Consider the following 72089-nt stretch of genomic DNA (forward strand, 5'->3'; position numbering starts at 1 on the left):
CTCTACAAATCACAGACATCAGCCTACAGCACAGCCACCCGACACCCCCACCCCACCGGCCGCCGTGCCGTGGCCACCCAAGCCAACACAAGACAAGCCGCAAGTGTTTGCCATTTTGACTCTTGTATATAGACTTTAAATCAACCCAAAGACAATCAATACTTACTTCTCTCACAGTTTGTTTTCATCTTTCTCAGTTGTATATATGCTCTTTTGTAATTTGTTTGTATTTTATATATATATAGTGTACATACTCATTCCATCCTCCCCACCCCCAAACAAATCAATACCCCTCTCCCCCACCTCCCCACCCAAGGCATCATGGCCTCCCCACTCATGTCTTCCCTTTTCTCCACCCCAACTAAAGAATTTCCACAGCTCAAATCCCCACACCAGATAGACCCAATCCCTATAAACTTTGGTCTCGGCCTTGAAGCCATACTGCCCGACCTATCAATTACACACACACACACACACCCCACCCCCACCCCCACCCCCACAACCCACAACCACCGAAGGCAAAACCACTAAACAGCAAAATGACCACACATCTCACCTACTGAAAACAACCAATCCAACAAAAACCACTGGCCCAAGATACACCCACCCACCCCATCCCAACCCATCAAACACATTCTCCTAACTTTCGCCACCAACACACACACACCTCCAAAACACACATACTCCATCAACAAGTTCGCACTATGCCTCAAACAACAACAAATCCAGTACAAGTACAAATCAGCTGGTAAATACCACGGTTGCAAACATCGATACAAGGGGTAATACACATCGACGCCAGGGATTCTGAAATTGACATCCAACATTACATAGACATAGCCAACACCATTCCGACACAACCTAAAATCACTCAGTTCCGCACAATTAACAACAGACAACCCACCACTTACAATACCAATACCCAAACAACCTGTCTTACCTTCAACACCATCACATTCCCCACACACATCACCTTCGGTGCATTAACATACAAAGTACACCAAATGAGTAAAAAACCACAACAATGTAAATACTGCTTCTCCTACACACACACAACCAACACTTGCAAATCACCCATGCTATGCCCCAAATGCGGGTCGGACAGCCAAACAATTGACGAATGCACATGGCAAAAATATTGCATCCACTGCGACACAATCGGACACACCTCAACACAAAATACATGCCCAATCAAACCAAAACACATACTAAATCTCAATAAACACATATAACACACCGACCTGCCAAAACCAGCACGCACTCTACTAGCTTACCACTCTCTCCTCTCAGTATCATCATCTACCCCATCTGCTAACACCTCCATCAGCTCAATCCTCAGCCCCCCGGCCCCTACCAAACCATCCAAGCCCCGCCCCCTACCAAACCATCCAAGCCACGCCACACCCAACCCACCTCCAAACCCACTCACCCACCACCCACCCAAACATACCCCTCTCCCCATCCAAACCTGCACAAAACCACACAAACCTAAACAACCACTCCTACCCACACCAGATTATCACCCAAAAATGCCTTCAAAATACCAGGCTATATTTTCAAATACTCTCCAAATTCATAAGCCCATAAACCATTATCCTCGGAGATTTCAACGCACATCACCCACTGTGGGGCACAAGACCTTTAACCGATATTAATGGAACCCGACTATCCGACTGGCTAGATAAACACAATCTATCCTCACTAAACGACAACCAACCCACAAGATACCCACTCTCCCACCTACAATCACCTACAGCCATAGATATCACATTCACCACACCTAAACTAACACAATCTTGTACATGGGAGGTCCACAACGACACCTGGGGCAGTGACCACTGCCCCATAAAAATCACAATTACATCACACAACCCCCCAACAACAACAAACACCACCAACAATACACAATCACCCTCCGCTGAACTAAAGTTCAACCTGAAAAAAGCAGACTGGCACAAATTTACCACACTTTGCAAACAACTAGACATAAACAACATCTATAGCCAAGACATAGACACATTCAACAACAACTACACAAACGCCATTATAAACATCACAAAAAAATGCATACCCTCTATTCGGACCAACACCACTAAAAACAGTCCCCCGGTGGAGCACAGATATCATAAATGCCAGAAAGGCAAGAAAAAAGGCCCTTAATCAATCAAAAAGGGAGCGCTCAAAATTGTATTTGGCCAAAAAACTACGATATAATACTAAACAACTTATAAAGGCAGCAAAAATCCAACATTGGAGAAAATTCTGTTCAACCCTCAGGCTAAACAAAGCTAACACTCGGCAAATGTGGAATAAATTTAAAGCCATAAATGGCATTTCCAAAAAAATCATTTCACCCAACCTTCCGGACCTCACCACAAACAAAGATAAGGCTAACGCCATTGCTGCCCACTTCTCGGCCACTAGTAGCTCCACCAACTACCCACCTTCATGGAAAACAGCCAGGGTGGTACCAATCCCCAAACCCGGCAAACCAAATAACAACCCAGATTCATTCCGCCCCATCTCATTCACTTCCCACTTATGTAAAACCCTCGAAACCATTGCAAACAACAGGCTAAAACACCAAATCCTAAATAAAATCCTTTTAAAAGAGGACCAGAGTGGCTTCACTCCAAACCGACAAACTTTAGATCACATTTTACATTTGGAACAAGATATCAAAGTAGCACAGGCACAGAAACAATACACAATGGCCATTTTCATAGATTTCAGTAAAGCATTTGACATGGTTTGGCACAACGGCCTCCTACAAAAACTCCAAAAACTTGCCATACACGGTCGAATCCTAAATTTCATTCACTCTTTCTTAAACAACAGACAAATAACAATCAAATCCCACAACACCATTTCGGATCCCTATCCTGTAGAAAATGGAATCCCCCAGGGGAGCATATTATCCCCAACTTTATTCAATTTTATGACTAATTATATATTTCCAGAAAAATGGCCTGAAATCTCAACTGCCAAATTTGCCGATGACATTTCATTTTGGACCTCTTCCACCTCAGTAAAACAGGTATCCATTAAAATTCAAAGACTTTTAAACTATATTCAAAATTGGGCCCAAAAATTGGGGTTTCACATAAATGTCAAAAAACGTGGGCATATTATTCAAAACTCAATGAATGCAAAATTATACACCCAAACTACACTTAAATAACCAAGAAATTGAGTTAAAAAAAGAAGCCAAATTCCTAGGAGTAACTTTTGACCACCATATGACATGGACACCCCATATTCATAACTTGGTCAACTCATGTCAAAAAGATTTAAACTTAATGCGAGCCATCAGCGACACTCATCAACATATATAAAACGCTCATACTGTCGAAAATGGACTATGCTGCTCTGGTCCTCCATAACCTCACCACCAATAACCTTCAAATATCAAATTCAGTTTAATTCAAGGCCCTCAAACTTGCCACGGGCACGAGGAGTGGTACCTCACTTAATACAGTTCTCCTCATCACAGGCACTTCTTCAATCACCGATAGAATAAACCAAACCACACTCACTTACTGGGCTGGGCAACCCATCTAAAGCTCCATGCCTCACCTACCTCAACAGTCTGCTACATGCACATCAGCTAAACACTATACAACACACACCACCCATTACAAGCTACATCCACGACAAACCACCACTAAATACAGCCACCACCCTAGCCTCCACTCTGCCAAACTTGCCAAACAACACTGACACACACACAAAACTAAACATAATAAACAACCACATCAGCACATATTACCCATCCCACACCTACATTTACACAGACGCATCCATAAACACAAACAACAAAGCAGGCATAGGTATCCATGCACAGCAAACTCCCCCTTTAACAACAAACCTGCACTATACTAACCATACCACCATCAATACTGCAGAACTAACCGCAATCCTCACTGCACTGCACCTAATACCGACTCTTCAACAATCAAACTTCCCCATACTCTCCGACTCGCTCAGCTCCATCAGACAACTACATAATATGCACTCAAAATCACGCCCAGATCTAATCCACAATATCACCATCCAAACCGATTCACTTAAACGCTCACATAAAAACATAACATTCATATGGATACCCAGCCAAACTAACATACCAGGAAACAACACTGCAGACACAGCTGCTAAGCTTGCCACCACACACAACTCACCTAGTATCAACTTCCACACATCCAAAATAGAAATCAAACAACTCATTAAATCAAACATAACCGAAACAAACTTCCAACACAACATAAACACCAACAAATCAACATGGGTTAAAAACATCATCAAAACACCTATTAAGAAAATTCCTACATTCTCTTACATCAAAAACATTGACACGTGCATAACCCGACTAATTACAGGCATCACAAATCTCAATTACCCATTATACAAACAAAATAGACACCCAGATGGATTATGCCCCCACTGCAACACACCAGAGGACATTAACCACATATTTACACAATGCCACCTACAACAAACAAACATTAGGCAACTACACAGCACCATACCTCCAAAATACCATGACAATATACAGCTCCTACTTAATCCGCATAATCCCCCCAGCATATTCAAAGCCCTAGCCACTTTCATTCAAAATTCTAACATTATGCATAAAAATTTAGACTCTCCCAAACAAATTATCAAACTTGTTTTAAATTCTTAATCTTAGCACCTATATTTAGAAAAGGGATCCAAATTCTCATTCCATAGCGCGGATGTCCACCCAATCTTCTATACCAAGCAAACTCGCCTTCTTTGCTTCCCCCCCCTCCCTTCTTTAAACCCTATTTGTTTATTTTATAGGCCCCCTTATATATACCACAATACAGCTTAACTGTATTATCTATATAAAGTCCACCTATGCTATACCTATTTCTCATTCCCCATACCCACCCCCACATTAGGCCCCCGTTTTCTCATACCCTATCAGCTTACCACTACCACTCTTAGTAAACCACCTCTTGTTTTCGCTTCCTTTCCCTTTATAAATTCGGCTTTTTGTTATTTTTATCTTATGTTTTAACGTTTCTATTATAAATTCATTTAGGTTAACGTCCATACATTTACATTTTTGGGGCATGGTGTATTATTCCTTATTACCACCTATTCATATTTATTGTTAAAACCCACCAAAATTGGCTCCCGCCAGAAGCCGACGTAAAATCATCAAATTCGTCGTCATCCTAATCTTGTAGTCTGATCGGTTGGTTTCCAGAATGTGGATGTTGTCCCAAAGGATGGCATGGTCAGGGTTGGCTTCGGCGTCCAGATGTTGTTCCGTTGAAATCTCAGATGTGTAGTATTCCAGTACCACTCGAATGTCAGCCACAGATTGGTAGTAAGAAATTCCTGCACCACATCCAACTTGTCTCTGTTGATCACTTAGAAACTCACATTGACAAAAATCGGGCCAGAGAGGTTACGGAGTGGTTTGAGCCATGGGTTGTAGTGCTGGAGGAGAGACGAATGAAGCTCTCGAATATCCCCATATTTGTGAAGCATCACTGATGGAGACAGCAGTATCAGCAACGTGAACGTGTTGAGGAACCACATCATGGCCTGCATGTCGAGCTCTGTTGAAGGTTGCTTGAACAATGAGGACACAAGCAATAAGTTCTCCACACGTTGTGAAGCAAATTACTCCATTAGTATTGGCTGACATTACCATCAGTGCTACAATACTACAGGGGAATGATTATTCACCATTAAGTACATCTCTTAACTAACGCGCCATGGTCTTATCTACACAAGGCATTTGTTGGGAACAGGGTGATACCTCTTTGTCGATCAACTTTAAACGCCACGATCAAACACCTGATAACAGTGTAATGCTTTAGGTCGTCTATTTTTTACTTCAATTTGTGATGAGTTAGTAACTGTATTTTCATCTGTAGGTTAAGTCTGATCAATAACGAGTCATTAACGTCTTTCGACGTCATCATGTCATGAGGAGAACTATATATACACTAATGATAAATACATAAAGACAGCTTGAAAACCTGTCGTCAATGGACAAAACTATTAGTATTAATGTGTGAGAAACATATCGTGCGTCCTGATGTCAAAAAGTATGATTCTTATGATAGAATGTGTTTAAATTCGTTACATTCTGGATGTAGGGACAATCATTGACTTGATCATGCCTATTATTGTCAGCAAATTAACTACCAGACAAGGAGGGTGTGGTGTGTGGGGTGTTAAGGATCGGGTGGGGTGAGGTGGTGCGTGCGTGTGTTGGGGGAGGGTGGGATGGGAGGGTGTGGTGTGGAGAGAGGTGTAGGTGGACCCCCAACGTTGTGCATGTCTTTGACGTTTATCATTGTTGTGTAACCCATAGATTGGTGCCGTCCAACCAAGAAACAGAAGTTTTTTGTTCCGATATCAACGTTCATAAGAACATCCTCCACAAGGGATTATAGATGTGTAAATTATACACATAAATCACTGAACTTCAGGATACCGTTTTAGTATATAAAATTAAACGTTACCTTTAAGTAGACAATAGCACAATCCAAACACGGTCACCCATCCCAGTACTGTGTGTGACCAACGTCGCTTAACTTTAACTGATTTGTGACCTGGGCACAAGACGACACGCCACCAGTCCTTGAGCTCTACCACATTTCTTTTGTACTGATATTACATAGTTGTTGTTAGTCTGATTGGGAAACAGATTAAAACAGTGCAAGCATATTGGTTCATATGATTTGTCGGGAATTGTCGTTGTTTGGCCTGGCAGTTTTGCACGGATACGCGTCAGGTTATAGCCCTATATCTGTTGAAGTTCTTCTTATCACGCATGAGGACACATATCTCTTAAAGTTCTCCCAAGCAGGAAACTAACTAATGATCATGTACGAAACTAATGACGACACATATCTCTTATAAACCTTAAGATTCTCCCTAATGAAGTAGGAAACTAAGTGTGAGGTCTAGCAGGTAAATAATGTCATGTAAGTGTGAAGACACATATCTCTTAAAGTTCTTCTTAGCAGGAAACTAATGTCATGTCAGTGTGAGCACACATATCTCTTAAAAACCTCCCACGCAGGAAACTAATGTCATGTAAGTGTGACATAGCATGAAACTAATACCATTTAATAAAGACGTTCCGCCTCCATTTCTGGAGGTAACATATAAACGATCACAAAGGTGTCATTTACCATCATTGAGGAAATGACACATTTAGGTATATGGAATCGAAGGAATCAAACCAAACTTTGACATGTATTTAAGACTGCGTAAAACATAGCCGAAAATTGTTTTCTTTAAAATTGTCCAAGCATGACATGTGGCAATAATGAAACTGTGCATGCAGTGTCCAGGTCATCTGAAATATGATAAGGTCATATCTACTCCCCCTTTCCTGGTTTCACATGCTAGTCAAAGAGTAGCTATCTAGCACCCCAATTCCTGGTTTATAGTGTAGACATGACTGTTGACGTCAAAAGTGTCTGAAACTTCCCCAAACACTGTACAACTTGAGGGTTGTCAAGGTAAGTACATTTTTTATATGATAATAATGGGTATATTCTCAATTGATGCGGTATTTTGTTAAACAAACATCATGATGCTACAAAACTTGTTTAAACAGCAAAAGTAATGTACTTTGGTCAGTACATGCGTAAATTCTGTCCTGGTTGAATGTAGTGTGAACCCAAAGGTTGAATCTACGAGTGTCCTTCCGTTCATCATTGTGTATGGTTGGTTGTTTAACGCTGCACTCAGCAATATTCCAGCTATATGACGGCGTTCTGTAAATTATCAAGTCTGGACCAGACAATCCAGTGAAAAACAGCATGAGATACGTGTGTCAACATGTGTCAACTAAGTCAGCAAGCCTGTCCACCCGATCCCGTTAGTCGCCTCTTATGACAAGTGTATGTGGAACCCTTAAACCTACAATGCACAATGGGCAAAGCTTATGCCTTCTTATTTTTCGGCAAAAATCGTTGACATTTACCGTAAATATCTCCAAAGACTGTTGCTCAAACGTTGTTAGAATGACGTTACAAGATTCACGTCCTTAAGACAGCTGGTTTTATGAAGACCTTTCTGAAAACAATTCATTTTAATCTTTAGTAGTTTAATCATTATTTAATTATTGCACACAAAATCATGTGAGAATAATGTAAACGTGATCCATACTGAATTGGCTTCAGACGAAATATGAAATACGAAAAATCCAACAGTCGTTCTTTATTCCGTTATTCAGAGATCACCATGTCTGACCTCATCCATGTGTCGGTCATCAAGGACTACCTGACTGAATGTCCTGTCTGTAATGAACAGTTTGATGACGCCTCCCATCTTCCTCGTCGAATGACATGCTGCGTATAGTGTGTATGCCACGACTGTCTGCAGAAGATCTACCAGGAAGCGGATGAGACGTTGCTTTGCCCAATCTGCCCCGACAAACATCATCTCCCCGATGGAGCTGCCTCCCTTCCTCGCGAACCTCTCATCCTGAAAATCATTAATGACCTGAAGATCCACAAAGGTCTCCGTCTGCCATGTACAGACTGCCCTGACAGCAACGAGGCTGTGGCCAGATGCGATGACTGCTGTGTATTCCTGTGCACAGAGTGTAAAACATCTCATGATCGGCACAGGTTATCTAGACATCACATAACAGTTACCTTTGAGGAGATGAAAGGCCGACCTGCCCAGACCTTTCGTTCGTTTACATCAATGTAGTCAACATCAACAGCCACAACAATTCTTCTGCTACACGTGTGATAAGATCATGCACTGTACTTGATCATGATAAAGGGAAGGGACATAACGTTATATCTGTGAACGAAGCACACCAACACGAAGGCTCAGTCTACTGACGACACTTTGGCAAGGCTCGAAGAGAAGGTGAACAACCTATTTACAACAGAAGCGGAACTGATGAAAACGTTACAAACTATCAAAGTATCAGCAGAGACTGCTAAGAAGGACCTCAAACACACCTTTGACAACTTGATTGAGAAATTGCAGGAACGAAAGGCCACTTTGTTGTCAGATGTTGAGAAAAGATCAACCAAGTCTTGTAAAATAGAGATGTCCTAGTGTCAACCCGGGCATTGCGGATGAAACTGACGTCTTCCACCGAATAAATAAAACAGATGAGGGGAAAAGCTGACCATATAGAGGATTTAGAACTGATGTTATCTTCTGCAGGATCCTTGAACGCCATGTTGGAGGAGTCTCCAAGGCAGTTGGGTTTTTCAGAACGGGAGTCACTTTTGTCCCTGGCAACTGATCGCCTCGTCACTACCATTAAGTCAACAGGGTTGGTCCGGTCTGTCACGTTCACCCCGACGAGGCGACCATACTGTTCATATCCTGCCATGTATAACACTATCACCATGGAACCTGCAGAGTTACCTGAAGGTAGGTGTGAGTGAGTGAGTTAAAGTTTCACGTCCCATCGGCAATATATCAGCCACGGCATTACAACAGAAAATATGTATACTTCATAGGCGGATCCAGGAATGTTTTGGAACCGCAAATGTACTTTACAAAGCTGGCGACTAAAGATAGTATAACACCTAGCTTACCTAGATTATCATATATTTTTAAAGAGTAGTTTAAGAACATTAAAATAACAAACTTTCAATTGTCAAAAACAGAAGAGAAGAGGTCGCTTGCAACTAAAATTAGGCCACAATACTATGGACGGTGGGGACTTACAATAGCTATGGTTCTTGCATGACACCCCAGCAGGACGTCTACCATCCCTTCAGCTGCTAGGGATTCTACGCAGTGTCAGCCGTGTAGGTGTGAGATGCTTACCACTTTGTCACTGATGCCACTTTGTCACTTTCTTTAATGTGTTGAAAACAGTTTCTGTGGGCAAATATTTACCGACATATTATAGATTTATCACAGGATTTATAGATAACATTGGCGTTAAACCACACTTACTTTTGTGGTTTGACGATCGATTACAATGTTCTGGTCATTGATGTCCGTGTCATGAGTGAGTTAATATTTAGCGTCACATCGACATATTGCAGCCATATCGTTACGAGAACAAATTAATTTATGTCAATATTAAAATCAAGAAATTTAGAACGTAAAAACCTGTCATCTAAGGACAGTAAAAATACTAGATTATCACAGCTCTTAATAATAAAACTAGTACGCTATCATAAAAATAAATGACTTGAGACAACAGTACAATAGGAAAAACGGGCTATAGATCATCAGCAACTGAAGGTTGATCACCATACTAAGGACTATGATGACTTACAGTACTTTTGCTACCTGCATGGACTCGTGTCATGAATAATGTTTGATTTTAGATGACCAATATTTACTTCACGATGTTAGGTTTTACGTTACAAACAATATCGCGAAAAAACAACTATTATGTTAGGGTCAATAAGAAATCTCCGTCAGTATCGTTACTGCCTAGACAATAAGGTTCTGCCCAGTCAGTAGCGTTACTGACTAAAACGACTAGACAGTTAGTTTACTGACTGAATTATGTTTTCATTTTTCGGCTTATTCCGCTTCAATGAGAATTGAAAGATATGTGGCCTGAACTTGTCTTGGTAAATGGTAAAGCGCGACATCCCCAGTCACAGGGAAGTGTAGAACGATCAAATGATGGCATAAATACATATAAGTATAAGTGACGCATATTTGAGAGAAACCTTACACTCTCCCTTACCACGAAGTGAGAGTTTAAACAATACTTGATATTTGGAAGCAATTTAAGTCTTATCAGAGTTTCTCGTTTCAACTGTACCCGACATTCTGCCGTTATTTACTCACAAAGAATGTTGTAAGAAGTAATGAATCCACATTGAACATTTAAAGTGAGAGTTCAGCAACTAAGAGATATTGTTAAGATATTGTTAAGATATTTTCTATACATTTGTACTTCATATCAAGGTATTATCTACACGTGTATCATCTGCATCGTGGGGAAATGTTTGATTGTGTTCCTCGTGTTACAAATGTTACACTGGCCAATGGTTTCAATGCCTTTACAGGGTGCATACTACGCCAAGCACTCTGAAGTTAGCCAATGTATAGCGGTGTGCCTTATATTTATGAACAAACATGTCTCACGTCACTGGCAAGACGCATGGCAGGGCAAATTCAAACTCGCGTAACAACCAAATTATTAAAGAACTGGCCTTAACACTTGGTGATATATCCCTTGGCAGCAATTATTTTCTTCAGACGACGTGGGATAGACAAATACAGGTTTCTGATATAGTTCACAGGTATGTTAAACCAAGATCTCTGGCAATTTCACTGTATTTTTGATGCTGTTGGAACTTCCCAGATATCAAATCTTTAACAGACCGGAATCGGCAGTCGCCTGCGTAAACAAGCAGACGACACAAAATGTAACATGACGTCACACGACTGTCACGTGCTGAAAGATCAGGGTTAAATTTAGTTTCCTGTTGACTTTCACGACCATAGATCGCCTGTGTCGGTGAAAAGGCAATTAAATTTCACTATTTGGAATTTGTTCATTAACTTTTGGCACACCACTGAAGCATAATTTCTTCTTTAACACATAGCTAACATGAGTCAAGAATAAAGAAGACACTGTAAAATGTTTTGCTTCAGATGAAGAGGAAAGGCAAGAGGCCATTTTACATTTTCTTCTGTAAATTCTTTGTACCAAAAGCATGGCAACAATCGTTGTGAACAGGTCCTAATGGTTAAATTGGTTGACGTTGCCCCTTTTAATTCTTTTCAGTACACCAGAATGGATAACTCAGAGAAATGGGACGATTATTTTTATTTATAACAGAGAATCTAACCAGGAACACGAACATGGCCTAACTTGATATTTTAACTTATGTTTGTCCAGTTTCCATTTATATCTGCTCTGGAAATATATTTACGTTACTCTGACGTTTTGACTATCAGTAATTCATAATTTGTTATAATTGTATTTCAACAAACGTTTCGTTTCAAACTCAGGTCCAACCCTGGAGTGGAACTCCAAGACAGCAAGCAGTTTGGTTACTATATCCGGATCTGTAATCACTAACACCAATCCGGATCCTCCTGAGCCAGACACCGGGTGCCGGATGCAGTCAGGGAGACATGCCCTAGTGTCACGGCCCCTGGTCGTCAGGAGATGTCGACGTGACATGTTCCACGGGAAGGTTTCATTTACCGTGAAACAGGTGAAAGAAGAGAAGAAGATGATGTTTGAAATAGCTCTGACTTCCACCCCAGTAGATGGTCCCTGCAGTCAAGACGCTGTACTGAGCGTGCATGGTGTCACATGCTCTAAGCAGAAGCACAACCCGTGACTCCGGGTCATGTACAATACCAAACTCATCACTGACATCCCTCTCTGCCAGAACCAGATTGGAGACTCACATGACTTGCACCTATGTTTCATACTGGACGGAACAAAGGGGAAAATCTACCTTGTTGATAACGAGTCTGTCAAAGTGATGTGCACTGTCAGTGATGCTGTGTTTGACAGACCACTGTGGGTGATGATGTGTGTGGATACACCCTCCAACTTAGACATCAGAGGAGAACTGATATCCGGCCAGGATATGGCTGTGTCTGATGGAATGTCTCGCCTCCTGTCACCACTCGATCCTCCATGTATATAACTATTATGTGTTCCACCAGCATGTTGTGCGTGCAATCCTGTGTCAATATATCCTGTATGTAGCAGTCAATGTACTTGCTTGGATAGGAAGAGGTTATCCTGAGATCAGCATGTGTTTCTTCAGGACGTTGTGACTTCAAATCGTTGGTGCATCCTGTACGCAGCTGTCTTGAATATGAATTGGTGTGTTATGCCAGAAAGTGCTAGATTTCTGACAGGATATAAGTGACCGTAGAGACTTAAATGATTAAATGGCTTTAAAGAAGGTGTAATGACATGAATTAATTGGATTGCGATATTTTCCTCGTGGAGCCCCTGGTAAAACAGGTCCTCAGGACCCTAACGTGTTCACCGTGGGTTGCGACCCAGTGCCACTGGAAGATGGGATTCTGGTGGTTGAGGGCGCTGGTTCTAAAAACACGTTCCTTTGCCCCATACTCCACTTCAACCCTTACGTCACTTAGATGGATGTTAGAATGGACCAGGTTCTGTCAATCGGATGGTCATGCCATACCTTATAATGGTATATGCCATATTTTAAATGATTTCATCAACGCTGTAATATTCATTTTGTCTGAAGGCAGTAGCTCATGAACAAACCGAATAAACCTGACACTTCTTCTTTTAGATTTCTTAGGTATTTATGTCTGTATTTCTGGAGTAAAAAATCCCTGTAGCTCTGATCCTGCTGGTTTCCATTTTCACAGACGGACCCAAGGATGACGGCAAAGTTGCCAGTGCCACAGCCATTGGATCCAAGACTGTGTCCTCAAGAATCCTCTGCAAATGTTCTATTTTCACTGTTGATGCCAAAGTTATCTTCACCGTTTTGGCCTACATTAAACAGCAGAATTTGACCTGGATGACATCTGAGAAACCTGTTTATGTGAATAGTGCTTCTGACAGTCAGTGCTTTTTGACAACATCTGCCTCTCAGACTATTAGTCATTCACCATCCGAAGTTGATCCAACAGCTATCGATGTTGAACACGCTGAAATGTCCAAATCTCAAAGAAAACGTCTAAAACGTAGAACATCAAAGAAATTCCAGTAGAGGTTCAAAATTCGTTTGAACCTTTGGACATGGAGGATACGCCATCTTCACAAAACCGTAATAAAGGTACACCCTCCTCTCGTACACGTGAGAGATCTCCGATAGAACCGCCATGAGTAACGCTCCAAATGTAGTACAGTGGATTTGCAGAGTACTTGGGAAGAATTTTAACAAAGTCCAGTTATTAACATAGGATTCAGTCTACAAGAAAAAATTCTTAAACATGATGATAAGTTTGAAATGCGTCAGTACAACTCGTACCACTATTTTTCACGTCCGGGTGATAAAGCAACAGGAGGTTCTTCCATTTTGGTTAGACAGGGCATCATTCACAGCACTGTTCCTCTTAAAACTAACCTTCAAGCTATCGCTGTCCCTCTGACTTTACAAGTCACGGTCACACTCTGTTCCTTGTACAGTGCCCCTTCCTCGACTCTTCAGCTACCAGAGCTTCAGGATTTATATTCCCAATTGCCTGGGCCCTGTATTATAATGGGTGATCTATACAGCCATAATCCTCTGTGGTGAAGCAATGATACCAACAATAAAGGAAACTCTTGAATATTTTGTTTCTAATAATGACATATATAACACAATTTCAATGTACAGTTTTTACGTAAAATACATTAGATGCACAAAGCAGAGTATGTAAATGTTGTAATAAGGGTTGCATAAAAAGTGAAGAACATATTTTCTTCACTAGTGGTCATCACCAGATTTTACGGGCGCATTACATGAAACAATGCGTGTAAGTTATTTAAATTTCGAAAAACGTGACTGAGTTTATACCATCAACTTCGTACATTATAACATAGGCCATATGGCTCACATTACTGAATAAAATATGTCTGTCTGTCATTTATCAGGGAAATAGACAGTGTTACCACCACCACACGCTGTACTGTGAACAGAATGCTTGATGCTGCTATCAAATTGCTTGATGCTATCCATTTGAACAAGAAATCAGTAACACATTTCAATGATGAACGTTGATATAAATGAAAAGGAAACTTTATCATTTGAAAACTTGGTTGTTATGGCAATAACTGCAATATGTTGGTTCACATAAATGTTCATTAGATGTCGATACCGAGCTTTCAAAACGACAGTGCATGAGCACTTTTGTTTAAAGATAATTTTCAACGAAATAACATTACATTTTATATGGCAAAAACGTCAGTGCGTGAGTATGGTTTTACGTAGCTTTTAGCAATATTCCATCCATGACCAGAAATGGGTTTCACACTTCATACCCGTGTTGGGAATCGAACCCGTGTCTTAAGCGTGATGCTTTAACCATTAGGCTACTCCACCGCCCCTGATAAATACCAATAACAAACATAGGAGATGTGGGAACCCGCATCTGATGCCTTAATTGGGATTCTGGAAACACTCTGGTCACAGGATATTCTAGTTGTTTTACTGTCCTTCGTTGACAGGATTTTATACTCTATCATTAATTATTGTTAATCTATATGTTATTTTAGTCACGATATGGCTGAAATATTGCCAAAGTGACTTTGAATTTTAACTCACTCACTCTGGTCACATACATAATGCTCTATACAAGTACAAAGGAAGAGAGAGCAAAAAGTGCGAGAAAATGAGATGACGTGAAAAATCCTCACTCAAAGTGTTACGTGATTGCTTCATGGTGATAGAAGCATAGACTTTGGCCATTTAATCACTGTAGCAGATAACCGCTGTGCAATATGTAGGTCACATGCCGAGAGAACGAATAAGTCAACTTGGGAACGCAAACGCGCATGTCACATATACTGGGCGACTCCCACCCTCACTCACGACAGCTCGCTTGGTAGCCATCCGATTTTTCTATCTGGTTCACTGAATGACTGGATATGGTGTATGCTGTATGCTGACACTTTGAACCATGTCTCAAGTAAGTTCGTCAGTATTGACGTATGACTGTATGAATAACTCAGCATATCGTTGTATGTGACCTGACGCTCACAGGTCAGATCTTTCACCTTACTGTGAGACTCGATATACTCAGGTCCCAGTGGCACAGTGAAGAAAGAGTTATTTGTTTAACCTAAATGGATATTTGTTTTGAATTACAAAAATACCCACTTCAGATTAAGTTTTAGCGTCAAACAAATGACCAACGAAACAAACAAAAGCATATACTGATATGTGACCTTGTTCCCTATAGACAGCTTGCCAGGGGCGGTAGGGTAGCCTAGTGGTTAAAGCGTTCGTCGTTACGCCGAAGACCCGCGTGCGATTCCCCTACATGGGTACAATGTGTGAAGCCCACTGTTCTCCGTGTTATAGATGGGTCACGTGATCTACCTTCAATTGTTGGTGATCTATAGCCTGTTTTATATTGTAATGTCCTAATTAGAATATACTTTAAGTCGCATGCTAGTTTTAAATCTCTAACTGTGATATTCTAGTTCTTTTACTGTCCTTCGTAGACAGGTAAGTACACTCTCTCAAAAAAGAAACGCAACCCCTGTTTTTTTTGGTAATGTTTATATCAATTTTAACTGGTTATTACATTTGTATTTTTAAAGATATTGCCATGAAATTTGACATGGTGAACCTTAGGTCAGCACGGTATAAGGTAACAGTTAATGCAGGTCAGTATCGAACTCTCAATTTACGCTAGGGGGCGTTGTCTTCAGTATCTCGTTGTAGAGCCACGAGCTCTAATCACAGCAGTGCACCTCCTCGGAACAGAACGAATCAGACGGCGGATGTTTTCCTGGGGGATTGCTCTCCACTCTTCCTGGAGTGCTGCGGCCAGTTCAACCAACGTGTGCGGTTGTGGTGTACGTGCACGAACACGACGATCCAGCTGGTCCCACAGATGTTCGATAGGATTGATGTCTGGCGATCTGAGGGCCACGGCATCACGTTGACGTTTGAATTCTGTAGGAATGCCACTGTTGCACGAGCTGTATGAGGGCGGGCATTGTCATGTTGAAACAACTCCCTCTGTTGGTCGATTATCGGCAGAAGATGTGGCTGTAAGACGTCATCAATGTACCGTTGTGCCGTCAAATTGCCACGAATGATGACCAAGTCTGACCGTTGGTTGTAAGACATGGCTCCCCATACCATGATGCTTCCCCCTCCAAATCTGTCGACCTGTCGAACGCAGTTCGGTGCAAAACGTTCATTTGCTCGTCTATAGACACGTTGTCTACCGTCACGTCGTTGAAGAAGAAAACGAGACTCGTCACTAAACCAGACTCTTCTCCAGTTTCTGAGGGTCCATCTCCTTACGTTAGTACACCACCTGAGACGTTGGCGTCGATGTTGGCGTTTCAAGAGCAAATTATGAGAGAAAAATTACAAACTACGCGTGCTTTTAAAACCCTCTACATGAACTGTGTTTTCAACGATTTGCACGTGCAACAGGCTTTTAGCATTTTGTACATGACAATTTCGCACTTTCTCAAATAACACGGATACAAAGGTCATCATGTGTGAAAATGGTTCCATTTGGGAGCTTATACTGATCAGATGGGAACGTATTAACAGTATTTTGAAGAAAATTCTAATTTACATTCACCATCTTTATTCTAGAAATGATGTCAGATATTTAGATAGGGGTTGCGTTTCTTTTTTGAGAGAGTGTATGTAAGCTTGTTTTTATTCATGTATACATTTACAAATTTACAACTATCATAGTCACGGTATGGCTGAACGCTCAAGTTAGGTATCGCATGTGAACGCTCAAGTTAGTAAACACTAACTTGAGCGTTCACATGCAATACCTTAGAAGGAACCAACATACTGAGGTGAACGTGACCCATCTATAGTGAGTGAATGAGGTAAAATTTAAAGTCACATCAACTAACATATCTTTACAGAAACGAAAGACTCAACACACAAGGTTTGGGTGGTGTATTAAAAGCGGGATCAATGTATAAGTAGGTATTTCAGGAATTATAAGACAGAAGGAATTCTACCAACCTATTCTTGATGTATATGCAATACATTGAAATCAAATGAGTGAGTGAGTGAGTGAGCGAGTCAAGATTTTAAGTCACATCGGCAGTATTTCAGCCATATCATTACTATTACAAGTTATATATTAAACATTAATATTGGTAAATTATATAAACCTGTCGACGAAGGACATTAAAACAACTAGACTATCACAGACATAAAATTAGAACTAGTAATTAAATTTAAAACATTTTCACCATACATGACAAAACAATATAAAAACAGGCTATAGATCGCCAACAACTGAAGGTAAATCACCAAACTAGGGAGTGAAATGAGATGAATGTGACAAGTAGGTATCAGATCCTATATATGGATCTATAGGATGTTTTCGAGCTGAATGCCTCACACATGACCAGGTTCTTTCTAATTTCAGAAGTACTTAGTAGATACACCAGACGACGGCGGTGACACCTTCACGTCGTTAAACGACAACGGCTTCCTCATGCCCAACTTCCCCGACGGACAAGGTATCGAGGGTGTTCCGTTCTGTGAGAATACGCGACGATGACGTCATAATTTGCACATATCCTAAATCAGGTAACATTAGCTACCATGGAACCTATTACTATTGGTATCTGCTAGGATGCATGTATTCACTAATAAGTCATTTTTGTGGCCATTTTTCATACCTGAAAAATCGATGCATTTGATCATCCGATTTTCAGTCTTAACTGAAAACCAACATAATACGTTTTCCAAGTATACAAAATTTTTATCAAATGCATACCAATAACACTCAAGCCCAACCCACCACACCCACACAAACCCAACTCAAGCCCAACCCACCACACCCACACAAACCCAACTCAAGCCCAACCCACCACACCCACACCAACCCAACACAAGCACAGCCAACCACATCCGCATGAACCCCACTCAAGCCCAGCCCACCACACCAACCCCACTCAAGCTCAGCTCACCACATCTACACCAACCCCACTCAAGCTCAGTCCACCACATCCACACCAACCCCACTCAACCTCAGTCCACCACACCAACACCCACATTAACCCCACTAAAGCCAAGCCCACGACACCCACACCCCCACCAACCCCACTCAAGCCCAACCCACCACACCCACATCAACCCCACTCAAGCCCAACCCACCACACCCACACAAACCTAATTCAAGCCCAGTCCACCACACCCACACACCACTCACTCAAGCCCCCCACCAGACCCCACCCACCAAACCCACCACACCCACACAAACCCCACTCAAGCAAGCCCAGCCCATCACACCCACACCGACCCCACTCAAGCCCAGCCCACCACACCCACACAAACCCCGCTCAAGCCCAGCTCATCACACCCACATCAACTCCACTCAAGCCCAGCCCACCACACCCACACAAACCCCACTCAAGCCCAGCCTATCACAGCCACACCAACCCCACTCTATCACATTCACATCAATTCCACTCAAACCCATCCTTTAAAAAACCAAACTAATTCCACTCAAGCCCATCTGCTCCTTAAATAAAAAGTTTGCCTCAATTTGATCAGCCCAACACAAACATTTGGTGTTGTGATGAGATGATGTTTTAATGATAAGCATTCATCCTTCAAATGGGTACAGTGTCTGGAGTTCCCAGACGTGATATTGCTGGAATATTGCTAAAAGCGGCGTAAAACCCAACTCACTCACTCACTAATCATTCAAAATTATTTGCTAACATCTTGTTTAATTTGACAACCCGTGTAGATCCAGGTTAAAACTGGTCTTCAGTATCCCATGCTTGTCGTAAGAGGCGACTAACTGGTTCGGGTGGTCAAACTCGCTGACACAATGGCATCCCAGTTACGTAGATCGATGTCCATGCTGTTGATCATAGGATTGTTTGGTGCACACTCGACTATTGTCAGACCGCCGCCATATACCTGGGATATGCGCTGTTAAACAACAAACTGAAAGTTCAGTTTGAAACAATTAAACAAATATGAGCATTCTGTCTTGGGGCATCACAGTACAGGTGTGGTCAAGATGCTGGTGCCTGATATACGTTATATTTTCTCGATAAATGATGCAGATCCGTGAGTTCATAAAATTGCCCTTATCATGCATCTCTCTTACGATCCAGTTGATACTGGTTTGTCACGTGACTTCCCTCTCTCCAGGAACCCACTGGGTGTGGGAAATTACTAGAGAGCTCCTCACAGGGGAGATAACCAACGATGACATCACGATGAGCCAGACCTTCATGGAAATGGGGTCAGAGGAGAGATATGCCGACCTCCCGTCTCCCAGGATCCTCAACTCCCATTTGCTGATGAAACATCTGCCAGATGACGTGCGTAATAAGAAAATAAAAGTCATCACTGTTCTACGAAACCCAAAGGACATAGCGGTCTCTTTTATAACTTCGTGAAAATGATTCCATTTGCCAAATACAAAGGGGAGTTTAAGAACTTTTTGCGACCACTATTTCAAGGAAAGTGTGAGTACCGTTCTATCTGTGATCATCTACAAAGGCTAAACTTTCCTACAATCCTTCTTCATCTGTGTTTCATATTTTTTATATTCTTCCTTTCTGTCAAAAATCTTTCTTGTAATTCTTCGTTTTGTAAGCAGTAAGTGCATACATGAATATGATACATTTTCGTTTAAGGCCACTTTGAATGGTGTTTCAAACATATATGTTTGCTCTGTTCCAAGAGCTTTGGGGCAGTGGGGTAACCTAGCAGTGGTCAAAGCGTTCGCTCGTCACGCTGAAAAATGGGTTCGATAAACCACATGGGTACAATGTGTGAAGCCCATTTCTGGTATCCCCCACCGTGATATTGCTGGAATATTGCAAAAAGAGGCATAAAACTAAACTCACTCACTTACCAAAGAGCTTTCTCTTAAAATCCTTATTCCTGTGATCGTCCTTAACCATAACCGCTGTCCGATCTGAAAATAAGCGTTTCGCAGCTTTGAACGGTGATTTGGTAGTGAGCTTAGTCCTAGTAATGAGTAGTCTTCTTGTATCCTCATTACCACAAATGGGCGGTGGGGTAGCCTAGTGGTTAAAGCGTTGGCTCGTCACACGTTGGCTCGATTCCCCACATGGGCGCAATGTGTGAAGCCCATTTCTGGTGTCCTCCGCCGTGATATTGCTGGAATATTGCTAAAAGCGGCGTAAAACTAAACTCAGTCAGTCAGTCAGTCATTACCACAAATACTTCTTTTAATAATTCCTACTTTAAGCATTCTTTCCTCTATTCTTTTTTTATAGTTATGTATGAATCATGGATGGACTATGTTCTTGACTGGGAGCTGGTGAAGAAGACCAGTCCTGATCAGCCAGTGTTGACACTGTTCTACGAAGACATTAAGCAGGTGCGAGGGATGGCAATTGTTGTTTAATGCTGCAGTTTGTAATATTACACCCACAAACGGCGGCAATGTAAGTAATCACGTTTTGGAAGAAAATGTACGGGAACGCATTCTAAGTGGATCACGCTATGATCAACCATTGTGACAGTAAGCCACTATTTGTGACAATTTGCGGTTTGCTGGGGATCGACTCTGACCGTGAACGGCGCAACACGTGAATCCGTTAGAAAGGTAAATTGGGGGCAACACGTAGATACGTTAGACACGTATCATGGGGCAGCACATATGGATCTTATTCAGGTATGTTGGGGCAACACGTAGGCACGTATCTTGGGACAGCACATACAGAACTTATTCAGGTATGTTGGGGCAACATGGAGATACGTTAGGCACGTATTTTGCGGCAACACGTAGAGACCTTAGTCAGGAACCCTGAGGAAGCACGTAGACACGTTTGACACATATATTAGGGGAAGCTTATACAGTTTTTATTCAAGCTTCCTGGGGCAACTCGTAGACACGTTTGACATGTATCTTTCGGCAGTACGTACAGACCGTAGCCAGGTATCTTGGGGAACACGTAGTGACGTTGGTCAGGTTTGTCGAGGGAAGATTTGGAAACATGAAGCAGTTATGAGTGATACACTTAATGAGCAAGTCAAGATGTTGTGAGGCAAGTTTCTCTCGTAATGTACTACCCATCAAAAGTTTTGACTCACTTAAAACACTCACTATATGATGTGTGTGTGTGTGTGTGTATATATATATATATATATACATATATATGATTACATCGAAGATGAATTTCTCCACTAACTAAGTGGCTACAGTTCCACTAGTGAGTCTAAACTTTTGATGGGTAGTATATGTGCAGGTTTGATGAGGCAACACGTGGAAACATTAACGTGTGTCCAGGCAACACCCAAATGCACTTTACGTATATGTGAAAAACGAGTTTACCCTACTTCAGGATCAGATGCGAGAGATGAAGAGGATATGTGAGTTCCTGGGTGTAGAGAGAACGGATGACTTCCTGTCCAAAGTCTGCGACAACACAACTATGGCAGCAATGAGGACTCACAAGTACAAGAAAAATAATGCAACAGGCGTTTTCAGAAAAGGTATAGATGAGATGCACCCATACCCTGTTTTCGTAAGTCATGTCATGCATTCCTTAGCCAACACCTTGGACACTTCGGTTTTGCTGCTCATGATAAATCGTTTTTTACATACTTGAGACAAAGGGAGACTATTTTTCAAAAAGTGCAAGATCTTTGAAGGAATGTCAGAGACCGATAAAACACATCCTCTTAACGTCTCCTACCCTGCAAAACATTCCGGAGAACGACCAGGGGTCGTTCCCGTTGGTGTAAGTGCAGTGCTACTACATGTGGCTTAGAAGTTGATACCGGTCAGTGGCTTAAAAGTCACGTGTAAAGCTTTGGTTTTATGTAAAAGGCTGATGCAGGTCAGTGACCTGGTTGTAAGTAAAGTATGTATGTAAAACTTCCAACCTAAACATTTTATTCTTTCCAGGTGGAGTAGGTGACTGGAAGAACTGGTTCACTGTCGCCCAGAACGAGTGGTTTGATCAGTTCTACCAGGAGAAGATGACCGACTGCCCCCTTCGGTTCAAATACTCACTGTGATTTACTGACTCAGTACATTAGCCGAACATACCATCATAGGTTTCAGGAAGGCCTTTGGAAACAATTCTACACAGCGGATCGCGCACCTCACACGACCGTGAGCTTCAGGAGGAAATCATTAATCTGACATGATGGATTTCAATTATGTTGACTCTGTACAAAGGCCAATAATATAACACTGACTACGCACGTTGAATTTTTGTCTCTTTATTGTGACACAAAGTTACAGTTGTTATTGTGAATGTCACTGTACCAGCTTAAATGCACCAGGGACGCTTCATGCTTCTTTTAGTAATAATACTCCAAGTATATCATGAGAAAAATATGTTGAACATCACTGCTTTACTATATGTCATAATTTCTAATCATCATTGCTTCTGATAGACAGTGGAGAAAGATGAAAAGGTGAAGTTTTTCTTAGCCATATTCCGTTTCCATCATGGCATCTGAGCTTCATGTGGAGAAAATCCCAAATTAAGTAATGTTCTGCTTTTTGCACCAACAACGATATATACATTCATTGACAAATTGTGGAAGTTATTAATCCTATCCAAACCATGCTTTTGAAGAACACTTAGTGTATATGTAGGACAGATTGTAATTGTAGCCAGTAAAATTGTTACCTTTTCCAAGAAAATAGTTCCTGTTCTGGTAACTCTCATGTGCTCTTCGCGTGGTCCCTACTGCTGGGTCCTGTCTTCAAAGGGTTTGTGTGCACCGAGAAAAGGAGGAACAGAGCATAAGAGAGTGGGAAAATACACAACAGTCACTACTGTATACCCACCTCCAGCTGTCCAATCCAAATCTGTCAACTTCAAGAACACAACACTGTGTGTGACGTTTCCCCCTACTGCACCAAACCCTCGAAGACCCGGGTCAGAATTGATCGTCAGCAACCCCTGCTCCCTATTCGTAAGAGGCGACTTACGGGATCGGGTGGTGAGACTCGCTGACTTCCTTGACACAAGTCATCGTATTTTAATTGTATTGATTGATGCTCATGATATTGATCACTGGATTGCCTGGTCCAGACTCGATTAATTACAGACCGCCACCATGTAACTGAAGCATTGCTGAATGCGGCGTTAAACAACAACCAACCAACCAACCCTTCTGCACCACACCTGTCCCCTGTCTTCAGCGAAACGCAATGTGAAGTGTGAGTCGCTACATGACACGCAACACTTTATAGTGTGTTTCACTCAAAGGTTTCGACTTCTCGCATTAAGATTATATTTAACAGCCTACATGTCAGCGCAGTGTGTTTGACACAGCAAGAAAATAAAAACAATTTCACCACATAACAATAATTAACAGTAATGGAGATGTCAAGTTTCGACTCTTATTGAGGTAGATGTACCCAGAAAAGTCGGACAAGCAAATATTTACACAAGAAGTTACATGAAATTAAATATATGCCAATGTATGCAAATGAAGCACCGTTTATAGTTAGCTAAATTGATTCGTTCACTCACAATACCAGAACGTTTTCTGACAAATCTTTCATCAGGAAAAGAAAATGGGAAGGAAAGGAGACTGTTTACTCTGAAATGTCTCCACAAAAATGTCCCGACATGTGTTTTGAAAGTCTGATTACGATTGGAGAGCAATATCCACAATTATGTACTATATATTTTTACTTCGACTCCATAACCCCACTTTATATAAAGGACCGTCAGATGTTTCCCTCTGGAATATTATGGCTTTTCAAGTGGATGTGACAGCCAGCCCTTGGATAGAGCTTATTATGGCTGTGATCAGGGTATTTCTACATATCCTGTATTTAAGCCTATTTGCATCTCCAATGTTTGTTAGCTGTGTTCGCTGCTCATATAAAAAATGTACTACAATTTCGTTGAAAATGATCTTATTGCAGTATTGATAATGCATTATTACTACGAAAGCTCTGGATCAACATCCACTAGAAACGTATGTATCCTAACCTGATCCACTGCAGTATCAATACGTTTTCCTCTTCAGAAACAACAACAGAATTTGAAATAAGGTTTCGTCATTCCGATTTCTGTTGCATCAGAAAGAAAATATTCCTTAAATGAATTATTTGAAATAAAAACGCAAACAATGTGAAACGTTGGCAATAAAGTCCTGTATTTATTTAGCACAATGTGGTGCGGTGGCCATTTGATGGTGGCTGATCAAAGACAAGCATTGATCTCCCGGTACTTGTCTAATACAGACCGAAAGTCTAAATAAGCAATACTTGTTTACATACAAACACACGCGTGTGCGCAAAGAAAAGGGAAAGCATGTCCTAACGTGTCATGTCAATATCTCTCATGTAATTTGTCACAGATTTGATAAACCTTAAACAGGTGTAAGTAATCTCTTAAGACCTGTACCGAATCGGGGTTTTCTACCACATTACGATTATACGCCACGAATACAAGCAGAATATTGTTAAAAGCGTTGTTTCAACTGAACCTCCTCACAAAGCCCCCTTCTCACCCCACATCATCCCAGCCGTTACGACCACCTCTGTACATTACGCAAAGTAATGGGTCCAAAGATGAGGAGAAACAATGCCGTGTAATAAAGTGGTGATGCCCAATATATTTATGCGGTGATAATACTGGAATATTACTAAACGCGGCACAAAACCTCCCTTACATATCTAAGCTTTATATAGCTCGTATATAACTCACATATTTACGTGAGTGAGAAAGGCTTTACCCTGCTTTTAGCAGTATTCCAGCAATATCACGGCGGGGAACACCAGAAATGGGCTTCACACAGTGTACCCATGTGGGGAATCGAACCCGGGTTGTTGTTGTTACTAGAGGACGCTTTAACCATTGGGCTCCCCGCCGCCCCATGTAGATATTTAAGCTTTATATAGCTCGCACTTAATTTACTTTAATTCCAGTTTGTCCCAGCTGAGGCTTGTGGTTTGTCAAAAGTATTTATGCAATGTAATAAAGCAGTGATGCCGAGGATGCTTCCATCACGATATACCTGGATTATTGTTAGTGGCTGAAAAGCTGTCTTATATATTTAGGCTGGTGTACCAAAGATTTATTGACACATCCATTTCTTTGTGTCACAATGAAACAAAGATCAAGGCTATATTCAGCTTCATATTATGGGACTTGGAGTAGAATCAAAATAATGGTAACTCATCATATCAGATTAAAGATTTCCTCATCCAGCACTGCTGGCACAGTCGTATAAGGTTCACAATCCCAAAGTCGTTCCTAAAAGCTTTGATCGTAGTAGGCTGGGTAAAAGTACAGGCTCGGTAAATCACAGCGTGTACTTAAACTGAAGGGGGCAGTCGGCCATCCTTTCCTGGTAGAGCCGATCCCACCACTCGTTCTGGGCGACAGTGAACCAGTTCTTCCAGCCACCAACTCCACCTGGAAAGAAAAATATTTAGGTTGGACTTTTACTTTGCTGATTTTTACATCAAACCAAAGTTCTACTTGCGACCTTTAAGACATTGGCATGTCTCAGACTTCTAACAGACCCTTGAAAAAAACAAGTTTCCGTGCAGACATTGGCATAATACCCTGGACTCGCATGTCGACTTTTAAGCCATGGAGTTACATGTAAAGTTTTACACCATGCAGCATTTGAAGCCACTGAAGCATCAGGCTTTAACATACATCTGTGGACATTATATTGACCCCACCAAGAACTCATGGAGCTCCAGGAGATGTTGAGATAATTTGTTTTACTGGTCTCACACACGTCTTCATATGTGTGGCACTTTGCAGAAAGTACTTCTCATGAACAGCAAACCTTATTGCCCAAGGTGTTGGCTAATTTATACATGCCTTGACAAGACCTAGCAAAATGGTCATAACTCATTCAAACCTTTTCTAAACACTTTAGCTCCACTATCGTCCGGCTTCTTGCGAGTGCTCATGGATGCAATAGTTGTGTTGTCGCAGACTTTGGACAGGAAGTCATCCGTCCTCTCTACACCCAGGAACTCACAAATCCTCCTCATCTCTCGCATCTGATCCTGAACGGACATCAAGTTGAATATTTACATCTCAAACTTCTTGTCATTATTTATGATCTTATAACCCAGACTGATCCTTGGAAGCGTCATTTCATCTTGATTTGTTTGTTGCCCCGAGATACCTGCTTAATGTGTAATTGAGTTGTCCCCATATACCTGCTCAGCGTGTCCACGAGTTGCCCCCTTACTCTTGCTTAATGTATGCACACGTTGCCCCCACATACCTGCTTTATCTCTACATGTTGTCCCCATTTTCCTGCTTAATAGCATCACGTGATGCCTGGATATATCTGCTTAATATGTCCACGCCCCAAAACAAGTTCCTTATACTCAATGCTTTTATGCTGAAATACTGCTGCCTGAAGCATTCATGAAAATTATGGCAAGAAAGTGTTGTCCATCTCACCTCCTTAATGTCTTCGTAGAAGAGAGTCAGCACAGGCAGATCAGGATTGTCTTTTTTCACTTGCTCCCAGTCGAGAACGTAGTCCATCCACGAGCCATAGATAACTGTAACAAAAGAAAAGACTAATGAAAAAATGCCTAATGATAACACGAACATTACAGGAAGTAAGCTCTTGGAACAGAACTCAGGGCTGTAACACGGTTCAAAGCGATGTTTATATTCCTCCTCAAACAGATGTAATGTACGCTCATCCACTCACAAATTTAAAGACTATCACAGAGATCATCAAATAAATCACCATTCCAAGAGACCATCAACGAAATCGTATATTTCACATCACTATTCAAACTATACTTGCCACGCTCCACTCACTTAATGCAGGATTACAGGACAAATTATCTCGAGCGGAAAGATTGTAAGAATAATGCTCTTGGGCTAAGACCTGATTCTACAGCTTTCACGCAATTCAATGCGTTAACACATGTATAATAGAATATACTCATATCTTTCTACGTGTGGAAATATTATGTGTATTCAACCACTCGGAAAACAAAGAATTACAAGAAAGATTTTACAAGAAGGATTATAAGATACATGAGCACATAGGACTATTTAAAGGTAAAGGATTACAAGAAGATAACTATTTATAGATGATCACAGACAGAACGGTACTTACACTTTCCCTGAAAGAAGGGTCGCAGATAGTTCTTCCACTCCCCTTTGTAGTTGATAAATGGAATCGTTCTCAAGAAGTTATAGAGAGAAACAGCTACATCTTTTGGATTTCTTAGAACATAGATGATTTTTATTTTCTTATTACGAACGTCATCTGGCAGATGTTTCATCAGCAAATGGGTGTTGAGGAACCTGGGAGACGGGAGGTCGGCATACTTCTCCTCTGGCACCATTTCCACGAAGGCTTGTCCCTTTGTGACGTCATCGTCAATTATCTTCCCTGCGAGGAGCTCTCTTGCTATTTCAAAGACCCAGTGGGTTCCTAGAGAGAGAGTCAAACTTTTATGCTATGGGTCGGTTTTGAACCTACGGATATGCATCAGTTATCAAGGAAAATACAAAGATGGGCTTAAGTGGGATGTAATATTTAGTCACTGGATGGGCTTTAAGTGAGGGCACTTAAGTAGTATAAATTCTTGTACAAAAAGAAACAGCTAGAATTTCTGCTACCAAAGTGCAATCCCAACGATAACATTGAAAAGGCACTGTGGAGTCTCTGGAGTATATGTTTCAGTAAAGATGATGATCAAATACAGGCACCATTGTAGTTGAAATGTCAAAAAAGGTTACTTATTGGTAAAGATATGAGTCATACTTGATACCAAATGAAATAAATCTAATTATACCTGATTTAGGATAGGTTGAAATTAGGATGTCATCGTCGCGTATTTTCACAGAACGTACACGGTCGATGCCGATTCCCTCGGGGAAGTTGGGAAGAGGGAAGCCATTGTCGTTTACGAGCGTGGCGGTGTCACCGCCGTCGTCCACTACTTCCACTATCTGTTTCTGAAGGGAGAGAGAACCAAGTCATGTGTGAGGTATTCAGCTCAAAAACATAGGACCCGTGAAGTTCCGGGTAAGAATTGGTCTTCAGCAACCATGCTTGCCGTAAGAGGCGGCTAGCGGGATCGGGTGGTTATCGTATCCCAACTGCGTAGATCGATGATCATGCTGTTGATCACTGGATTGTCTGGTCCAGTCTCGAGTATTTTCATATGGCTGGAATATTGTCACGTTAAATAATAAAAGAACAACAGAAAGACAGGTATTATTCCTTCTGTTTCATAGTTCCTCAAATATAATAGTCGCATTTATCTCACATTGATGTATTGGAAATATTTCACCAAAACCTGCTTAACATCTGATATTACTCCTAAAAGTTTGATCGATCACTGCTCAGGTATAAAGTTGGGACAGAGGGAAAGTAAGGTCGATCCGATCTGACATCAACAGTAACGATACCTGATTATCTTGATGCATAGATTACAAGCATTAAATATCTTCACACTTTTGTGAAAAAGGATATATATCGCTTTTTGAAACAGCTTAGTTATATTGAATTAACAAAACATGTTTCAAGGTGCAAACTGTAAAATAGTATTATTTCACTGTTCTCCGTATTACAGGTAGGTGACTTTCACCTCAGTAGGTTGCTTGTGTATCCTCTTTCTGCTCTGTGACAGGTGAACGCCCAAGTTACATTCACCCTCAAGGGGGTTGAAGTATTGTAAAATTAGTGTCCTCCTGAGAGGATACGGAAGTCCCAAAATTTTCAAAGTCAATTTAAACTTAACAGAATGTTTAAACGTAGTATTCGTGTTATTTTAATTTGGCTAAGATTTCTTACAATCGCCAGCAGCTGAAGGGATGGTGTAAATCCAACTAGAGTCCAGGCAGGTAGCAAAGGTACTGTAAGTCCCCATGGTCCCTAGTATGGTGATCTACCTTCTGTTGTTGTTTTTTATATTGTATTGTCCAAAAAGTGTTATTAGTTTTAACTTTCCACACTAGTTTTAATTTGAATTTTGATATTCTAGTTGATTTATTGTCCTTCGTCGACAGGTGTTTATAATATATCTACTAGTATATTCCATTTCAATGTCACATATGTTCTCATCACGATATGGTTGCAATATTGCCGATATGACGTTAAATAATAACTCACTCACTCATTCACCCAAGTTACATTCAGGTTTATTATTGAACGTTACAGTCAGCAGTATATCTGCTTTGTCATCGTAGTCTGCCAAAAAAGCTACCAGGCAAGCTGTAACAAGGTCGCCGTGATTGCTATTACGTGACAACGCTCACATATCAGTTTGTTTTGCCGGTTTTCTATTCAACGCTAATGCGTACTATTTCTTCGTTTTGTGTAAATCATAAACATTCATATAGGTTAAAACAAATAACCTTATTTCACTGTGCCACAGGGGCCTAACCGTAATCGATTCTCTTATCAACATGAAAACTATTAACATGTGTATCAGGTCACAGTGACACACACAACGATATGAGTCATGTTTACGGTCGTATATCAATGCTGAAGAACTGACCTGAGACATTGTGTCCGCATACAAGTCTACAGTATATCCAGTGAGAGGGCAGTTGGATCCAGACACAAGATCGGATAGCTACCAGGGGAGCTGTCAGCAGTGCAGTGAGGGTGGGGGTCGCCCAGTATCCGTTATATGCATGCATGTGTTGCCTAGTTGTCCTACTCGAGTTATCTGTGAGTGACATACATATTGTACAATGGGATTCCTGCTGCGATTGAGAAGTTATGGTAGGAGACTGAGAACATTTTCTGACAGATATTTGATCAGGAAGGAGACTGTCTGCTCTGTATCTAAAATGCTCTCTACAAAAATGTCCCAACATGTTTTTGAAAGTCTGATTACGATAGGATAACAATATCTACAATTTTATATTTTTACTATACTAGCCACATAAAGAAACTGTGCATTGTCAAAATATTATCCCAGTTGATAAGTACGATAACAATGTCAAAGGTACATATAAACTTTAATGGAGGGATCATGAGACCATAACAAGTCGGGAGAATTTCAATTGAAAAGTCAATCACAATGACGTCACGAGTCCACAAGCGGGACAGGGGTCAAACGACCATGTCACAAGCTCAATAACGGGTATGTCCACCATCGGCATTGAGAACAGCAGTGCATCGACGACGCATAGAGCCTATCAAACGTGCAAGGAAGGCTTGTGGGATGTCACGCCAGATTCTCTCAAGTTCTGTTGCAAGGTCAAGGACGTTATCTGGCGGATGAGGAAGACGCGTAGACGTCGATCCATCTCGTCCCAAACATGCTCTATCGGGGAGAGATCCGGTGAATTTGCAGGCCAAGGCAGTAAGTCAACGTTGTGGTGTTGCAAGAAATCCATAGCAACCCTTGCCGTATGAGGGCGGGCATTGTCCTGTTGGAAAGGAGTTCTTTGGCGTGCTGTTATTCCACCCCAAATCATCACGGAAACACCACCACCACCAAAGCGATTCCTCTCCAAGACACAGGCCTGTGCATAACGTTCTCCCACGCGTCTATAGGCACGTTGACGTCCATCACTATGGGAAATGTCAAACCTGGACTCATCTGTAAAAACAACATTTCTCCACCAAAACAAGGGTCTGCGGACATGATTTCGGCACCACATTCAGCGAGCTTGTCGATGACGTTGTGTCAGGATAGACCGTATGGCGGGACGTCGTGGTATGATCCCGTGATGACGTAAACGTTGTCGAACTGTGTTGGGGTGGATACGGCGAAGTCCTGGGATGGTTCGGGCAGTCATCACTGCAGTCTGAAACCTGTGGCGAAGATGGGTCAGCCTTATCCATATGTCCTGTCTTGGCGTTGTTGCACGTGGACGTCCAGAACGTGGCCGATCGATGACGTCATGTGTGTTCTGGTAGCGTTCTCACCAGTGCAGAAATGGTGTTCCGGTGGCAGTGGAAATGTGCAGCCACTTGTCGTTGAGACATTCCCCCACGGACCATCCCAATGGCCTCATGACTTTGTGCAGACGTGAGCCTTGGCATGCTATGCGTTTCAATAGCCGTTTAATTTTTTGAACGATCGCAAGGGCAGGGGTTGAGCTTTCCAAAGTGACAGTATTGTGTGGCATTCATTTGCTCTGTTTCTCTTTCCCGGAATGCACGTGCAACATCGTATTGCACGTCTCAAGGACGAACCCACTGACGTCACGGAACGTGGCACGTGCATGCATGTTGGATACATGTCACTAATCTCTGAGTTTAAATCTTTATGTGTCTACACAGGTTTGATAAATTTAGATTTTAAATTTTTGTATGCACAGTTTCTTTATGTGCCTAGTATTCTTCCACAACTGCGACGGTTAGGTCTATGACAGTACATATTTAGATATCAAACTGTCTGCATCGTTTGCTCTCCGTCGGCTTCGATGACAGCACGTGGTGCCGTACAACCTATGTAAACAAAGGATCGCTATGCAAATCGAAATAGTGTTACATGTTTTTGGATATTTTCTCAGTGAAACTAATTCATTCTATTAAAGATGTTTAGTTAGATGTGTAGACTCGTCAAAAATAAAAGAGTAAAAGAAATCTGTACATTATATTGAATGGACGGTGCAAGATGTGACGAATCGTCACATTTTTCTGTCCTGTGGCAGAGGTACTATGCTGGCTTGCCGCATGGAACTCTGGGTAGGAGAGTGCATACGCTCGTCACAGATACCGGGCGACTACCACCCTCACTGCACCGCTGCAAGCTCGCCTGGTAGCTATCGGATCTTGTGTCTGGGTCAGCGATCACTGGATATGAGCTGTATGCTGACACTTTGAACCATGTCTCAGGTAAGCTCTGCAGCATTTATGTATGACTGTATACATGACACAGGATATCATTGTCTGTGTGACCTGACGCAATACTGGTCAGAGCTTTTACGTATTACTGTGAGACTCGAAAAACATTTGTTTAACCTAAATGGATATTTCTGTGAATAGAACTACCAGGCAAGCTGTCTGTCGTGAACGAGGCCATGTATCAGGCCATATGTTGTTGGCTATTTGTCGCTACACCTTAGTCTTGAGTGGTTTTTCTCTGTTGTTGTTGTTGTTGTGATTCAAAACAATTATCCCTATTTTATAACTTGACCCCTGATCGTGATTTTTGGGAGTAACAGTAGCTATTAAGCAGGTGGCGATATAATTATGCTACAACATGGCTGAAAAATCAACCATTAATTCAAAACGTGCTCAAGTAGTAATAGATTTTATGGGCAGTCATCAACGTATATACTAAAAGGCCAGGGGCAGATACAGCTTTTTGAGAAGGGGGGAGGGGGGAGGTGCACACATCGTTTCAATGGTCATATAATAAATTTTCAGGACAAAACGGGGGTTGGGGAGTGCGCCCCTACACATACACATGACGTCACACTAATGACGTCACTGCCATGGTAACCGACGTCACGATGCATGTCAGTTGTCATCGCCTCGTACAGCCTCCTACAGTAAACTACTCCGTTGCACCTCGTTTCTTGATTTCCAGTTGCTAACATCACTGGTGGAAACAATGCGTTTATGTTTTTCGACAGATATAATGTCTCAGTTCGACTCACAATTAAACAGCGACACGGCAACGTTCGCAATGTTTACATTCCCACAATGCATTTAAGTTGTAGAATGAATGAATTCACGTGTTTGTTATGAATGAAAAAATAGTTACGTGAGAATGTGACCTAATTGAGAGGCCATCGGGTATCCAATCAAATCGTTACAATCTCACGTCAAGTCGTTACGACACAGGTCAACGCGATACGACACTCGTGTGACGTACGAGATTAATATGCAACTACCCATACGTTGACCACGTGGGTAATAAACCCACGCACGCAGGCACGCACCTTGATCCGCCTATGTAGGCTACAGTCGAGTCAACGAGTCAACTTAAATTGTGCTGGTGAGGGGCTGGCCTACTTAGTATTAGAACGGAACACATGTGGTTTGGTTACAGTGGGCGTTGACTGCATTGTCAGTTTCAATTTTCGTTGCCTTTTAACGGCAATTTTTGGCTTTATTTTGTTCGTGATTCTTATTTGACGTTTGCAATCAGCAACATTCCGTCTATATATCTGTGACCAGTGATTAATAGTAACTATCAACGCCATCGCAGTATGGTGACCAGCAATCAATCGTTCCTTCTGAGCCAACACGCAAGCCAAACGTATTTTGAAGAACAATATTTTCAAAGAAAAGAAGAAAAGCAACATTTATGGATGTCAACATCCATACAATATTAGTATAATGCATACAGATTCAACCAGAAGAGGGATCACACCATAAAAGTACAATCAATGGAATCTTCTGATTTCATTTTGGCTGCTCATAGCAAATCACACTTCATATTTAAGAGCAAACTGGGCTGATCTACAGTACTAATTTTAAAAGATTTGTTTAATAGTATTACTTATATTCCCTCAACCAAAAGTGTTTGAAGTGGAACAAGTTTAAAATCTATATTTTAATGGAATTTATTATTTTCCTTTCGGTTCTTATACTTCATACTTATGGGCAAAATCTAAAAGCAGTGGGGCAATATTGAATGTTTTAATTTCCTTGACTATGTTTATCACACAAATTCCCTAATCCAAAGCTGGCATAAATTGTTTTCGTTTGTTTGTTGTTTGTTGCTACACAATATTCTAGCTACATGATATCTGTAAATAACTGAGTTTGTACCAGACAATCCAGTTATTGAGATCGTAAGCATCCACACATGCAACCATTGAGAATTGATGCTAGACAGTGACTAAGTCATTGAGCCTGACAACCATATCGACATCAGGTAGCATTGGTTGCTGGGGGAAATTACACACACAAAAGTAAATATGAAGGCATCATTTACCTTGACAGTATCATCTCAGTAACAATATGTCATCAAAGAAACTTCAGCAGCTTGGCCTTCTAACACAAGGAGCAGATGACCATTTCGAGCAAATTGTAAAGGGGGGACAACTCTAACCACTAGTTTGTCCAGCAACTATAATGTCATTGATGACAGAGCATGGAATAACAAGTTCAAGCTGATAATTTCGATAACTTCTACACCATAATTTTTCTTCAAAGGTATAACTATAGCCTTCTGAGATGGGGCACAAACTCTTTTTTCATTCTGAAGTAATTATGCCTTGTATGTCTGGTGTCTGTTACAAACAGCTTCCATGTACACCATAATGATGAAAGCTATAAATGATCATTACTGGCAAATCTTATATGATAAGAGCAGTAATATTAACACAACAGTACTTGGAGGCTAAACATGTTATATTATCTGTGATGGTGTGTTACTGAATACACCCTTCCATTATAAATAATAGATCATCACTCTTTTTACAGTGTCATGCATGTGTACATGAACCTGTATATTTTTCGAGTATTTCAGAAGAAATATTCTCTGAAAAGTATGACCAAGCAACATACCAATCTCTTATAAACTCTCACAAATAGCATAACACAAATAACTTAGAAGTTTTAAATCCCCCAAACAAACTTGAATTGTGATAAATACATACCCATCAAGAATGGATGTAACATCATTAAAAAAATAATTATGACATAATTTAATTTTCTTTTTTCCCCGTTCTTCTTTACTGTATTATTATATAAAACATTGTGCAAAATGGCCAGGCTTGCCCATATTTAGATACAACTTACTATATTTTTACACATATTAGCGTAATTATTAAGCTATAAAATCAAAATCCAATACCATTCACATCATATATTTTCTGGTTCTATTTGTGGGCATACACATAATTAGCTATATTTTAAAATATCATTAGATATTGCAAGAAAGTCATGAGCAGCAACCATTTCTCGGGGGATGAATGAATCATAAAGAATAAAAAATGAATGAAAAACACCTGACACCTAAATTCAGCATCCACAACCAGGAACAATAATTGGTCGCTCACATATGGTAAACTGGTAGAGTAATTACAGTAAAGCGCATGAAAATGAATTCTATTCTGTTACATTTTTTGCGCTGCTATATTCAGCTATTATGGCGGACATCGATTATTGAGCGCTGCCACTGGCATTTTTTGCAATTAGTAGTCAAATAAAGGACACGAGTTGTGCAGCTGATTTTGCTCTTAATAACTGTTTGTCGATTAAATACATAGTTGAAAGTAACACGTATCCCAGTTCTGGCGTAACAGACGCAAAGCTTTATGGTCAGAGCTTTCACGTATTACTGTGAGACTCGAAAAAACTCAGATCCCTGTGAATGAAGGGTTATTTGTTTAACCTAAATGGATATTTCTGTGAATAGAACTACCAGGCCAGCTGTCTGTCGTGAACCATGTATCAGGCTTGGGGCTGGTCCTCTGTGGTGTTGAGGGTCTTGTTGGTGGTCTTGGTGACACGGTCTGCACGAACTACAACATCTAAAGGACACCTTCACATCCCTCAACGGATACCCTGCAGACCTTGTCACCAAGACCATCAACAAGTCCCTCAACACCACGGAGACCAGCCCCAAGCCTGCACCATTCCCCATTAGAATCACAATTCCCTACATAGGACCTGTCAGCCACAAGATCTCCCGCCTCATCAGAAACCAAACCAGTACTGACGTCACATTCTCTAGCGGCAAGACCCTCAAGAATCTTCTCAGAGCCAACGGCAGAGGATCCAGCACTGCAAGCCCCAACCCATGAGGATGCATCTACCAGATTTCATGTCGTTGACAACTGTACATCGGGGAAACACTGCGACCTGTCAACACAAGACTCAAAGAAAACCAAGCTTCCGCCAACAAGCTCGACCAGAAGTCTGCCATATCAGAACATATTCTAAAGAACAAGGACCACACCATCAAATGGGAAGCCACCAAGATCTTGTCCACTAACAACAACAACTGGCGCCAAAGGAAGCTTCAGGGGGCCATAGACATACGGAGATGTCAGCCAGCAATCAACCGTGACCAAGGAATCTACCTACCATGTGCTTGGGACTCATTTAATTACTTGTTCATCTCCACTGCTTATCACCACCACTCAGCCCACTCATGTCTCTTGCATGTTTACGCCGCTTTTAGCAATATTCCAGCATTATCACAGCGGGGGACGTCAGAAATGGGCTTCGCGCAGTGTACCCATTGGGAAATCGAACCCACGTCTTCGGCGTGACGAGCGAACGCTTTAACCACTAGGCTACCCCACCGCCCCTGGTATGGTGAAGATGCTGGTGCCTGTTGAACGTTATATATCCCTGATAAATGATGCAGATCTGTGGGTTCAAAAATTGCCCTTATCATGCATGTCTCTTACGATCCAGTTGATACACGTTTGTCACGTGACTTCCTTCTCTCCAGGAACCCACTGGGTGTGGGAAATTACTAGAGAGCTCCTCACAGGGGAGATAACCAACGATGACGTCACGATGAGCCAGACCTTCATGGAAATGGGGTCAGAGGAGAGATATGCCGACCTCCAGTCTCCCAGGATCCTCAACTCCCATTTCCGGATGAAACATCTGCCAGCTGACGTTCTAAATAAGAGAATAAAAGTCATCACTGTTCTAAGAAATCCAAAAGACGTAGCGGTCTCCTTTTATAACTTCTTGAAAGGGGATCAAGTGGTCAAATACAAAGGAGAGTGGAAGAACTTTTTGAGACCCCTATTCCAAGGAAAGTGTGAGTACCGTTCTACCTGTGATCATCTACAAAGGCTAAAAAATTCCTACAATCTTTCTTCCTCTCATAGTTCTTATATTCTTCCTTTCTGTCAAAAATCTTTCTTGTAATTTTCGCTTTGTAAGTAGTAAGTGCTGACGTGAATAGTGATATGATTCAATTCAGTTCAAGGCCACTTTGAATGGTGTTTCATACATATACGTTTGCTCTGTCCTTATTTCTGTGATCGTCGTTATCCATAACTGCCGTCCGAATGGGAAATAAGCTTTTGCAGATTTGAACGGTGATTGGGAAGTGACTTTGGTTCTATTAATGAGTATTATTTCTGTATCCTCATTACAACAAATACTTATTTTTAATAATTCCTTCTTTAAGCTTTCTCTCTTCTCTTCTCTTGTTTTGTTATAGTTATGTATGAATCATGGATGGACTATGTTCTTGACTGGGAACTGGTGAAGAAGACCAATCCTGATCAGCCAGTGTTGACTCTGTTCTACGAAGACATTAAGCAGGTGAGATGAGGTGAAATTGGGTTTAACGTCGTGCTTGAGAATATTTCGCTCATATGACGACGTGTATGTGTATGAGCGGCTGCTTGTACTAGCCCAGACTGAAGCTGGTTTTATAGTGCTAGCACCACTGAGATGCCATGCCGCAGTGTAGCATGAATATCCCACTCAGACACATTATACTGACTCCGAGCCGACCAGTCCTTGTTGTACCCATTAATGCCGAGCGCCAGGAAAAGACCAACAAGTACCATATTTTAACGTCTTTTGGTATGACGCGGTCGGGGATCGACAATTATTCTTTAATGCCGAAGTTTGCAATATTACGCCTACAAACGGCAGCATTTATGTAATCACGTTTTGGAAGAACATGTATGAAGAAGGCAATTTAAGTAGATGACGCTCTGATCACCCATTGTGACTGTAAGCCACAGCTTGTGGCAATCTGGGATTGTTGACAACTGGGTGTCGCTGGGGATCGACCCTGCACCTGAACGGCGCAGCACGTGAATACGTTAGGAAGATAATTTGGGACAACACGTAGACAGGTTAGAATTGCCCCTACACGTGAAATGAATGTGTGATATGTGTACATATGACAAGTAAATCTAAATACATGACAACTCTTGCCTGGAATAGTTAATGGACTCTATATTGTGTATTTATGAGCGGATTGTGAAAGTTAATCCAAGACTGTATTTTGGGCCCCCTTGATATTGGAACACAGGTCTGTCTGTCTGTCAGGCACGTAACTTGGGGCAGCATATATACACACTATTCAGGTATATTGGGGCAACACGTAGAGACTTTAGGCACGTATCTTGGAGCAACACGTAAAGATGTTCGGCAGGCATCTTGGGGCAGCACGTTTTTGCCTTAGTCAGGTATCTTTCGGCATCACGTAGAGAAGATAGGCACGTATCTTTGGGCATCACGTAGAGACGTTAGGCACGTATCTCTGGGCAACACGTTGAGACGTTAGGTACGTATCTTTGGGCAACACGTAGAGAAGTTAGGCACGTATGTTGGTGCATCACGTAGAGACGTTAGGTACGTATGTCGGGGTAACATTTGGAAACATGAAGCACTTATGAGTTATACACTTAATGAGCAAGTCAAGATGTGGGTGAGGCAAGTTTCTCTCGTAATGTCATGTGCAGGTTTGGTGAGGCAACACGTGGAAACATTAACGTGTGTCCAGGCAACACTCACATGTATAGCTGTTGTATAGTAAACAAGTTAGAAATAAGTTTACTGCACTTCAGGATCCGATGCGAGAGATGAGAAGGATATGTGAGTTCCTGGGTGTAGAGAGAACGGATGACTTCCTGTCCAGAGTCTGCGACAACACAACAATGGCAGCCATGAAGACTCACAAATACACGGGAAATGATGCAAGGTCAATCTTATTTAGAAAAGGTATGGATGAGATGAACCCATACCCCGTTTTCGTAAGTCATGTCATGCATTTCGTAGACAACACCCTGGAGAATTAGGTTTTGCTGCTCATGTTAAATCACTGTCGACATACTTGAAACAAAAGAGAGTTGTTTTTAACAAGAGTCATCAGAAGATGACATATCCCCCCGGCCCCCACATCTTTGAAAGAACAAATCATCTGACAGTTACTTAAAGTCCAGCTTGTTTTAGACTAAGTGCAAATCGTTTCCATGGAAATCATGAAAAAAATAAATGACAAAAATCTGCAAATAGCAAAAGGCACCACTTCAAGATCTCCCTTACATATCTGCCAAGTTTTACCGAAAGATATTAAGAAGTTTTGAGTTGTGCTCCCGAAACGAAACCTACCCCGCCTTTTTCGGACTAAATCGGAATCATTTCCATGGAAACCGAGAAAAATAAAAATCACAAAAATCTGCAAATAGCAAAAGGCACCACTTCAAGTTCTGTTTGATATATCTACCAAGTTATGTTGAAAAATATCCGAATCGTTTCAATGGAAACCGGGAAAAATAAAAATGCCCAAAATCTGCAAATAGCAAAAGGCACAACTTTAGGATCTGTTTGATGTATCTACCAAGTTTTGTTAAAAAATATTGTACGGTTCTTGAGTTATGCTCCGGAAATGAAGCCCACCCCTCACTTTTGGGACTAAGTCCGAATCGTTTCCATGGAAACCGGGAAAAATCAAAATGCCCAAAATCTTCAAATAGCAAAAGGCACCACTTAAGGTTCTGTTTGATATATCTACCAAGTCTTGTTGAAACATATTGAACGGTTTTTTAGTTATGCTCCGGAAATAAAATGATTACGGACGGACGGACGAGGCGACGACTATATCCCCCCGCATTACATGCCGGGGGGATAAAAAAGTGTAAGATCTTTGAAGGAATTTCTGAGACCGATAAAACACACCCTTTCAACGTCTCCTGCCCTGCTATACATTCTAGAGAAAGATCAAGAGTCGTTCTCTTTAGTGCTAGTACATTTGGCTGAGAACTCTGCGTGTAACCCTATGGCTTAAACGTCTGCATATAAGTCCACAGCTCCAAGAAAAAGTCACAAGTAGAAGTTTGGTTTTATGTGAAAGTCTGATGCAGGTGAATAGCATAAATGTCACAAGAAGAACATTTGGTTTTATGTAAAAGTCCGAAAATTAAAGCCCAACGTTTCTTTCCAGGTGGAGTAGGTGACTGGAAGAACTGGTTCACTGTCGCCCAGAACGAGTGGTTTGATAAGCTCTACCAGGAGAAGATGGCTGACTGCCCCCTTCGGTTTAAATACTCACTCTGATTTACTGACACTGTACCTTAGCCGAACATACGATCATATGTTTCAGGAAGGCCTTTAGAAACAATTCTACACAGCGGATCGCGCACCTCACACGACCGTGAGCTTGAGGTAGAAATCATCAGTCTGGCGCGATGAATTTCAAATATAATGACTCTGTGAGAAGGCCCATAACATAACACTGACAATGCACCTTGATTTTTTGTATATTGTGACACAAAGTTACAGTTGTTGTTGTGATCATGATAGAAATATATATGTTTGTCATCCCAACTTATATTTTTTTCTTATCAGTGAATGCAAATCTTAACTCGCTCACAATTACTCATTATCTTTGCATCTAGCGATGAAAAAGAAAGATGAAGTGGAAACGTAGTTAGTGAATGAGTTCAAACAACGCTTTTAACAATATTCCGTTTGCATCTGAGCTTAATGAAGGAGAAAATCCCAAGTTAATCAATATTCTGCTTTTTGCACCACCAAAGATATATACATCCATTGACAATTTGTGGAAATTATGATCCTGTCCAAACCATACTTTCAAGAACACTTGTTGTATATGTAGGGCACGTTGTAATTGTCGCCAGTAAAATGGTTACCTTTTCCAAAAAATAGTTCCCATTCTGATAACTCTTATGTGCTGGTTCCTGTCATCAAACTGACTGACTGACTGAGTTTGGTTTTACGCCGCTTTTAGCAATATTCCAGCAACATCACGGCGGGGGACACCAGAAATGGGCTTCACTCATTGTACCCATGTGGGGATTCGAACCCGGGTCTTCGGCGTGACGAGCGAACGCTTTAACCACTAGACTACCCCACCGCCCCCTGTCATCAAAGGGCGGTGGGGTAACCTAGTGGTTCGATTCCCCAGAACGGTACCATGTGTGAAGCCCAATTTTCCGTGTCCCCTGTCGGAATATTGCTAAAGGCGGCGTAAAACTAAACTCACTCACTCACTCACTCATGTCACCAAAAGGTTTGCAAATTTATGTTCTGAAATCATTGATTGACATTTATCAAAATGTAAAAACGAACATGTTTTATGTTTTCGTTGATTTTTTGTATAGCTTTTGATACTGTTTTGAGAAGAAGCCTTTGGTATAAATTAATTCAGAGTAACGCCGATGGAAAATGTTTCTGCATCATAAAGAATACGTATGAGCATATAAAATCTAGAGTTGTACATAATGATGTAGTAACAAATGCCTTCACATGTAAGATTGGGGTTAGACAGGGTGAAAATCTATCTCCCTAGACTTTCAAAAAGCGTTTGACTCAGTGAATAGACATCTCTGGACCGCCTACAGAAGAATATTCTTAAGGGGAAGATGTGCTATTCTCAAATCAGAATGTTAAATCATGTGTTCGATGTGACAAAGGCATGACTGAGTTCTTCGATTGTCCAACTGGGTTACGCCAAGGATGTGTACTGAGCCCCTACTGTTTTCTCTTTTCGTTAACGAATTGTACAATGAAATAATGCTTTCAGGAAAACATGGAGTTCAACTATTTCCAGATATTTTTTAACTTTTATCACTTCTTTTTGCGGATGACGTGATCCTAATATCAAACTCTATAACAAGACTACAGAATCAGCTGAACATCCTAGCTAAATACTCGGACGAATGGAAGCTAACGGTTAATCTGGATAAGACGAACATTGTCATATTCAGGAAAGGTGGTCGAGTCGCAGACATATAAAGGAGATGGACATATAAAGGTGTCAGAATCGACTTGTAAAAGAGTAGAATTATCTTGGCATCATGTTTACACAAACCTTGAACCTGAGTAAGTCTGTACAGCAACTAGCAACCAGAGCGAAGAAGGCATTTTGTCAACTGCAATCAATTTTAATACACTGTTTAATTTTGCTTCAGAAATATATGTAAACTCGACTGTATATGGGCCTATGGCATTTCGTACAATAGAGCATTGAATTGAATTGACTCATCGAAGGGTTATTACTATATAATGTATAAGTATTCACTATTTTTAGAACCTTATTTGTTACAATTATCTTATTACTGTAGACGCTGGTTAACTAAATTTAGAACTAGGGACAGCAAGGTCGACCCGATCTGACATCAACAGTGACGGACCTGATTATCTTGATGCATAGATAACAAGCAGTAAATATCTTCACACTTTTGTGAAAAGGATATATATTGCTTTTGAAAAAGCTAAGGTATACTGAAATATCAAAACTTGTTTCCATTTGCAAACTGTAAAATAGTATTATTTCGCTGTTCTCCGTATTACAGGTAGGTTAATTTCACCTCAGCAGGTTGGTTGTGCATCTTTTCACTTCCGTGTGACATGTGAATGCCCAAGTCGGTGTTACATTGTATCTGGTTTTGTTTGTTATTGAACGTTACAGTCACCAGTATTTCTGCTGTGTCATCGTCTGTAAATAAAGTTGTTGTTGTTTTGTTTTGTTTTTTTGTTTTTTTATTTGTTCCCATGGTTACAAAGTCAATAACAAGGGTATATGGTAGCAACAAGCGCAGAAAAGGTGAAGATAAGAAAAGGTCAACCTCTGTATTTCCGTTTGAACACTAAGTAAACCTCTCGCACGCACAAATGGACCCCACTGTATCGTAAGTGAAAATGCATTGATGATACAATCTGATGCTATCTACTTTTTTTTCGAATTACAGGCAGGTTACTTTCACCTCAGCAGGTTGGTTGTGCATCTTCTCACTTCCGTGTGACATGTGAATGCCCAAGTCGGTGTTACATTGTATCTGGTTTTGTTTTATTATTGAACGTTACAGTCGCAAGTATTTCTGCTGTGTCATCGTAGTCTGTAAATAAAGTTACCAGGCAAGCTGTCTGCAGTGAACGAGGTCACAGTTGTCGTGATTGGTAGTACGTGACGGGCATCACGTATCTGTTTATTTTGATGGTTAGTCGTTCTTTTGGTGTAAATCAAAGCAAGTATTCATTCACTGTGTCACAGGGGACTGAATCTAATCGAGTTTCTTTAACATGAAAGCTATGATCATCGGTTGGTCACACACAACGATATGCTGAGTCATACATGTATATTAAGATCATACTGAAGAACTTACTTGAGACATGGTTCAAAGTGTCTGCATATATGTCCACAGTATGTCCAGTGATACAAGTGAGAGGGCAGTTCAGTCGAGACCCACAGATCGGGTGACTACCAGGCCAGTTGTCTGCAGTGCACGCAGTGAGGGAGGGAGGTACCCAGTCACCGATTTATGCATGTATGAGCTCAATAGTTGACCTACTTGTTTTATCTGCGCGTGACATAAGTGTGGCTTAAGCTAAGAGAAGGTATGGAAAGAGATCGCTACATTTTTTAACGGCGATGACTCTCTCTATCGTTAAGGGCGTTGTTTCAACTGAACCTCCTCACAAACTCATCTCTGTAACTTAGGCGACACAATGCCATGTAGTAAGTAATTATTTCCAGCAGATTTCTCTGGTGTATAACTGGAATATTACTAAAGGAGACACAAACCGTTCTTTACACATTTAACTGACTGACTGACTGAGTTTAGTTGTACGCCGCTTTTAGCAATATTCCAGCAATATCACGGCGGGGGACACCAGAAATGGGCTTAACACATTGTGCCCATGTGGGGAATCGAACCCGGGCCTTCGGCGTGACGAGCCAACGCTTTAACCACTATGCTACCCCACCGCCCCTTTACACATTTAAGCATTACATAGTTTTTATATTGAAACATAAAAAACATTCCCTGAATTTCAGGACAATATTTGATACAAACCAATCCATGCTGAATCCCAACACGTGGAGGAAGGGTTGCCGACGACAAAACGTTTAAAAGAGAAACGTTGAACAAAAACGTACCGTTACACTGACATTTGTAGTGAATCGTTACAACACACACAACATGAAATGCACGTGCATCATGAAATTGTGTATCAGCCCGAGCTGAAGCCTATGACTGTAGGCTTTAAACAGCCACATCAATGGTACTCCACATGCACTATAGACAACAAGAGAATGTCAAGACTGACAGAAGCTCAATGACACGACGCCATCGGTCGTTTACAAGGACGGGCATCGCAGCATAAGGTGGCAAGTCACTTCAGCGTGTCCAGACAGACCATCTCAAAGCTATGGACCTGGTCAGGTGGACCTAGAGTTACCACCGCCGCTCGGAATCGCCACATCTGGTTGAGACATCTTCGTTCACGCACCACGAGCAACCCAAATCCCTGAACAGTTTTGTTCTCAGATGAGTCTCGGTTTCTTCTCAGACGTGCTGATCGACGTTCGCGTGTATACAGACGTAGTAACGAACGTTACGCCGATAACTGTGTAGTACATGTCAATAGATTTGGTGTCAGGGTGTGGGCAGCTATCCACCATAATGGCCGGACAGTTCTTGTGCACGTGGCGGGTGCATTGAATGGGGATGAGATTTTGCTAAGTCAAGTCGTTGCCTTCATCAGCGTCAGCGGTGGATCTTTCCAGCATGACAATGCTCGACCTGACGTTGCCCGTGACTTCCTCCAGCAAAACAACGTTCAGGTGTTACCATGGCCTTCTTGATCACCCGATTTGTCCCCCATTGAACATCTATGGGATACTCTTAATCCGCCACCTCAGACACTACAAGAACTGCATGCAGCACTTCAGCAAGAGTATCTAAACATTCCTCAAGGCAGCATTCGGCAGCTCCTTTCTTTTATGGGCTGCCGCTGCCAAGCTGTTATCGAAGCTCATGGTGGCCACACCAGATACTTACATTTTACTCTGACCAAGTGGCTTTAATAGCCCTCTGAGGTTTTACCAAACACTTTCATGTTTTGGAAATTTGTAAAGTTATGATTGTACTGTAATTAAGCAATGATGTCATGTTTGGATCAGTTACATGCACTCAGTAAATATACTACAAAACAGCACGACAAGTTTCTTTTTATTAAGAGTATCCTTTATTTCCAGTTTGTCCCAGCTGAGGCTTGAGGTTTGTCTGAAATATCGACATGGATTTGACGAAGATGTTGCAAGCATTGCTAAAACCAATTCATTCTGCATACAAAGATAAGAAAGTAATGAAATGTAATACAGTAGTGATGTCCAGGATGTTTCCATCACGATATAAATGGATTATTGTTAAAAGTGAATGAAAAGCTCTCCTACATATTTAAGCTGGTGAAGCAAAGATCACGGACACATCTGTTATTTTGTGTCACAATGATGCAAAGATCAAATCGCACATTCCGCCTCATATTATTGGACTAATAGTAGAATCAGTATAATGGTACTGCTGACACAGACCTATAAGGTGCACAGTCCTGAAGGTGTTCCTATAAGCTATGATCGTAGGTTGAACTAAAGTACAGTGTTAGTAAATCCCAGTGTGTATTTAAACTGAAGGGGGCAGTCGGCCATCCTTTCCTGGTAGACCTGATCAAACCACTCATTCTGGGCAACAGTGAACCAGTTCTTCCAGTCACCAACTCTACCTGGAAAGAAACAATTACCTTCAGACATTGTCTCAATACAACGGATTCCCATGCCGGGTTTTAAGCCATGGAGCTCCATGGAAATTTTACACCGAATACTTACGTGCAGATATGCCATATGCACTAGTACTGGACCAGCATGAATGTTACGAAGGACAGGAGATGTTGAGAGGATTTGTTTAATCAATCTCTGCATATATGTGGCACTTTGCAAAAGTATTTCTCATGAGCAGCAAAGCCTTATTGTCCAGAGTGCTGGCTAAGAAATACACGACATGACCTAAGATAAGGGTCATAACTCATCCATACCTTTTCTAAACACTTTAGCTCCACTATCGTCCTCCTTGAGAGTCCTCATGGCTGCTATAGTTGTATTGTTGCAGACTTTAGACAGGAAGTCATCCGTCCTCTTCACATCCAGGAACTCACAAATCCTCCTCATCTCTCGCATCTGATCCTGAACGGACATCGAGTTGAATAAATACGTTTCAAACTTCTTGTCATCCTTCGGTACAACCTTAGAAGAGTCATTTCATCTTGATTTGATTGTTTTCCTCATATACTTGCTTAATGTGTCCACGTGTTGCCCATATATATTTTCCTTCATGTGTCCACGTGTTGCCCATATATATTTTCCTTAACGTGTCCACGTGTTGCCCATATATATTTTCCTTAATGTGTCCACGTGTTGCCCATATATATTTTCCTTAATGTGTCCACGTGTTGCCCATATATATTTTCCTTAATGTGTCAACGTGTTGTCCATATATATTTTCCTTAATGTGTCCACGTGTTGCCCATATATACTTTCCTTAATGTGTCCACGTGTTACCCATATATATTTTCCTTAATGTGTCCACGTGTTGCCCATATATATTTCCTTAGAAACTGAGGCGGTTTCCCTTCCACCTGTGATATGGCCCCCTTCCGAAAGAGTTCTTGTATCTACTGGTCTATTGGATTCATTTCCTTTATTGAGAAGGATGGAGTGTTTGGTGGGGATTTCTGAAAGGGAGTGGAGACCCAATCCAACTTTGCTCCCTGCACCAGTGTAAGAACTGACTGGTCACAGGTTATCTTTTCCCAATTTTCGAGAAAGAAATGAATTCTCCCTGCCAAAGGAACGTTTGGAGCCAGCTTGGTCAAATTCAAACCTAGCACTGGGGTCACCACATTTCCGTTTTTGTGCAGTGTATCTAAATCTAAGAACAGGTGTTCTAACTGATTTTGTTAGGGATAAGGAACTTGCTGATACATACCTTTTGCCTCTCTTGTCCTGGGACAAACCTCCCCTGCTGACATGTCCACCGGTATATCCGCCCCCGGAAACCTGTCTGCCTCCTGAAGGCACGGGCCAAAGGGCTGCTTGAACATGGTGGGTCTGGAAAAACTAGCAGACTGTGGAGGGTTAGGGTGTGCTTTTGGCTTATGCACAAATTTCAGTTTCTTTTTAGGGGGCTGAAGTGCATCAGCCACTTCTCTAGCTGCCCAACGGTTTTTTCCCATGTCTTTCAAGACTTGCCGAAAACCGTCCCCAAACAATTGGGCCTCGGTGTCACTGAAGACGTTGGCATGTTTTCTCATCAAGGATTTACTCTTTTTGAGATCCTTTGTAAGTTTGCACAAAGTAGCTAGCCTCTTATTGTAGAGTTCAAGGCTACATTAACTTGGCCTGTGCAACATATCGTTTTCTCAACCTGCTCAATCACACACTCGAAGTGTCAGTAGACTGATCATTACGGGCCTGTTCAAGTAGAGCATATAAAGCCCCTAAAGGACGCATAACTCTCATGAGCCTGGACTGAATGGATCTTAGACCCTTGTCAGCTCCCTTCTCATTACTTATCCCATTTTGTTCCATAAGGGATTTAATAATTAGGACTGGGACGATTCACTGATGCACCGATACATCGAGATAAAAGTTTGATACAGCTATCATATCGTCGACTGGTGTATCGATACAAAACGATACATGACTCTTTTTCAAAACAGTATTATCTTAAACATGATAAAGTACATATTTAGAGAAAATACGCACGTATGATAGAGTTACTTGTTTGTTTATTACAAAAGTGTTATTGTTATACACAAATACCTTGAAAAAAATCATTTTAAATCTTAATACTGTGTCATTCTTTCAAGGTGTATGTATCGTGATACGTATCGTATCGCAGGTAAAATATCGCGATATGTATCGTATCGTGACATAGTGTATCGTCCCAGCCCTATCAATAATGCCATCCATCTGAGGGACTTCAAAAACCTTACCCTCCGGTATAGGACATTCCTCTTGCACACCCTTCATAGTCTTGTCATCAATGAAAGTGGTAAACTGCTTGGTAATGCTGTCCCTTAGGGAGCCTGAATTTGATGCTATGACTTTCTCTGCTTTTAAATGACAATGTAATCAATATATGTCTTTGAAATAAAACTCATTCCGAGTATGTACTTACAATGTTTACTAATGCAAACTTGTTCTCGTCACTATATGGCTGGAATAATGCCGATGTGACGTAAAGCCCAACTCAACTCAACTCAACCTTAGGGAGCCTACAGCGAGGGACATTAGATGCCCCATGAGGGTCAAAACGTCGAGGTTCTGTCGGGGTGTCCCCAATATTCGAGGTACCCTGCACAGACCAAGTGCAATTAAACCAATTATGCAAGAAAAATACTAACCTCCAGCTTAAAAAGCGAAATGCAACTGTGACTTTCACGGGTCGACTGCTAGCTGTAAGCTGGTAATGGAGAATGGCGAATTTCTTCCGGGACTTTGAAAAAGCTGGTTTGCGCCACCTGGTGGCGGGGAGATAACAAGTACTACGTAACCATATTGTAAAACATTCATCCTAAGTGGGTCGTCTTTCCAATAGTATCTTTTTTCACAAAAACTAAAACGTATATGCACTACATCTAGCTTGCCATCAGTGAATGTGCCGGCATTCTACGCTTGCTACTTAATTCTTACATAAATCGTACGATATATGTCCCTCCTCTTCCACCTTCACTTTGATATCGATACCATATCCAAATACATCACGAAGATAAATGCAATTTGCAGTTTTGTTTGAAATTCGTTTTTCTGTGATATCATCCGCTCATTGTACATCAAATATACTAAAAATTACATGCATCGTAAATCTCTCCAGTTTTGACACATTACTAAATCCCCATGTACTGCGTAAAAGCGTAATTTAATTGTAGTATGTCTTAATTCAAATGTCAAATATTGCTGGGAGAACTGAATTTTATAAAGAACAAACGTATCATTGTGATCAGCGGTAATTTTGTTGTTGTTGTTTCATCGAATCACGAATGCTCGTTCTGAAACATTGTCGATGAACCGAGAATCGCTGAGAATGTTTTAGAAAATACACGAACACAATTAACGTCAAAGTGAATTTTCAGCCATATTGCAGAGTGTTTATACATTATAAAATCACGTAGGTTATAAATGTTTCGCCCATAAAATCAATTGTATAATTCAACACCATCTTCCTTACATGAATCCCTCAATTCCTCATAATAAATAATATATATATTCAAAATAAACTGACAAATGAACTCTGTCACCTATACGAAGTGTTTCAGTGAAATCTAACGAAAAATATAAGATGCCGCGCTGGGAAAGGACCAATTGTTTGATATGTAAACAAAGCTAATCTCAGATTTTACACTGTATATCTGTTCGCCTACTTGTTGCATACACTTGCTCATTAGTTTTAGAACAGGCATGGGAAAGGTATCGTACCAAGGGATAGTTAAATAAAATAGGTGTATTCTTATAATTTCCTAGATTTCACAGCATATTACTGTATAGTTTCTGAAAGCGTGACGCCATGACTGACGCAATCTCACGCACACAGGCGATGGTACTTCACTTAATTTCTGACTATTTCCCTTGGTCACAATGAAAACAAAAAGAAAATAACAACCAGTAGACTGTCAGAATGTTTCGGACTACTTACATGTCACATTTATGCATATACGTTGCTTGAAACAACGAAAGTTTCTTTCGAAAACTCCGGCGTACTCGTGTCAGTGAACACCCATTTCGAAAAAGTCGCTTCCCGATAGTGACGTCATACGGACGTCAACATTGTGATACAATTTTCATTGAGGTGAGGTAATGAATGAAAATACACACGATCAATCTGGCCTACTGCTTACATTTTCTGTTCTTATGCTTCTTTCGTATTTTCACGAACTTTTTCAAGTGACTATTTTCAGTATTAATATATTATGATTTGGGACAATACAGGACACCAGTCTAAAATCAAGTAGCACCAATTACGTCATAATCAAAGGGCCGTAACTCTGGCCTGTTTATAATTAGCTCTGCAAGCAAAAGCCTCGTAATGGCATAAAATTTCAGCACATATTTTGAAGGTTATACTTTCATTGTAAGAAAAATGAGTGTATATTTTCAAACATTGATATTAACTAATAAAAAAATTCACTTTGATTCACTTAAGAATTGAATGTCAGTTTGTGTGTTTGCACTGAAAAATGAACGACGTCAAAGCTCGTAAACTCGCTCGTTCACACGAGAGTTTGAACAACGCTTTGACATCGTTCAGTTTTCAGTGCAAACACACAAACTGATATTCAATTCTTATAATTTCGTACTTTGAAGTTTACATATACGTGTTTTACCCACTTCTACATCATCATTATTTACAGTGATGTGCTGTAATACCTGTGAAATGTTGTAGTGCCATTCTGTTCAAGACCATATTGGAGCGATGTATCTATGTTTGTCGATTTTCTTACACATGTATCCCAACCCTTGAAGAAATAGTTCTCAAAGTATTCCTTAAAATATAGCAACACATTCGTCATTCGGTTTGAAACTGCTTTAATAAGTATAACATCAACAGAATTATCAAACAGAAGCAAATATCAATATTATTTTAACAAACTGTCATTGTACCTTTACGCTTTGACGGATTCGTTTGACCGCGTAATAATACAATGACCGACTTCGAAGTTGTGCGGCGTGGCGAATAGGAAGCAGATCTCGTTGTATTCTATTTATTTTTGATTGATTAGTGTGAAATTTATTAAATAGTTGTTAAATAGACCACGGGGTAGAAAACCGTCAGATGAACCCGCAAACTGCGAGAGATTAAACACTTGTGAAAAGGATAATTTTTTATTTTGTTTACGTCAAGCTGGACAGAGAGTATCCTGGGAAAACCCGACAAGTAGTCGGCTCGAAAACGTTCACACACGTATGAACGATGTTTACACACGTATTAACGGTTTGAATGGGTTCAAGAGAAATGAATCTTGAAATTTAAATCACATGACCGCTCTGTCAACCAACCAACGTTCGGGAATCTGTGTAAACTTCAAAGTACGAAATTATATAAGAATAAATGTGATTTATTCGTGTACACTTCCCCTTTAAGACAGAAGTTTCACAGTGTTATGCTTTCCACTTTTTGCATGGCCCATATTTTGCCTGTCATTATAATACTATGTACATACGGGCCGAATGCCTTATGTACAATAATTATTCTTGATCTTCATCATGAAGTATAAAGATCATTTCCACACTCAATCAATCTGCTATCATTCCAGTTTGTCCCAGTTTCAGCTTAAGGTTTGTCTGAACTATGACAATGGATTTTACAAAGGCGCTGCAAGCGTTGTTTGAAACCAATTCATTCTGCATGCTAAGATAAGAATGTAAGGCAATGTCATAAAGTAGTGATGTCCAGCATATTTCTGTTTTGAAATAACTGAAATATTGCTGGAAGCGACTTATAACGTCAACTACACATTTACACAGGCGAAGAAAAGATCACATTTCTTAGAAGCAAGGGGCATGTCCAACCTTATAGTGTTGGTCTTACAGCAGAATCAATATTATGGTAACTCATCATATCAGATTAATGATCTCCTCCTCCAGCAATGATGACACTGACGTATAAGGTAAACATTCCTGAAGGTGTTACCAAAAGCTATTATCGTAGGTTGGGCTAAAGTACAGTGTCAGTAAATCACAGTGTGTATTTAAACTGAAGGGGACAGTCGGCCATCTTCTCCTGGTACAGCTGATCAAACCACTCGTTCTGAGCGACAGTGAACCAGTTCTTCCAATCACCCACTCCACCTGGGAAGAAAACAGTTTACGTGCAGACATTGTCTCAATACCATCGATTCGCATGTAAAGTTTTACACTATGGACTTCCATCCAGATATGCCATGTGCACTAGTACTGCACAAGCAGGAAGGGAGCGACCACTGATCGTTCTCAACAATGTTATGAAGGAAGGAGATGTTGAGAGGATTTGTTTAATTAATTTTAGGCACGTCTTTACGTAAGTGGCACTTTGCAAAAAGTTATTCTCATGAGCAGCAAATTCTTATTGTCCAGGGGGTTGGCTAAGAAATACATAACATGACCTAAGAAAAGGGTCATAACTCATCCATACCTTTTCTAAAAACTTTGATTCCACTATCGTCCTCCTTGAGAGTCCTCATGGCGGCTTTAGTTGTGTTGTTGCACACTTTGGACAGGAAGTCATCCGTCCTCTTTACATCCAGGAACTCATAAATCCTCCTCATCTCTCGCATCTGATCCTGAACGGACATCAAGTTAAATATTTACATCTCAAACCTCATGTCATTATTCATGATATTACAACCCAGACTGATGCCTAAAGGCGTCATTTCATCTTGTCGTAAGAGGCGACTAACGTGATCGGGTAGTCAGACTCGCCGACTTGGTTGACATATGTCAGTCATTGTATCCCAGTTGCGGAGGTTGATGCTCATGCTGCTGATCACAGGAGTGTCTGGTCTAGACTCGATTATTCACAGACCACCACTGTCGACATATATGTGAATGCGGCGTAAAAGCCAATCATCAACCCATGCACTTGCCTCAGGTGCCACGTGTTGCCCCAATATACCTGCTTAATATACCACGGGTTGCTACATCTCAAACTTCATGTCATTATTTATGATAGTACAACCCAGACTCATCCCTAGAAGCGTCATTTCATCTTGACTTGTTTGTTGCCCCTTGCCCACGTGTTGCCCCCATACACTTGAAACCCGTGATGATCTGGGTTAGAATTGATCTTCAGTAACCCATGTCTGTTGTAAGAGGCGACTAATGTGATCGGGCGGTTAGGCTCCCTGGCTTGGTTGACACATGTCATCATATCTCAGTTGCGGAGATCGATGTTCATGCTGTTGATCACAGGAGTGTCAGGTTTAGACTTGATTATTTACAGACCACCATCATATAGGTATAATATTGCTGAGTGCAGCATTAAATTAAACTCAATCAATCATCAACCTCTGCCCTTGTATAATGTGAGCACGTGTTACCCAAATATACCTGCTTAATATATCCACGTGTTGTCCCCATGTAGCTGCTTGATATCTCCACGTGTTGCCCCCATTTACCTGCTTAATGTATCTACACTCAAAAGCAATTTGTGTTCACTCAATGCCTTTAAGCTGAAATGCTGCTGACTGAAGCATTCATGTAACTTCTGGCAAGAAAACGTCGTGCACCTCACCTCCTTAATGTCTTCATACAAGATAGTCAGCACAGGCAGATCAGGATTGTCTTTTTTCACCTGCTCCCAGTCGAGAACATAGTCCATCCAGGATCCATATGCAACTGTAACAGAAGGAAAGGCCAGGGAAAAATACCTAAAGAAGTCGTCTTTCATCGATGTATTTACAGCAAGAAGATTACAAAGATAAACCTCTTGGAAAACGACTCAGTGTGTCCTTCGACACAGTTCAAAGCGATGTTCATATTCCTCTTCAAACCGATGTAATATACACTCACCCAATCACATATTTACAGATTATCACAGAGATCATCAAAGACATCACCATTCAAAGAGACCGTCAGCAAAATGGAATATTTCACATCACAATACTTGCTACACTCACTCACTTAATACAGGATTACAGAACAGATTTTCTCGAGTGGAAAGATTGATGGAATAATGCTCTTGGGGTAAGGTCGGATTCTACAAGTGCGTTAACATATGTTTAATAGGATATACTCATATCTTTATTCGTGTGGAAATTTTATGTGCATTCAATCACTCGGAAAACAACGAATTATAAGAAAGTCTTTCCAAGAAGGATTATAAGAAATAAGAGCACAGAGGAATATTTAAAGATAAAGGATTACAAGAAGATAACTAGTTATTAGACAAATGCTTAGTCTCTGAATATATATAATTTTGATAGGAACAAACAAGCCCATTTAAATTGAAAAGGAGCCCTAGGGAGACCAGAGATCTAGACTTGCTTTATTTAGGGCTTTAACACTGCAGAGAGAGCTTGGCAGTAGGGAAAATAATGTGGTTCAGGGACAGTGAGACAGACTAACTAGTTATAGATGATCACAGACAGAACGGCACTTACACTTTCCCTGAAAGAAGGGTCGAACATAGTTCTTCCACTCCCCTTTGTAGTTGGCAAATGGAAGCGTTCGGATGACGTTATAGAGTGAAACAGCTACATCTTTTGGATTTCTTAGAACAATGATGACTTTTAGTTTCTTATTACAAACGTCATCTGGCAGATGTTTCATCAGCAAATGAGTGTTGAGGATCCTGGGAGACGAGAGGTCGGCTAACTCCTCCTCTGACGTCCTTTCCATGAAGGTTTGGACCTTTGTGTTGTCGTCGTGGATTATCCCCCCTGCGAGGAGCTCTCTTGTTATTTCAAATACCCAGTGGGTTTCTGGAGAGAAAGCAAACCTGACAAATCACCCACGAATCTGAATCAGTTATCAGGGAAATACAAATCTTTACCATGCATTGCTATCTCTCTCACGGGCTGGACTGTGATGCGACCTAAACAGAAATATATATTCCGTGGCATCAAAATGAACAAAAAGTGAGCAAAACGTTAAGAATGATGGGTGTGAAGTATGGATCAAGGTCTTCTTTTAACACTGAATGTATGTGTTGGCTTGACTGAATTCTGGCAAACTGTTCTTTCTAGAATTCGTGATAGGATCGGCTTGAGTTGTATCGGTGTGTATATGATACGATGGGCTTGAGTGGGATTGCTGTGGGCGTGATGTGGGCTTGTGTGGGATTTGTATGGATGTGATGGGTTGGTATGGTGAGATGACCTTGATTGGGATTGATGTGGATGTGATTCGATTACCATGTGTGGGATTGGTGTGGGTGTGATGTGATGACCCTGTGTGGGATTAGTGTGGGTGTGATGTGATGTCCTTGTGTGGAACTGATGTGGGTGTGACAGTTTGGGCTTGAGTTGGATCGGTGTCATTGTCACAAGATAGGCTTTAGTGACGTTGGTGTGGTTGTGATGAGATGACCTTGTGTGGGATTGATGTGGGTGTGACAGATTGGGCTTGAGCTGGATTGGTGTGAGTGTGAGAGGTTTGGCTTGAGTAATTGTCACAGGATAAGTGAACAGATCTATCCTACCAGATTTGGTAAAAAGTTTCATGGTATCTGATGTTACCTGATTGAGGATATGAGCAAATTAAGATGTCGTCGTCACGGATTCCCACTGAACGTACACCGTCGATGCCGATTCCATCGGGGAAGTTGGGTATTAAGAAGCTGTTGTCACTTAAGAACGTGAGGGTTTCACCGCCGTCGTCCACTGCTTCCACTATCTGTTTCTGATGTGAGAGAAAACCTAGTCATGTGTGAATAATTCAGCTGAAAACATAGGTAGTATTCCTTCTGTTTTACAGTTCCCTGTCATATGTATTTCATGTCGACGTATTGCAAATATATCACCAAGTCCTTGTGATACATTGTGTTTGTGTTGCATTTCCTCACAGAACAGGGCTGCTCGGTTCACAAATAACTATTCACCTACCACTGGAATACTGCTGTATCCGCGTTAAACAAACAAACAAACACAAGCCTTGAAAACAAAATATGTTCATTCCATTTTTAAGAATTCTCTAGATCTGTTCTCCAAAGTAGCTTTGGTTTCAGTCTGTCTCAAAAGACACGATTGATTGTTTGTCATCATCCTGAGATTGCATTGATAGTAGCTGACAATATTAATCAGTCGTCGCCATCATACTGTTGGAATGTTACTGATTGTAAACGTTAACTGAGAATCATGTACAAAATAGCACTATGAATCCCCATTAAATCTCCCAAAGTCCTCTTTAATACAAAGGAACGAAGAGGAACTGGATACAGTCAACACCCACTACAAATAAGTCTCCGAAGGTCAACCTCAGTATTTCACTTATCCGTTTGAACACTAAGTAAACCTCTCGCACACACAAATGGACCCCACTGTATCGTAAGTGAAAATGCATTGGTGGTACAATCTGCTGCTATTTACTTTTCGTCAAATTACAGGCAGGTTACTTTCACCTCAGCAGGTTGGTTGTGCATCTTTTTATTTCCGTGTGATATGTAAACGCCCAAGTTGGTGCTACATTCTATCTGGTTTTGTTTGTTATTGAACGTTACAGTCACCAGTATTTCTGCTGTGTCATCGTAGTCTGAAAATAAAGTTACCAGGCAAGCTGTCTGCAGTGAACGAGGACACAATTGTCGTGATTGGTAGTACGTGACGGGCATCACGTATCTGTTTATTTTGATGGTAAGTTGTTTTTTAGGTGTAAATCAAAACACGTATTCATTCACTGTGTCACAGGGGCCTTAATCTAATTGAGTCTCTGTAACATGAAAGCTATGATCATCGGTTGGTCACACACAACGATATGCTGAGTCATACATACAGTTATACATGTATATTAAGCTCCTACTGAAGAACTTACTTGAGACATGGTTCAAAGTGTCTGCATATATGTCCACAGTATGTCCCGTGATACAAGTGGGAGGGCAGTTCAGTCGAGACCCACAGATCGGGTGACTACCAGGAGAGTTGTCAGCAGTGCACATAGTGAGGGAGGGAGGTACCCAGTCACCGATTTATGCATGTATGAGCTTAACAGTTGACCTACTTGTTTTATCCGTGAGTGACATACATATTTTGCAGATATCGCAAAGCTTAGAGAAAGTATGGAAAGAGATCGCTACATTTTGTAACAGTGATGACTCTCTCTCTCTGTCTCTCTCATTCCCTCGTTACTTTCTCTCTCTTTTTGCCGACGACAAAACGTTTAAAAAAAGAAACGTTGAACAAAAGAGTAACGTTACACTGACATTTGTAGTGAATCGTTACAACGCACACAACATGAAATGCACGTGCATCATGAAATTGTGTATCAGCCCGAGCTGAAGCCTATGACTGTAGGCTTTAAAAAGCCACATCAATGGTACTCCACATGCATTGCTTTAAGCCACTATAGACAACAAGAGAATGTCAAGACTGGCAGAAGCTCAATGACACGACGCCATCGGTCGTTTACAAGGACTGGCGTCGCAGCATGAGGTCGCAAGTCACTTCAGCGTGTCCAGACAGACCATCTCAAAGCTATGGACCTGGTAGAATAATACTGGGAGTGTTAATGATAGACTCAGGTCAGGTCGACCTAGAGTTACCACCGCCGCTCAGAATCGCCACATCTGGTTGAGACATCTTCGTTCACGCACCACAAGCAACCCAAATCCCTGAACAGTTTTGTTCTCAGATGAGTCTTGGTTTCTTCTCAGACGTGCTGATGGACGTTCGCGTGTATACAGACGTAGTAACGAACGTTACGCCGATAACTGTAGTACATGTCACTAGATTTGGTGGTGGAAGTGTGGGCAACTATTCACCATAATGACCGGACAGTTCTTGTGCACATGGCAGGTGCATTGAATGGGGATGAGATTTTGCTAAGTCACGTCGTTGCCTTCATCAACGTCAGCGGGGGATCTTTCCGGCATGACAATGCTCGACCTGACGTTGCACGTGACTTCCTCCAGCAAAACAACGTTCAGGTGTTACCATGGCCTTCTCGATCACCTGATTTGTCCCCATTGAACATCTTTGGGATACTCTTAATCCGCCACCTCAGACACTACAAGAACTGCATGCAGCACTTCAGCAAGAGTATCAAAACATTCCTCAAGGCAGCATTCGGCATCTCCTTTCTCCTATGGGTCACCGCTGCCAAGCTGTTATCGATGCTCATGGTGGTCACACCAGATACTGACATTTTACTCTGACCAAGTGGCTTTAATAGCCCTGTGTGGTTTTACCAAACACGTTCATGTTTTTGGAAAGTTGTAAAGTGATGTTTGTTCTGTAATTAAGCAACGATGTCATGTTTGAATCAGTTACATGCACTCAGTAAATAAACAACAAAACAGCACGACAAGTTTCTTTCTTTTTGAAGAGTATACTTTACTTCCAGTTTGTCCCAGCTGAGGCTTCAGGTTTGTCTGAAATATCGACATGGATTTTACGAAGATGTTGCAAGCATTGCTAAAACCAATTCATTCTGCATGTAAAGATAATCAAGTAATGAAATGTAATACAGTAGTGATGTCCAGGATGTTTCCATCACGGTATACTTTATTGTTAAAAGTGGCTGAAAAGCTCTCCTACATATTTAGGTTGGTGCAGCAAAGATCACGGACACATCTGTTATTTTGTGTCACAATGATGCAAAGATCAAGTCACACATTCCGCCTCATATTATTGGACTTGGAGTAGAATCAGTATAATGGTACTGCTGGCACAGACGTTTAAGGTGCACAATCCTGATGGTGTTCCTATAAGCTATGATCGTAGGTTGAACTAAAGTACAGTGTTAGTAAATCACAGTGTGTATTTAAACTGAAGGGGGCAGTCGGACATCCTTTCCTGGTAGACCTGATCAAACCACTCATTCTGGGCGACAGTGAACCAGTTCTTCCAGTCACCAACTCCACCTGGAAAGAAACAAGTTTACCTGCAGACATTGTCTCATTACAACGGATTCCCATGCCGGGTTTCAAGCCATGGAGCTCCATGGAAATTTTACACCGAATACTTACGTGCAGATATGCCATATGCACTAGTACTGGACCAGCATGAATGTTACGAAGGACAGGAGATGTTGAGGGGATTTGTTTAATCAATCTCTGCATATATGTGGCACTTTGCAAAAGTATTTCTCATGAGCAGCAAAGCCTTATTGTCCAGGGGGTTGGCTAAGAAATACACGGCATGACCTAGGAAAAGGGTCATAACTGATCCATACCTTTTCTAAACACTTTAGCTCCACTAACGTCCTCCTTGAGAGTCCTCATGGCTGCTATTGTTGTGTTGTTGCAGACTTTGGACAGGAAGTCATCCGTCCTCTTTACATCCAGGAACTCACAAATCCTCCTCATCTCTCGCATCTGATCCTGAACGGACATCGAGTTGAATAAATACGTTTCAAACTTCTTGTCATCCTTCGGTACAACCTTAGAAGAGTCATTTCACCTTGATTGATTGTTTTCCTCATATACCTGCTTAATGTGTCCACGTGTTGCCCATATATATTTTCCTTAATGTGTCCACATGTTGCCCATACATATTTTCCTTAATGTGTCCACGTGTTGCCCATATATATTTCCTTAATGTGTCCACGTGTTGCCCATATATTTTCCTTAATGTGTCCATGTGTTGCCCATATATATTTCCTTAATGTGTCCACGTGTTGCCCATATATATATATCCCTTAATGTGTCCATGTGTTGCCCATATATATTTCCTTAATGTGTCCATGTGTTGTCCATATATATATATATCCCTTAATGTGTCCACGTGTTGCCCATATATATTTCCTTAATGTGTCCACGTGTTGCCCATATATATTTCCTTAATGTGTCCACGTGTTGCCCATATATAGTTTCCTTAATGTGTCCATGTGTTGCCCATATATATTTTCCTTAATGTGTCCACGTGTTGCCCATATATATTTCCTTAATGTGTCCACGTGTTGCCCATATATTTTCCTTAATGTGTCCATGTGTTGCCCATATATATTTTCCTTAATGTGTCAACATGTTGCCCATATATATTCCTTAATGTGTCCACGTGTTGCCCATATATATTTTCCTTAATGTCTCAACGTGTTGCCCATATATATTTTCCTTAATGTGTCCACGTGTTGCCCATATATATTTTCCTTAATGTGTCCATGTGTTGCCCATATATATTTTCCTTAATGTGTCAACGTGTTGCCCTGATATACATGAGCTATGCAAGAAAGTGTCGTCCATCTCACCTCCTTAATGTCTTCGTAGAAGAGAGTCAGCACAGGCAGATCAGGATTGTCTTTTTTCACCTGCTCCCAGTCGAGAACATAGTCTATCCAGGATCCATACATAACTGTAACAGATGGAAACACTGAGAAAGGTATACTTAAAGAAGTAATCCTTTAACGATATATTTGTAGTAAGAGGATTACAGGAAGTAGGCTCTTGAAATATGACTCGGTGCTATTGCTCAAACACAGTTCAAAGAGGTGTTAATCAAATATAACTCATTTTCCTATTCAAACCGGTGTAAAATACGCTCACCCATTCACAAAAGGGATTGACAAAGGACGATGAAAGCCCTTGGGATAGGACCAGCGTGTATCTAAAGCATCATTTGAAGAGATTTTCAACAAATCTGAGGGTTTTTTTCACATCATTCACTTACAAAATGCAGGATTACAGGAAGAATGGTCTCAATCGGAAACATTGTGAGAATAAAGCTCTTGGGATAAAACCGGATTCACAAAACACCCTTCAGTCAAATAGAATATACTCATGTCTTTCATTTTCACAACGCAGTTTAAAATTCTTTATAATACACTTATTCCATAACCCCAACAGGGCCCCGTCGGTAGTTTTTGTTTTGCATGCGTTTTTCGTGCTTTTAAGAAGTCTGTGGAAAAAGGCTTAAAACGTGCCCTTAAAAGTGTGGCTCTAAACCTCAACTCATTTTCAGACAAATCATTGTTTAGACGTTGACGGGTGCGAAAAACACAAATTTGGAAGAATCTGTTTGCATTTCTCTATTCCACGGCTAACTTAAAATGAAAGTTGGCGAGCCATTGGAATGCTTGAAATCGGAACACCCAAGCGCAACGTTGCACAGCCGTTTAACGTGCACAGGAACACATGCCGCTTGTGGAGTCGTTATCAACAAAACGTAGTCGTTGCAGACCGTCCCAAAAGTGGCCGCCCACCTGTGACCACGCCACGCAACGATCGTTGGATTCAAGTGAGTGAAAGCGGTAAGATTTTAAGACACATCGGCAATATTTCAACCATATAGTGACTAAATACAAGTTCTTATTTTATAATAAATAAAGGTAAAAAGGTTATCAAAAAACTGTCGGCGAAGGACAGTAAAAACAACTTGAATATCACAAATATGAATATAAAACTAGTATGTAAATCTAAAATATTCTAATTACAGAAGACAGTACAATATAGAAAAAGGTTATATATTGCCAACAACTGAAGGTAGGTACCAGGGTCCATGGGAACTTACAGTACATTTGCTTCCTGCATGGACCCTATCTGGATTTACATCATCCCTTCAGCTATTAGCAATTTTAGATAATCTAGTCATAAATTAAAATAACATATATACTACGATTAATAATAGTAATAAGTTTACATTTACTTTGAATATTTTGGGACTTACGTACCTTCTCAGGAGAACAATAACTTCGCAATACTTCAACCCACTTTGATGGTACATCCACTAACAATATCAGTTACTAATATAAGCAACCAAATCATAAAAAGAAACAAATCTTAAAATCTTTTAAACATTCATAATAAAATGGCAATTAACATCACTAAAAAAATCCTTCAACGGTTTTACATCGATATATTTCCCCCTTGTGATAGAAAAATCAATACAATCAAGCAAGACATCACAAGGGTTTCAAAATGGGTGATCATCTGTGGATACCTGCTGTGACCAATGCGACATCGTCGCATGATGACCTCTTCATATCTGGACTGACAACCCAAGTAGTAACCGATGGTTGGTTTTATCGCATGTAATATATTTATACCTACTTGAGTGTCCCATTTCTTTTGCATCAGACCAAGGATGTTACGATCTAATGTAATCAGTGTGTGAGATCAGGAGTAGTGTCACAGATTTGTTGAGTGCTGCCTTAGCAGCAAAATCGGCCATTGTGTTACCAGAGATTCCCACGTGACTGGGTAACCAACAGAAGACGATGTCGTATTGGCCAGTAGCAAGAACATTATGTAATTCAATTATTTCTATTAAAAGTGGATGTTTGCAAGATAGGGTTTTAATAGCCAGAAGGCACGAAAGAGAGTCTGAAAATATTATATATTGTATATATTTAGGGTGTATACATTTAGGCGCTGTTAATATAACATTTGTATCGGCAGTAAAAATGGAGCAATCGTTTGGTAATCTATAAGATATTCTTTTGGATCCAATTACAGTGTGCCACCATCCTTGGATCCATCTGTAAATAAAAATTTGTATATATTTTAGTTACTTTCAATTGACCAAATTTTATTTATATTGTAATTCATTAGTTTCTGATTTTTTAAACGTTCTCAGTGCTAGGTCAACTTGGTGCCTCAATAATTGCCAAGGAGGGAAAGAAAGAAAGCGGGATGGAGCTATATTTTCTAACTCATTGCCAGCAACAGATACGAAAGGTTTCATTCTTATTCCAAGAGGCGGAACAAGAGAAGACTTCTTGTTGAACAGATCCTCATAAAGAGGATTAAAAACACAATTAAATGCAGGATTAGATTGGTTAGAACGTAGTTTAGTGAGATACTGTAGAGATAGGTTTATATGCCGTTGGTTAAGAGAAGACTCATCAGCTTCGACGTTGAGACTGTCAACAGTGCAAGTTCTAAAAGACCCAAGACAAAGTCTTAGACCTTGGTGGTGGACAGAATCTAATAGTTTTATGTTGCTTTTGCATGTTCCACCATATACGATGGAGCCATAATCAAGTTTCGATATAGGTGTAGGGGGGCAGCTTGATCCCCTCGCCACTTTGAATTAGAATATTTCTTCTTACTTTCAATAGATCTAGTGCCTTCAAGCATTTATTTTGAGATATTTGATATGCGAAAGAAAAGTAAAATGAGAGTCGAAAATCAGAACCAAGAACTTTGCCTCTTTGACAACTTTGATGCAAGTGCCATTTAAAAATAGTTCTGGGTCTTTATGCCGTTCATATTTACGGCAGAAATCTATACAATTAGTTTTCGATTTAGAGAATTTAAAGCCGTTTTCAAGACACCATTGATTCATTTTGTTTAGACACAACTGTAGTATGCATATTTTACCGCGACAAGAAATGTTGAAATCATCCACAAAACGTGATCCATCGATTGAATAATTTAAACCTTTGATAAACTGTTTAGCTTGTTACTAAACAACGTGACAGACAAAATACTGCCTTGTGGTACACCCTATTCCTGATTATGATGATCAGACAGGGTGCAGCCCAAGCGGACTTGAAATTACAATTTAACAAGTTGGATATAGATTGAGGCAAACGGTCCCGCAATTTAAAATACCATGTTTCCATGTAGTGTCGTATGCTTTTTCTAGATCAACAAAAGATCGACACTGCATGTTGTATATTAATCATGGCATTTTTAACAAAAGATTCTAAACGCACTAAATGATCAATTGTACTTCTGTTTCTAGGGAGACCACATTGTATATCAATTAAACGATCGTAGGTTTCCAAATACCAAACGAGTCAATTATTTATCATGCGTTCCAAGGATTTGCAAACGCAGCTAGTTAGTGGAACTGGCCTATAATTAGAAAGATCAGTATGATCCCCTACAGGTCTGGGGATGGGAACAATTATAGCAGCACGCTACGGTGAAGGAACTCTCCAGATGTCCAAATGTCATCAAAAAAATGTGAGAGCGTCTCTAAACATAATTCTGGTAAGTGTTCGAAGAGTTGATAATGTATGTTATCAGCTCCTGTAGCAGTATCATGAGCCTGGTCAAGAGCAGTATGAGTGAGTGAGTCAATGTTTATCGTCACATCAGCAATGTTTCAGCCATATCGTTACGAGAATAATCATTCATCATACTAAAGATCAAGAGCAGTATGAAGCTCATGTATCAAAAAGGTTTCATTGTTATCTCCCCATTATCTGATTTGAAATTAATAGATTTCTTTGCTTGTTGTTTTGATATTTTGGGAATTCAGGAACATAATTAAATGAGGAAGAATGTTTAGCCAACGTCTCACCAAGTTTATTTGCAATATCTGATTTATTAGTCAATAATTGCTTCCCATCTTTCAGATGGTGAATGCTAGATTTACAAGCCTTAACTTTGATTTTCTCGATCGTATTCCATACCTTTGATATCGGCTTGCGCAAATAATTTTTTGATACATGGTTTCGTCAAGATTGGTGTTTATTTTGCTTGAAAGTACGCCGGACTTTAGCGTTTAATATTTTGAATTTGTCTAAGTTGTGGACCATAGGATGGCGACGGTAATAATGCTCTGTTTTTTCCCTTGCCTTCCTAGCCTTCCTAGTGTTCCATAAACAGAATTTTTACCCTTTTAAAAAAATTCATCTTGATGATGGAGGAACATCAGATGGGTTAACAGGTTTTAGTATTGCGGGGAAATGGTCACTGCCACAGAGGTCGTCGTGGACGGACCAATTTCACTCAATAGGTTGGAATCAGTAATTGACAAATCAAGAGCTGAATATGTTCCTGTGCCAGGGTGTAAATATCCGTGCGAACAATCATTATATATGCATAGATCATAGTTTGAATAAACTCTTCCAGTATTTTACCGTTAGCCTTTATAGTTGTACCACCCCAGAATGGGTTGTGGCCATTAAAGTCACCCATAATAAAACAGGGTTTAGCCTGCTGAAGAGCTGAAGATTGTGGAATATAGAGCAGAGAGTAAAAGCAACGTGCAGAGTAAGGCGCACTGCAACGGCTTGAAGATTAGTTTTAAGCACAACGGGGTTTTGGAGCACATCATGCCTTATAAAGATTGAAGCTCCTCCTGTGGCCCTATCACCCGGAGGAGAAAAAAGAATGGGATGCATTGAACTGACGTAAACTGAAATTATCTGTCTGCTTTAGATATGTTTCTTGCAGGCAGAATTCTGATGGACTAATGGCCTGGACCAATGGAAGTAAGTCGTTAAAATTGGTTTTCAGTCCTCGACAATTCCACTGGAAAATATTGTTTTGTAAACTATCTTTCGGGCGGTTTTGTGCTGGTGATTGGTTCTGGGTGAGAGATGATGACTATCTTGAGATAGACTCTGTATGTCAGAGAGTGAATCCGCTGTTTGAGTTGGCTGTTCATTTGAGTAAATTTGAGGTGCTTCGGTGTACACCCAAGTCAAGTCTGTCTGGCAGTCAATAGATGATGTCTTGACTTTGGGGGTTATTTCAGGGGCTATCTGAACGGTAGACACATTGGTTCCCGTGCCTTCTTGAGATTGAACCAGTTCCTTTGCGTCAGAGAGACTGATGTTCTGGAAAATTTAATTTCATTTATCTCCATCTGTTGTTTCCAGATATGACAGTCTTTGGAGTAGGATGGGTGACTCCCTGAACAGTTGGTACACTTTTTAATAGAAGCGACAAAACCCTTTCCACATTTATAAGACATATCTGCTAATAGCAGAGGCGATTGTACAATTGTGTCATGAGCAGATATATGTTTCAGCAGTATTACAACTGTATGATGTTGTTCGTAAACAAATCGAGTCTGAACCAGTCAACCCAGTGACTGTCACCATGTGATACGATGACAGAGTGTTTATGAATCATTATGAAACAGTGATGATACCAGGTGTTCAAGAAAAGGTGAGCGTGTCCTGCCCCACCGGTGGCATCCGTCATAAACATATGCTAAGTTTAGTCATATGTTCGGGAACGTATGGTATAAGTCAAAATAGTGAATTGCATCGAACATCAGTTTGTCACTGATGCATCATTTGTGAAATTTCCTCCACGTGTCTGCCATAAAACTGAGTGAGTGAGCGAGTGAGGGAGTTTAGTTTTACCCCGCACTCAGCAATATTCCAGCTATATAGCGGCGGTCTGTAAATAATCGAGTCTGGACCAAACAATCCAGTGATCAACAGCATGAGCATCGAGCTGTGCAATTGAGAACTGATGACATGTGTCAACCAAATCAGCGAGTCTGACCAACCGATACCGTTAGTCGCCTCTTACGACTACTGAAGATCAATATTCTAACCCGGACCTTCACGGGTACATAAAACTTAGACATGACAGCATGATGTTCTTTGAAATCTTGATAAAAAGAGCACGCTCGATTGTACCTCATAAGTTGTGAAATGTAACACCAAAAGCTTGAGTTGGTGGAATATCGCTGGACATGAAATTGACTATTGGAAAGCTGAAATCATCCCTTTTGTCATACAGGTTTGTGGAGATATCTAAATATGAAACGGTCTCACTTGTCTCCTTAATTCCAAGTTCAGGTGGGTAAATCAGTGGAAGGCAATTGGCTATTTGATGGTTATTGAACGATATTAAATCATCGATGTACCTGAAGCTTAAGTTAAACTTCTCGGCCAAATTACAATGTTTTGATTTTGCCAACCCAAGCAGAAATTCTTATTCATATGTATAAAGAAACAAATAGGCAAGTAGGGTAGCACAGTCGGTGCCCATGGGGATGCCTACTTCTTGGCGAAATTTTTTACCCCTAAATTTCACAAAGATGTAATCAATGAGAAAGTCCAGCAGTTAACATATTGTTTTCTTGGTAAACTTCAAATGACGTTTGCTTTCATTTTGACAAGTTGTCCTGAACCTCTGAAGATAGATATGTAGGTATATCTTTGTTCACCTGGTTTGTTTACAAAAGCCCAATGAATTAAGGGATGAAGTTTTTCCTTAAGTTTGGTATTTGGGATAGTAGTATGTTGTGGCATGCACTATTGTCACAGTCTTCCTTTGTATGAGTTTGCTCACTGCAGTGAACACATGTGACAGATTTTGTACACGAATTTACGCCATGGCCATACTTTTGGCAACTGAAACACCTCAGTGGGTTCGGAATAAAAGGGTCAACTTTGATATTGCAGTAACCTGCTTTAATTATTGCAAATGGGTTCAATTTGAGAGGTTTTTTGTCAAATGACTCAATAACTAGAAATCGCGGCCAATGTTCTACAGATTTTGATGGTCGTTGCTCATCTTCATTATCCAGTGGACGTTTGGGTTTTTAAGGGGTTTGGTAATCCATATTTGTTGGTTATATGGTTTATCATCCGAGCTCCCCAACCACCACGCAGTATCATAAAGACAATGCTAATAACAAGTGGATTTCCTACTTGAGGCACAAAGGATGCCCGGATGATATACTCTAGCAGAAAATAGTAAAAGATGAATTCTTCCACCAGGATGCTCTTCACGGGTGCATCGATGGATTCCAACTACCCATCTGCACCAAAGATTCCAATCAGCCACACTGACAGCCCGAACAGTTCCTGGTCTCAACAGGATATCACTAAGGACCATTTGCCCCCGTCTTGCTGCACACGGAAAACGTGTCAGACGTCCTGCCAGACGACATATTTAGACATTATGTCACCGTCAACGACTGCAGTGGTGCAGAAAACTTCTGCGGTGGCGAGCACGTGTGTGGAGACATGTTCTCTTCACTGACAAGTCCAGATTCATTTTGCACTGCGCTGATGGACGAACCCGAGCTTACCGAGCGTTATGTTACGAACTGTGTCCTTGAGGCCGACTGTGTGGAGTGATGGTTTGAATTGGGGTGGGATAACGAGTGCTGGACGTAGTACACCTTTGGAAATGGAACTTTTCGTGTCTCAGGTAAGGGATGAAATTGTTAATCGAATCGCCATACCGTTTCTAGAGCAGAATGGTCCAGTAATGATCTTCCAACAGGACAACGCCAGACCTCACGTCGCCAGGGTGGTTCAGCAATTCTTGGCGCAGGACAATGTTAACGTCCTTCCCTGACCCGCTAAATCCCCAGATCTGTCCCATATCGAACACTTCTGGTACAAAATGGAGAGGAGATGAGATGTTGGCCAAATCCCCCATTCACGCTTCAGGAACACGGCAAGGTGCTTCCACAGATATGGAATGCCATTCCACAAGACTTCTTGCGACGTTTGATTGGTTCTATGAGGTGCAGGTGTCAATGCTCATGGTGGACATACACGTTATTGGCTGTGTGAATTTCATTTTGACCATTCTCTTACTGTGACCTAATTAGCATGTGTCCGCCAGAAAAGTTTACAATGTGCCTTTTGCAATCATACTGTGGAATGCCTATCTTGCAATATTAATAAAGTCTCATCATAAAAATATCAGTTGTTAATTCACATACCTAACTTCAATTCAAACACAATAACTTTTGCCTTTGAGTATTTGGATTCAATTCCTCGGAAAAGAAAGAATTACAAGAAAGATTTTCCAAGAAGGATTATCAGAAATATGATCACAGAGGAATGATTACAGGAGAAGGAATACAAGAAGAATTTATAGATGATCACAGACAGAACGGTACTTACACTTTCCCTGAAAGTAGGGTCGCACATAGTTCTTCCACTCGCCTTTGTAGTTGAAACCCGGAATCGTTCTCAAGAAGTTATAATAGGAAACAGCTACATCTTTTGGATTTCTTAGAACAGTGATGACTTTTATTTTCTTTTTACGAACGTCATCGGACAGATGTTTCATCAGCAAATGAGTGTTGAGGATCCTTGGAGACGGGAGGTCGGTATACTTCTCCTCTGGCACCATTTCCATGAAGGCTTCGACTTTTGTGATGTGATCGTCGATTATCTCCCCTGCGAGGAGCTCTCTTGTTCTTTCAAATACCCAGTGGGTTCCTGGAAAGAAGGCAAATCTGACAAATCACACACGAATCTGCATCAGTTATCAGTGAAATACAAAGCTTTACCATGTGTTGCTATCTTTCTCACGCGCTGGACTGTGATGCGGCCTGAACAGAAATATATGTTTGATGGCATCAGATTGATAAAAAAAAGTCAGCAAAACGTTTCGCCTGAAGAATATAAACTATGGATTAACGTCTTCTTTTAACACTAAATGTATGTGTTGGCTTGACTAACTTCGTGGTAGGTTGGGCTTGAGTTGGATTGGTGTGAATGTGATCTGATGACCTTGAGTGGGGTTGGTGTTGGTGTGATAAGTTGGGCTTTAGTGGGATTGGTGTGGATGTGATGCGAAGACCTAGAGTGGGATTGGTGTTGGTATGACAGGTTTGGCTTTGAGTTGGATTGATGTGAGTGTGACAGGTTGGGCTTTGAGTTGGATTGGTGTGGGTGTGACAGGTTGGGCAAGAGTTGGATCGGTGTAATTGTCACAAGATAGGCTTTAGAGACTTTGGTGTGGGTGTGGTGTGATGAATTTGAGTATGGCTGGAGTATAGTGTGATCGGATGGGCGTATAAGTGAGGCGATTTAGGTGAGGTATACAACTCTATTATTTGGAACTACACCTCATTGAAACAGCATAACTGTTGGTGTAAATTACGCAGCCCATCGTATAGCTTATATTATGTTGAAAAAAGACTTTGTTGAGTCACGACAATTTTTCAGTTAAGATGTAAATTAGAATTATAAATTGACGACATACCAATTTGCATGCTATTTAAGATTTGAAAAATGATTACAAAAGTTACTTTTACTGACTGAGTTTGGTTTTACGCCGCTTTTAGCAATATTCCAGCAACATCACGGCTGGGGACACCAGACATGGGCTTCACACATTGTACCCATGTGGGGATTCGAACCCGGGTCTTCGGCGTGAGTTACTTTTAAATGAACAGATGTATCCTACCAGATTTGGTAAAGAGTTTCATGGTATCTGATGTTACCTGATTTAGGATACGTGCACATTAAGATGCCATCATCGCGTATTCTCATTGAATGTACACCGTCGATGCCCCAACTCCCAGAAAAGCTGTTTTCCGGGAGAAAGACAATCGGCTAAGAAGACTCAAGGAACAGTGTAACAGTGGCCAAAAAACGAGGTTGCTGTTCCTTGATGCAGTTGGACCCCTCATGATGAAGAACTAAGAACTTTAGTCATTCAAGCTGTGTGATGTTACCTGATTTAGGATACGTGCACATGAGGATGTCATCGTCGCGTATTTTCACTGAACGTACACCGTCGATGCCGGTTCCATCAGGGAAGTTGGGTATGAAGAAGCCGTTGTCACTTAGGAACTTGAGTGTGTCACCGCCGTCGTCCACTGCTTCCACTATCTGTTTCTGATGTGAGAGAGAGTCTAGTGTGAAGAATTCAGCTGAAAACATAGGTAGATTTTCTTTTGTTTTACAGTTCCCTGCCAAATGCATCCCATTTCGATGTATTGCAAATATAGCAGCAAATCCGTGTGATACATTGTGTTTGTGTTGCATAGCCTCAAGTTCAGGACTGCCTGGTCCAGAAATAACTATTCACCTACCACTGGAATACTGCTGTGTCCGCGTTAAACAAACAAACACAAGTCAAACATCATATGTTGCTTTCACTTCAGTTGTTTGTGTATCTTCTCACTTCCGTGTAATATGTGAGCGCCGAGGTTGGTGCTACATTCAGCTGGTTTTGTTTGCTGTTGAACGTTACAGTCTGCACTATTCATTAGGGCTGAGCAATATTACCGGTAAACTGTTAGCTCCCTTTGAATTATCTGCCCTTGATTTCCATAGCAACAAAATGTGCTCTAAAAGTGCCAAATGTACTTTTATTTCTGTTGGTTTCATGTAACATTTTACAAATGGAAATATCTTTATAAGTGGCTCCAAAAGTGTCAAATATTCTACCAAATGCTTAACGTTTTGTAGGTTTGAATGGTTTCATATGTGACATTTTGGAGGAATAAAGTGGCCTCGAATGGACCAAGTTTTTATTTGGATTTATCAGTAGGCCTCCGTCTCTGAGTGACCATTTCAAAATTCACATTATTAGGACTCCATGCCACTATTATTCCGCCGTATTTTGTACCAAGCATAGCTCATAAACTAAAAGACCGCCTCCGTGGTGTAGTGGTTAGAGCGTCCGCCAGGAGAGCGGAAGGTTGCGGGTTCGATCCCCTACCGCCTCATACCAAAACACGTTAAAATATGGTTATCAATAGCAAAGGGCAGATAATTCAAAATTAATTTAAAAATTTCAAAGTCCAGACCAATAATCTCCAAAACTACTGGTCCAAAGACCTAACAATTTCATGTACAGATCCGGAGTCAGAATCCCTACAATTTCAAGTGTAGGACCCATGTAGCTACAAGGCTCCGTTTGGCAGCCATATTGGATTGAAGTTTTTGGCCGTGTTTTTCACCATTTTTCTTGTACTTGTCTTCCAAAATGTGCTGAGCTCGAGCCATTAACTCCAGAGCTTCCAAAATGTCCATACTTTGTGTGCAGGAAATTTCAACGACTTCACGATTTTTTCAAAACCAAACTTATCAGGTGAAACATATTTATTTATATATATTTATATATCGCCAATATCCAGATCACCTGCTGAAAGGTGCTTTGTTTTTCCCTCGATCATTGGATGTCAGTCTCAAACGGCACAATGTATTATCAATCTCAACTCCCTTGGGATCATACAACTCTTGCAGCCACTAGGCGCACCGAGTTAATGTGGCTTTCCCATCCTTACGAGGTACCCATTCACAGCTGTGTGGACTGGGACACGTAGTCACAATATTTTGTCCAAGTTTACTACACGTTGCTGTACCCGCAACTAGGTGTTTTCACGTAAACATGTGGCCACCATCTGGTCATATACCAACGGATTCGTGGGTTCTTTTAAGTGCACAGGGTTGTGTACTGTACACTAGGGGTTGTGACAACACTGAGAGAGTCTGCACGCAAAGTTGACTCCAAGGATTTTACACCCGGTCACAGCTGGGCTCGATCCCCTCACCTCAAGCTCGCTGGATCACTAGCCTGGCGCCTTAGCCAGCTCGCCCACCACCACATGTTATATTTGGGATTACACTTTCTTAGTAAAGTACAGATTTTAGTACTTTAGTCCCATCCGAGGTTCGAACCCACACCCTCAGAGTCAGGCACTTAATCGCCAGCACACAAAGTCAGACGCCTAGACCGCTCTGCCACCGCGGCTTCCACAAAACTGGAAGTCGGACAACTGGTTGTCTAGACTGCGGACTTTGTGTACCCCTCTGATAAGTGTTAATTG

At 41.0% G+C, this 72089-nt stretch overlaps 5 protein-coding genes across 8 annotated transcripts in view; 1 reads left to right on the plus strand and 4 right to left on the minus strand.

The window, feature by feature from the left end:
- The first annotated feature begins 15399 nt into the window (after positions 1-15399).
- On the plus strand, positions 15400-40924 carry LOC124283834 (sulfotransferase 1A1-like). Of its 3 annotated transcripts, none has more exons than XM_046719863.1 (6): positions 15400-15567; positions 18025-18188; positions 19770-20089; positions 37636-37739; positions 39002-39155; positions 40378-40924. In XM_046719863.1, the coding sequence occupies exons 3-6, from the start codon at positions 20023-20025 to the stop codon at positions 40488-40490; spliced, it is 438 nt and encodes a 145-aa protein (XP_046575819.1). In that variant the 5' UTR covers positions 15400-15567; positions 18025-18188; positions 19770-20022; the 3' UTR covers positions 40491-40924. The 3 variants fall into 3 exon arrangements, with proteins under 3 accessions (XP_046575819.1, XP_046575817.1, XP_046575820.1); XM_046719861.1 differs by lacking the exon at positions 19770-20089 and adding an exon at positions 36907-37227; XM_046719864.1 differs by lacking the exons at positions 37636-37739; positions 39002-39155; positions 40378-40924 and adding exons at positions 20870-20973; positions 21941-22091; positions 22507-22808 and having other exon boundaries at positions 15401-15567.
- Positions 24708-43735, minus strand: LOC124283830 (sulfotransferase 1A2-like). 2 transcript variants are annotated; one of them, XM_046719858.1, is made up of 6 exons: positions 43562-43735; positions 28372-28534; positions 27687-28007; positions 27011-27114; positions 26454-26604; positions 24708-25993 (listed from the first exon to the last, which is right to left on the minus strand). In XM_046719858.1, exons 1-6 carry the CDS (start codon positions 43568-43570, stop codon positions 25881-25883), a joined length of 861 nt encoding a protein of 286 aa, XP_046575814.1. In that variant the 5' UTR covers positions 43571-43735; the 3' UTR covers positions 24708-25880. The 2 variants fall into 2 exon arrangements, with proteins under 2 accessions (XP_046575814.1, XP_046575813.1); XM_046719857.1 differs by lacking the exon at positions 43562-43735 and adding an exon at positions 30082-30272.
- Positions 43736-45414: 1679 nt separating this feature from the next.
- On the minus strand, positions 45415-46428 carry LOC124283850 (sulfotransferase 1B1-like). The gene is made up of 2 exons (XM_046719878.1): positions 46269-46428; positions 45415-45959 (listed from the first exon to the last, which is right to left on the minus strand). Exons 1-2 carry the CDS (start codon positions 46426-46428, stop codon positions 45826-45828), a joined length of 294 nt encoding a protein of 97 aa, XP_046575834.1. The 3' UTR covers positions 45415-45825.
- A 4372-nt stretch (positions 46429-50800) lies between these two features.
- Positions 50801-56857, minus strand: LOC124283832 (sulfotransferase 1A3-like). The gene is made up of 6 exons (XM_046719859.1): positions 56737-56857; positions 55446-55608; positions 54369-54689; positions 53501-53604; positions 52403-52550; positions 50801-52080 (listed from the first exon to the last, which is right to left on the minus strand). The coding sequence occupies exons 1-6, from the start codon at positions 56743-56745 to the stop codon at positions 51968-51970; spliced, it is 858 nt and encodes a 285-aa protein (XP_046575815.1). The 5' UTR covers positions 56746-56857; the 3' UTR covers positions 50801-51967.
- Positions 56858-58232: 1375 nt separating this feature from the next.
- LOC124283833 (sulfotransferase 1A1-like) overlaps positions 58233-72089 on the minus strand; it is a 15528-nt gene continuing 1671 nt past the window's right edge. Inside the window, exons 2-6 of the mRNA XM_046719860.1 lie at positions 69987-70149; positions 68422-68742; positions 60109-60212; positions 59095-59242; positions 58233-58783 (exon numbers count right to left, since the gene is read on the minus strand). Coding sequence (XP_046575816.1) covers positions 58671-58783; positions 59095-59242; positions 60109-60212; positions 68422-68742; positions 69987-70149 — 849 coding nt within the window. The 3' untranslated portion in view covers positions 58233-58670. The remainder of the gene's footprint in view (positions 58784-59094; positions 59243-60108; positions 60213-68421; positions 68743-69986; positions 70150-72089) is intronic.

Source organism: Haliotis rubra, unplaced genomic scaffold, assembly GCF_003918875.1.
Source record: "Haliotis rubra isolate DU_JTF1 unplaced genomic scaffold, ASM391887v1 Scf322, whole genome shotgun sequence".
Lineage (NCBI taxonomy): Eukaryota > Metazoa > Mollusca > Gastropoda > Lepetellida > Haliotidae > Haliotis > Haliotis rubra.

Excerpts from the sequence above, each read along its gene's own strand:
- LOC124283834 (XM_046719861.1), top strand. The coding sequence starts at position 36,975 with ATGAGCCAGACCTTCATGGAAATGGGGTCAGAGGAGAGATATGCCGAC. Across the intron at positions 37,740-39,001 it reads TCTACGAAGACATTAAGCAG|GATCCGATGCGAGAGATGAG; the intron begins GTGAGATGAGGT and ends ACTGCACTTCAG. Across the intron at positions 39,156-40,377 it reads GTCAATCTTATTTAGAAAAG|GTGGAGTAGGTGACTGGAAG; the intron begins GTATGGATGAGA and ends GTTTCTTTCCAG.
- LOC124283830 (XM_046719858.1), bottom strand. Across the intron at positions 28,008-28,371 it reads TTCAACCTATCCTAAATCAG|GAACCCACTGGGTCTTTGAA; the intron begins GTATAATTAGAT and ends CTCTCTCTCTAG. Across the intron at positions 26,605-27,010 it reads TCTACGAAGACATTAAGGAG|GATCAGATGCGAGAGATGAG; the intron begins GTGAGATGGACA and ends ATGTCCGTTCAG.
- LOC124283850 (XM_046719878.1), bottom strand. The coding sequence starts at position 46,428 with ATGTCCGTTCAGGATCAGATGCGAGAGATGAGGAGGATTTGTGAGTTC. Across the intron at positions 45,960-46,268 it reads AGCTAAAGTGTTTAGAAAAG|GTAGAGTTGGTGACTGGAAG; the intron begins GTATGGATGAGT and ends GTTTCTTTCCAG.
- LOC124283832 (XM_046719859.1), bottom strand. Across the intron at positions 52,551-53,500 it reads TGTATGAAGACATTAAGGAG|GATCAGATGCGAGAGATGAG; the intron begins GTGAGGTGCACG and ends ATGTCCGTTCAG. Across the intron at positions 52,081-52,402 it reads AATCAAAGTTTTTAGAAAAG|GTGGAGTGGGTGATTGGAAG; the intron begins GTATGGATGAGT and ends TTTTCTTCCCAG.